The sequence below is a fragment of the Oncorhynchus nerka genome, linkage group LG20, assembly GCF_034236695.1.
Source record: "Oncorhynchus nerka isolate Pitt River linkage group LG20, Oner_Uvic_2.0, whole genome shotgun sequence".
NCBI lineage: Eukaryota > Metazoa > Chordata > Actinopteri > Salmoniformes > Salmonidae > Oncorhynchus > Oncorhynchus nerka.
The window spans coordinates 91,466,820-91,538,908 of NC_088415.1; the positions used below are offsets into that span (position 1 = coordinate 91,466,820).

Below are 72,089 nucleotides of genomic sequence, written 5' to 3' on the forward strand. Positions count from 1 at the left end.
ATATCCTTGATAAGGTGATCAGACCACCAGTTTCAGACCTGCAGCACGCTGCCCCCGCCCCCACTCGAGAACAGCGTGCCGCCCTCCTCTGCCCTGTCGTAGAAGCATTGTCCCAGGGGAATACTCCTCGCCCTTGTAGGGCCAATCACATAGTGACTTTACCTTGTAACAGGAGGGACATGAGGAATAAAGGACGTTTGATGCCGTCGATGGACAGTGGTGCACTTTCAGCAAACAGAGGGAGGATCCACTCACCCCAACGCCCCCCTTTCCTCTCCTCGTCTTTCCCCCTTCTCGTCCCTTATACCCCATGACCTCATCTAGATAGACGTTCCACTCACCTGCCAAGCCCCCTTCCTCCCTTCTCCCCCAGCCTCCCTGTCTGGTAGCTCTAGTCCCCTCCTCCCTTCCCCAGCCTCCCTGTCTGGTAGCTCCAGTCCCCTCGTCCCTCCCCCAGCCTCCCTGTCTGGTAGCTCCAGTCCCCTCCTCCCCTCCCCAGCCTCCCTGTCTGGCTTCAGTCCAAACCTGTGTCCCTTCCCCAGCCTCCCTGTCTGGTCAGCTCCAGTCCCCTCCTCCACTTCAGCTCAGCCTCCCTGTCTGGTAGCTCCAGGGGAATCCCCTCCTCCCTTCCCCAGCCTCCAGGAGGGACATGTCTGGTAGCTCCAGTCTCCAGAGGAGTCCCTCCCCCAGCCTCCTGTCTGGTAGCTCCAGTCTCCTCGTCCCTCCCCCAGTCTCCCTGTCTGGTAGACTCCAGTCTCCTCGTCCCTCCCCCCAGCCCAGCCTCCCTGTCTGGTAGCTCCAGTCTCCTCGTCCCTCCCCCCAGCCTCCCTGTCTGGTAGCTCCAGTCTCATCCTCCCTCCCCAGCCTCCCTGTCTGGTAGCTCCAGTCTCATCGTCCCTCCCCAGCCTCCCTGTCTGGTAGCTCCAGTCTCATCGTCCCTCCCCAGTCTCCCTGTCTGGTAGCTCCAGTCTCCTCGTCCCTCCCCCAGCCTCCCTGTCTGGTAGCTCCAGTCTCCTCGTCCCTCCCCCAGCCTCCCTGTCTGGTAGCTCCAGTCTCCTCGTCCCTCCCCCAGCCTCCCTGTCTGGTAGCTCCAGTCTCATCGTCCCTCCCCAGTCTCCCTGTCTGGTAGCTCCAGTCTCCTCGTCCCTCCCCAGCCTCCCTGTCTGGTAGCTCCAGTCTCCTCGTCCCTCCCCCAGCCTCCCTGTCTGGTAGCTCCAGTCTCCTCGTCCCTCCCCCAGTCTCCCTGTCTGGTAGCTCCAGTCTCCTCGTCCCTCCCCCAGCCCAGCCTCCCTGTCTGGTAGCTCCAGTCTCCTCGTCCCTCCCCCAGCCTCCCTGTCTGGTAGCTCCAGTCTCATCGTCCCTCCCCCAGCCTCCCTGTCTGGTAGCTCCAGTCTCCTCGTCCCTCCCCCAGTCTCCTGTCTGGTAGCTCCAGTCTCCTCGTGCCTCCCCCAGCCTCCCTGTCTGGTAGCTCCAGTCTCCTCGTCCCTCCCCAGCCTCCCTGTCTGGTAGCTCCAGTCTCCTCGTGCCTCCCCAGCCTCCCTGTCTGGTAGCTCCAGTCTCCTCGTCCCTCCCCCAGCCTCCTGTCTGGTAGCTCCAGTCTCCTCGTCCCTCCCCAGCCTCCCTGTCTGGTAGCTCCAGTCTCCTCGTCCCTCCCCAGCCTCCCTGTCTGGTAGCTCCAGTCTCCTCGTCCCTCCCCCAGCCTCCTGTCTGGTAGCTCCAGTCTCCTCGTCCCTCCCCCAGCCTCCCTGTCTGGTAGCTCCAGTCTCCTCGTCCCTCCCCAGCCTCCCTATCTGGTAGCTCCAGTCTCCTCGTCCCTCCCCCAGCCCAGCCTCCCTGTCTGGTAGCTCCAGTCTCCTCGTCCCTCCCCCAGCCTCCCTGTCTGGTAGCTCCAGTCTCCTCGTGCCTCCCCCAGCCCAGCCTCCCTGTCTGGTAGCTCCAGTCTCCTCGTCCCTCCCCAGCCCAGCCTCCCTGTCTGGTAGCTCCAGTCTCCTCGTCCCTCCCCCAGCCTCCCTGTCTGGTAGCTCCAGTCTCCTCGTCCCTCCCCAGCCTCCCTGTCTGGTAGCTCCAGTCTCCTCGTCCCTCCCCCAGCCTCCCTGTCTGGTAGCTCCAGTCTCCTCGTCCCTCCCCCAGCCTCCCTGTCTGGTAGCTCCAGTCTCCTCGTCCCTCCCCAGCCCAGCCTCCCTGTCTGGTAGCTCCAGTCTCCTCGTCCCTCCCCAGCCTCCCTGTCTGGTAGCTCCAGTCTCCTCGTGCCTCCCCCAGCCTCCCTGTCTGGTAGCTCCAGTCTCCTCGTCCTCCCCCAGCCTCCCTGTCTGGTAGCTCCAGTCTCCTCGTCCCTCCCCAGCCTCCCTGTCTGGTAGCTCCAGTCTCCTCGTCCCTCCCCCAGTCTCCCTGTCTGGTAGCTCCAGTCTCCTCGTCCCTCCCCCAGCCTCCCTGTCTGGTAGCTCCAGTCTCCTCGTCCCTCCCCAGCCCAGCCTCCCTGTCTGGTAGCTCCAGTCTCCTCGTGCCTCCCCAGCCCAGCCTCCCTGTCTGGTAGCTCCAGTCTCCTCGTCCCTCCCCCAGCCTCCCTGTCTGGTAGCTCCAGTCTCCTCGTCCCTCCCCCAGCCCAGCCTCCCTGTCTGGTAGCTCCAGTCTCCTCGTGCCTCCCCCAGCCCAGCCTCCCTGTCTGGTAGCTCCAGTCTCCTCGTCCCTCCCCCAGCCCAGCCTCCCTGTCTGGTAGCTCCAGTCTCCTCGTCCCTCCCCCAGCCTCCCCTGTCTGGTAGCTCCAGTCCCTCGTCCCTCCCCAGCCTCCCTGTCTGGTAGCTCCAGTCTCCTCGTCCCTCCCCAGCCTCCCTGTCTGGTAGCTCCAGTCTCCTCGTCCCTCCCCAGCCCAGCCTCCCTGTCTGGTAGCTCCAGTCTCCTCGTCCCTCCCCCAGCCTCCCTGTCTGGTAGCTCCAGTCTCCTCGTCCCTCCCCCAGCCCAGCCTCCCTGTCTGGTAGCTCCAGTCTCCTCGTCCCTCCCCCAGCCTCCCTGTCTGGTAGCTCCAGTCTCCTCGTCCCTCCCCCAGCCCAGCCTCCCTGTCTGGTAGCTCCAGTCTCCTCGTCCCTCCCCCAGCCTCCCTGTCTGGTAGCTCCAGTCCCTCGTCCCTCCCCCAGCCTCCCTGTCTGGTAGCTCCAGTCTCCTCGTGCGGAACACAGAAAACCAAAAGGTGCTACAAAAAAAGTGCATTTTTATAAACTGTAATTATTATTATTATTATTATTATTTTGTACAATACTGTTCTCTTTCTGAGTCCAAAAAACATGCATGTGTACCAAGACTCTTAATAAAATGTTTTAATAATGTTATAATAAATAAATGTTAGTAATACTATATAGAAAATAAATTTGCAATAAATATAGTTGTTTGTTTTAAATGTCTGTTGAGAAACAAATTGGTAAGTAAGTAAGTAGTCCTATGTGGTCGTTGTTTTTGGAATACAATGTTAATATCAGCAGTTGAATACAAATCTTCTCTATTTTGTAATTATGAAGAATCTCCTTTTGTAAATATTGGCCGTTATAAAGCACTTAAAGCATTATTCTCCCCCTCCAAGACTATACTCTAATCTACTCTACAATGAAGGGTTATACACATAATAGGCCTATATATATATGGTTTAGTAACCCTTAGTAACCATATATATATATATGGTTACTAAGGGTTACTAAACCAAATTGAACAACAACAATCAACTCAAAGTCTAAACAGGACTTGTTCTTTCCAACTATTAAATCTAGTTTTTTCTTTCTTATTTGTGCCCGCTAAATCAAGAAGTTGAGTAAAAATGATGAGTAATGTAAAAATGTCCACAAAGCCAATAGGTATTGTCCTCTCAACTAAAGCTTCTTCTGCCAGATAGATATGATCCCACAGAATGGTATACCTCATTCGCTCTACGTACATCAAGTTGAGATTCTATAGGATGGATGACAAACCTTGATGCATATACAATTAAGTTATATATTTATAGTTATATACAATTAAGTTTACATATTTGAATGAGGAAAATAAAAATTCTTATTTGTGTAGGTTCTTCATGTCCAATTCCTAACCGTCTGTGAATCATGCCAAGTAAATGAGCTCTTTACACAGTTCATCTGTTTTCCTGTGACAGTACTGAGGTAATGTTTTCCTGTAACAGTACTGAGGTAATGTTTTCCTGTAACAGTACTGAGGTAATGTTTTCCTGTAACAGTACTGAGGTAATGTTTTCCTGTAACAGTACTGAGGTAATGTTTTCCTGTAACAGTACTGAGGTAATGTTTTCCTGTAACAGTACTGAGGTAATGTTTTCCTGTAACAGTACTGTTTTCCTGTAACAGTACTGAGGTAATGTTTTCCTGTGACAGTACTGAGGTAATGTTTTCCTGTGACAGTACTGAGGTAATGTTTTCCTGTTCTGAGGTAATGTTTTCCTGTAACAGTACTGAGGTAATGTTTTCCTGTAACAGTACTGAGGTAATGTTTTCCTGTAACAGTACTGAGGTAATGTTTTCCTGTAACAGTACTGAGGTAATGTTTTCCTGTGCTTTTGATGGTTGATTCATATTAAAACTGGATTCTGAACAATGTGTCGATTTGACCGTCTGTATCCTTCACTATCTCTAGTGATTCCATGATGATTCCATGGCGCTTTACCGTGACAGATTATTCATCCCTTTCATCAAAGGATTAAATAATCCTAATCTCTTAAACATTGTCAGGTTAGGCTAATCTGTGGTGTGATATGTCTGAGTCGTGGTGTTTCTGTTCCTACCCACAAATCCGAGGTACACCCCCAACTGGTCCCCCCGAGCGCCTCTCTCTCTCTCCTACTCCGACCCAGACTTTGATCGTGGTGGATGAAACAGTATGAAAGGTACAGACAGTTGGCATCGCATGATGTTTCCCTAGGCCCTAGGTCTGTAAACACTGTACAGCTTTATTCCACATGGTCACAGTGTGATGGCAGCTCTGTCAGCTTCTCTTTTAGGGCAAAGTCTTCCTTACCCTGACACACCAGGACAGAAAAGTGGAGCCGGAGAAGATGGCTGACATTTTACATATCCCGAAACAATTGTGTCTTTTTGTTTGTTTATTTGCGCTGTTTGTAACTTTTTTTATTTATTATTTTGTACATAATGTTGCCACTACCGTCTCTTATGACCGAAAATAACTTCTAGACATCAGGACTGTGATTACTCACCACGGACTAGCAGAATGCTTTTTTTCCTTTAACAAGTCCGATGTGATATATTTCTCGGGAACAGGCCCCCGTGATTTGCATGAAGAGGAGGCGGAGATAAAGGGGCCAGAGGGCGGGGCTGCCTTCTGAGAATTCGTAGGCGATCGAATAAACCCCCCACTTCCTTCTATTCTGCTAGCAAACGTGCAATCTTTGGAGAATAAAATAGATGACCTACGCGGGAAGATTAAACTTGCAAAGGGACATTCAAAACTGTAACATCTTATGCTTCACGGAGTTGCGGCTGAACGACGACAACATACAGCTGGCTGGTGATACGCTGTACCGGCAGGATAGAACAGCGGTTGTAAATAACAGCTGGTGCCTAAGGAAGTCTCGAGCTATTGCTCGCCTGAGTATCTCATGATAAGATGTAGACCACACTATCTACCTAGAGAGTTTTCATCTGTATTTTTCGTAACTGTTTTACCTACCACCACAGACTGACGCTGGCACTAAGAGCATTGAATGAGCTGTTTTCCATTTTACCAAATTTATATCAGCATGTTAAATGTGTAACTAGAGGGAGAAAAAACTCTTGACCTTCTTTACTCCACACCTCTCCCTCGCCCCCCATTTGGCAAATCTGACCATAATTCTATCCTCCTGATTCCAGACTACAAGCAAAAATTAAAGCAGGAAGCAACAGTCACTCGATCAATAAAAAAGTGGTCAGATGAAGCAGATGCTAAGCTACAGGACTGTTTTGCTGGCACAGACTGGAATATGTTCTGGGATTCCTCCGATGGCATTGAGGAGTTCACCACATCTGTCATTGGCTTCATCAATAAGTGCATCGATGACGTCGTTCCCACAGTGACCGTACGTACATACCCCAACCAGAAGCCATGGTTTACAGGCAACATCCTCACTGAGCTAAAGGGTAGAGCTGCTGCTTTCAAGGAGCAGGACTCTAACCCGGAAGCTTCTAAGACATCTCTCTATGCCCTCCGATGAACCATCAAACAGGCAAAGCGTCAATACAGGACTAAGATCAAATTGTACTACACCGGCTCTGATGCTCGTCAGATGTGGCAGGGCTTGCAAACCATTACAGACTACAAAGAGAAGCAAAGCCAAGAGCTGCCCAGTGGCATGAGTCTACCAGATGAGCTAAACTAGTTCTATGCTCGCATCGAGGCAAATATCACTGAAAAATGCATGAGAGCACTAGCTGTTCCAGAAGACTGTGCGATCATGCTCTCCACAGCCGATGTGACTAAGACCTTTAAATATGTAAACATTCTCAAGGCCGCAGGGCCAGATGGATTACCAGGACGTGTACTGCGAGCATGCACTGACCAACTGGCAAGTGTCTTCTCAGACATGTTCAACCTCTCCCTGTCCGAGTCTGTAATACCAACATGTTTTAAGCAGACCACCATAGTGCCTGTGCCCAAGAAAACTGAGGTAACCTGCCTCAATGACTACAGACCCATAGCACTCACGTCTGTAGCCATGAAGTGCTTTGAAAGGCTGGTCATGTTATTCCAGAAACCCTAGACCCACTCCAATTTTCATATTCCGCCCCAACAGATCTACAGATGATGCAATCTCTATTGCACTTCACACTGCCCTTTCCCACCTGGACAAAAGGAATACCTATGTGAGAATGCTATTCATTGTCTACAGCTCAGCATTCAACACCATAGTGAACTCAAAACTCATCAATAAGCTAAGGACCCTGGGACTAAACACCTCCCTCTGCAACTGGATCCTGAACTTCCTCCTGGAAGTTCCTCCCGCTCCTGGGTGGTAAGGGTAGGTAACAATACATCCGCCACGCTGATCCTCAACACAGGAGTCCCTCAGGGGTGCGTGCTCAGTCCCCTCCTGTACTCCCTGTTCACTCATGACTGCACAGCTTGGCACGACTCCAAAATCATTATTAAGTTTGCCAATGACACAACAGATCACCGACAACGACGAGACAGCCTATAGGGAGGAGGTCAGAGACCTGGCGTGTGGTGCCAGAACACAACCTCTCCCTCAATGTGATCAAGACAGGAGTTGATGGTGGACTACAGGAACTACAGGAAAGAGAGGACCGAGCAGGCCCCCATTCTCATCGACGGGGCTGCATTGGAGCAGGTTGAGAGCTTCAAGTTCCTTGGTGTCCACATCACCAACAAACTAACATGGTCCAAGCACACCAAGACAAAGAGGGCATGACAAAACCTATTCCCCCTCAGGAAACTGAAAATATTTGGCATGAGTCATCAGATCCTCAATAGGTTTTACAACTGTGCCATCGAGAACATCACCGCCTGGTATGGCAATTGCTCGGCTTCCGACCGCAAGGCACTACAGAGGGTAGTGCGAAGGGCCCAGTACGTCACTGAGGCCGAGCCTCCTGCCATCCAGGACCTCTATATCAGGCGGTGTCAGAGGAAGGCCCTAAAAATTGGCAAATGCTCCAGCCACCCTAGTCATAGACTGTTCTCTCTGCTACTGCATGGCAAGCGGTACCGGAGCGCCAAGTCTAGGTCCAAGAGGCTTCTAAACAGCTTCTACCCCCAAGACATCAGACTCCGGAACATTTAATCAAATGGCTACCCAGACTATTTGCATCCCCCCCCCTCTCTCCCCCTGTTTTACACCACTGCTACTCTCTGCTGTTATCATCTATGCATAGTCACTAACTCTACCTACATGTACATATTACCTCAACTAACCAGTACCCCTGCACATTGACTCTGTACTGGTACCCCTGCACATTGACTCTGTACTGGTACCTGATAGAGGAAATAATAGTTGAAATGATTAATTATGTATACATTATTGATTAGAACCATTTATTCTAATACTATTATGTTATGGTATGAAAAGTATGAGTTCTTGGTTAAGCTGTTACTGAAAATGTAAGCAGAACGAATTAATTGTCTGTGACTCTTGGGGGTTTAAGGGCGAGAGAGGATTTAGCTTTTCAGACAAGACAAGAATGTTTGGGTTATGTTCCATTTGTGGAGAAAAGTATATCTTTTAGACAGATTGGAATGTCTGGTTTATGAGGGGAGTAGAAAGCATCTCCGGACCTAAACAAAAAGCAACGGGGCTATCGTGGGAAACTGATGTCATTTTCAGTTTATAACCTGTGGAAATCTGTGTATGTAGTTAGTACTCTCTTGTAATAAACACTGTTACCTTTGGCTTTTAAGACTGGTCTCGATCTACTTCATGCATAATTAATGAACTTACAACTCATTAATGAATTAGAAATGAGTGCGAATTGGTTTTGGCAATAAAACATACAGGAATTTAATATTCCTCTATCAGTACCCCTGCACATTGACTTTGTACTGGTACCCCTGCACATTGACTCTGTACTGGTACCCCTGAACATTGACTCTGTACTGGTACCACCCTGTATATACTGCTGCTCTTTAATTACTTGTTACTTTTATTTCTTATTCTTATCCTTATAGTTTTTAAATTCATTGCTGGTTAGGGGCTCGTCAGTAAGCATTTCACTGTAAGGTCTGTTGTATTTGGACTAATAAAATGGGATTTGATTTGACGGGTATCCAATCTTCCACTGCTCAAATCTAGCAGTTTACAAAAAACAACGACAACTACCAACTGAAGACATTTTCTTCCAACATAATGACTCTTGTTTCTGTGTGGGTCTAAAGACACACACACACACACACACACACACACACAAACAAACATTGGACTGTGTTACTAATGAGTCGATGAATCACTAGAACTGAGCATCAGAGAGAGAGAGAGTCATTGACAGAACTGAGCATCAGAGAGAGAGAGAGAGTCATTGACAGAACTGAGCATCAGAGAGAGAGAGAGAGTCATTGACAGAACTGAGCATCAGAGAGAGAGAGAGAGTCATTGACAGAACTGAGAGACAGTTAACAACGACAACAATCAGCATTTGTTGTACCCTTGTCATACTTAGTTCTCTTTGTTTTCAATCATGTTTGTTACATGTTATGTTTGTTACACGTCACGTTATATCTCACAGTACATGTTGTGTTACATGTTATATGTTGTGTTATATGCATATTCTGTGTGTGTGCCAGTTTTCTCAGCGTGTTTGTTGGAAAAGTGAATCATCAATTAATCTGTTAGTTGATCATCCATGTTCATCCCATATGGTGGTAGTCAGTGAAGACACATGGCGCTCTGGCAAACAGTGAACAACTTAACATTCAGAAGAACAGGGCTGAGAAGACACTGAAACTTAACATTCAGAAGAACAGGGCTGAGAAGACACTGAAACTTAACATTCAGAAGAACAGGGCTGAGAAGACACTGAAACTTAACATTCAGAAGAACAGGGCTGAGAAGACACTGAAACTTAACATTCAGAAGAACAGGGCTGAGAAGACACTGAAACTTAACATTCAGAAGAACAGGGCTGAGAAGACACTGAAACTTAACATTCAGAAGAACAGGGCTGAGAAGACACTGAAACTTAACATTCAGAAGAACAGGGCTGAGAAGACACTGAAACTTAACATTCAGAAGAACAGGGCTGAGAAGACACTGAAACTTAACATTCAGAAGAACAGGGCTGAGAAGACACTGAAACTTAACATTCAGAAGAACAGGGCTGAGAAGACACTGAAACTTAACATTCAGAAGAACAGGGCTTAGAAAACACTGAAACTTAACATTCAGAAGAACAGGGCTGAGAAGACACTGAAACTTAACATTCAGAAGAACAGGGCTTAGAAGACACTGAAACTTAACATTCAGAAGAACAGGGCTGACAAGAGCACGAAACTTCCTGACTCTTGTGTGAACGATTTCGTAAAGGTCCAATACAGTTGTTTTTTAAAATCTCAATATCAAATCATTTCAACCACCCTGCTGGATTGCCTCTGAAGGTAAGCAGGGTCGGTCCTGGTCGGTCACTGGATGGGAGACCAGGTGCTGCTAGAAGTCTAAATCAAATTGATTTATATAGCCCTTCTTACATCAGCTGATATCTCAAAGTGCTGTACAGAAACCCAGCCTAAAACCCCAAACAGCAAGCAATGCAGGTGTAGAATCACGGTGGCTAGGAAAAACTCCCTAGAAAGGCCAAAACCTAGGAAGAAACCTAGAGAGGAACCAGGCTATGTGGGGTGGCCAGTCCTCTTCTGGCTGTGCCGGGTGGAGATTATAACAGAACATGACCAAGATGTTCAAATGTTCATGAGTGACCAGCATGGTCAAATAATAATAAGTCAGAACAGTTGAAACTGGAGCAGCAGCACGGCCAGGTGGACTGGGGACAGCAAGGAGTCATCGTGTCAGGTAGTCCTGAGGCATGGTCCTAGGGCTCAGGTCCTCCGAGAGAGAGAAAGAAAGAGAGAATTAGAGAGAGCACACTTAAATTCACACAGGACACCGAATAGGACAGGAGAAGTACTCCAGATATAACAAGCTGACCCTAGCCCCCCGACACATAAACTACTGCAGCATAAATACTGGAGGCTGAGACAGGAGGGGTCAGGAGACACTGTGGCCCCATCCGAGGACACCCCCGGACAGGGCCAAACAGGAAGGATATAACCCCACCCACTTTGCCAAAGCACAGCCCCCACACCACTAGAGGGATATCTTCAACCACCAATGTACCATCCTGAGAAAAGGCTGAATATAGCCCACAAAGCTCTCTACCACGGCACAACCCAAGGGGGGGGGGGGGGCCAACCCAGACAGGAAGATCACGTCAGTGACTCAACCCACTCAAGTGACGCACCCCTCCTAGGGACGGTATGAAAGAGCCCCAGTAAGCCAGTGACTCAGCCCCTGTAATAGGGTTAGAGGCAGAGAATCCCAGTGGAAAGAGGGGAACCGGCCAGGTAGAGACAGCAAGGGCGGTTCGTTGCTCCAGGGCCTTGGTGTTGGAAGGCGGCTGTAGTTCAGCAGCCCAGGCCACGCTGGGCCAGGCTCAGGTGGCTGTAGTGGTGTTGGAAGGCCAGTAGCAGCCACTCTGGTCAAAGGTATTTGGTATTTTATGATCCCTATTAGCTGTTGTGAAAGCAGGAACTACTCTTCCTGGAAGAAACATAAAACATGACATAACATTAACAGACAAGAAAAACTCAAGGACAGAACTACATCAATTTAAAAATGACACACGTAGCCTACATATCAATACATACACACAAACTATCTAGGTCAAATAGGGCAGAGGCATTGTGCCATGAGGTGTAGCTTTATCTGTTTTTGAAACCAGGTTTGCTGTTCATTTGAGCAATATGAGATGGAATGGAGTTCCATGCAATAATATCTCTATATAATACAATACACTTACTTGAATTTGTTCTGGATTTGGGGACTGTGAAAAGACCCCTGGTGGCAAGTCTGGTAGGGGTAAATGTGTGTGTCACAGCTGTGTGTAAATTGACTATACAAAACAACTTGGAACACATTAGTGTTTCTCATAAAAAGAAGAAGTGATGCAGTCAGTCTCTCCTCAACTCTTAGCCAAAAAAGACTGGCATGCATAGTATTTATATTAGCCCTCTGATTACCATGAAGAGCAAAACGTCCCACTCTGTTCTGGGCCAGCTGCAGCTTAACTAGGTCTTTCCTTACAGCACTGGACCACACGACTGGACAATAATCAAAACTAGCAGAGGAGAAGATCCCAATGCCCCAGGGCAGTGAAGGGGACATTGCCCCAGGACAGTAAAGGGGACATTGCCCCAGGGCAGTGAAGGGGACATTGCCCCAGGGCAGTGAAGGGGACATTGCCCCAGGGCAGTGAAGGGGACATTGCCCCAGGACAGTAAAGGGGACATTGCCCCAGGGCAGTGAAGGGGACATTGCCCCAGGGCAGTGAAGGGGACATTGCCCCAGGGCAGTGAAGGGGACATTGCCCCAGGGCAGTGGGCAGGGGGGACATTGCCCCAGGGCAGTGAAGGGACATTGCCCCAGGGCAGTGAAGGGGACATTGCCCCAGGACAGTGAAGGGGACATTGCCCCAGGACAGTAAAGGGGACATTGCCCCAGGGCAGTGAAGGGGACATTGCCCCAGGACAGTAAAGGGGACATTGCCCCAGGGCAGTGAAGGGGACATTGCCCCAGGACAGTAAAGGGGACATTGCCCCAGGGCAGTAAAGGGGACATTGCCCCAGGGCAGTAAAGGGGACATTGCCCCAGGACAGTAAAGGGGACATAACTCGAGAAATGTTTAGTTTTAATATATTTTTTTCAATAAAAAAATGTGAATGAAAACTATTTGTTTCTTGCTGATTGACAACAAAGACTTTATTGAAGAATCCCTACGAAAAGGGGAGTAGACCTCCGTTTTGAACTTTGGCTGGCGTTCAGAAAAAAAATGTTGTGTACCCGATCAGATGGGAAAAAAAACTAAACTGAAGTCCAAAACTAACAGAAACGTCACAAAATGTCTTCATAATAGATGAACGAACTCAAGCGAACTGTTTCGGCTGGGTAACGTTTAGCCTGCCCTGAAGCTGAAGGATTCGTTGCCATATAAATGTCCCTGGCTAAAAAGTGAGCCACATTCGTGCTAATGGAAAGTGGGGTACATTGAGCCAAAGCGGTAAATTGAGTCACCCTTGTTTCTGGGAAATAAATACACATAAAGAATGGTAGTGACCGAAGTTAAATTCGTAATGTAGGGCTCAACCTGGGTTGGGCTCAATTCAGAATGTTGGAAATCATTTAACTCATGAGTTGAAATTCGAATTGAATTGGCCACACCCCACAGGAAGTACAGTATAATTAGACTTTGAGTTTGAGTGACAGGAAGTAGATTTTAATTCAGTGCAATTCCAAGAAAGATTCCATTCTGTCGTAGAACACGAGACTCTCATTGAATCTGACAGGTCTTCTAGATAACAAAGAATATATCACTTTTCTCTGGAAACAAATGTACATTTAGTACTTTAGCCTTAGTGTTTAGAATAGACAATTATATTTACACCAACTATTTCATTTGTTTGTTTTTTATTTAAAGGCTTTATGGACAACATATATTTACATGTTTAGCTCTCTCTCTCTCTCTCTCTCTCTCTCTCTCTCTCTGTCTCTCTGTCTCTGTCTCTGTCTCTGTCTCTGTCTCTCTCTCTCTGTCTCTCTCTCTCTCTCTCTCTCTCTCTCTCTCTGTCTCTCTGTCTCTCTCTCTCTCTGTCTCTTCCTCTCTCTCTCTCTCTCTCTCTCTGTCTCTCTGTCTCTCTCTCTCTCTCTCCTCTCTCTCTCTCTCTCTCTCTCTCTCTGTCTGTCTGTCTGTCTGTCTGTCTGTCTGTACATAGTCAAAGCTTTCCTTAATTTTGGGTCAGTCACAGTGGTCAGGTATTCTGCCGCTGTGTACTCTCTGTGTAGGGCCAAATAGCATTCTAGTTTGCTCTGTTTTTTTGTTAATTCTTTCCAATGTGTTAGGTAATTATCTTTTTGTTTTCTCATGATTTGGTTGGGTCTAATTGTGCTGTTGTCCTGGGGCTCTGTAGGGTGTGTTTGTGTTTGTGAACAGAGCCCCAGGACCAGCTTGCTTAGGGGACTCTTCTCCAGGTTCATCTCTCTGTAGGTGATGGCTTTGTTATGGAAGGTTTGTGAATCGCTTCCTTTTAGGTGGTTGTAGAATTTAACAGCTCTTTTCTGGATTTTGATAATTAGTGGGTATCGGCCTAATTCTGCTCTGCATGCATTATTTGGTGTTCTACGTTGTACACAGAGGATATTTTTGCAGAATTCTGCGTGCAGAGTCTCAATTAGGTGTTTGTCCCATTTTGTGAAGTCTTGGTTGGTGAGCGGACCCCAGACCTCACAACCATAAAGGGCAATGGGCTCTATGACTGATTCAAGTATTTTTAGCCAAATCCTAATTGGTATGTTGAAATTTATGTTTCTTTTGATGGCATAGAATGCCCTTCTTGCCTTGTCTCTCAGATCGTTCACAGCTTTGTGGAAGTTACCTGTGGCGCTGATGTTTAGGCCAAGGTATGTATAGTTTTTTGTGTGCTCTAGGGCAACAGTGTCTAGATGGAATTTGTATTTGTGGTCCTGGTGACTGGACCTTTTTTGGAACACCATTATTTTGGTCTTACTGAGATTTACTGTCAGGGCCCAGATCTGACAGAATCTGTGCATAAGATCTAGGTGCTGCTGTAGGCCCTCCTTGGTTGGTGACAGAAGCACCAGATCATCAGCAAACAGCAGACATTTGACTTCGGATTCTAGCAGGTGGAGGCCGGGTGCTGCAGACTTTTCTAGTGCCCGTGCCAATTCGTTGCTATATATGTTGAAGAGGGTGGGGCTTAAGCTGCATCCCTGTCTAACCCCACGACCCTGTGTGAAGAAATGTGTGTGTTTTTTGCCAATTTTAACCGCACACTTGTTGTTTGTGTACATGGATTTTATAATGTCGTATGTTTTACCCCCAACACCACTTTCCATCAGTTTGTATAGCAGACCCTCATGCCAGATTGAGTCGAAGGCTTTTTTGAAATCAACAAAGCATGAGAAGACTTTGCCTTTGTTTTGGTTTGTTTGGTTGTCAATTAGGGTGTGCAGGGTGAATACATGGTCTGTTGTACGGTAATTTGGTAAAAAGCCAATTTGACATTTGCTCAGTACATTGTTTTCATTGAGGAAATGTACGAGTCTGCTGTTAATAATAATGCAGAGGATTTTCCCAAGGTTACTGTTGACACATATTCCACATGTCTCCACTTTTGTGGATTGGGGTGGTCAGTCCTTGGTTCCAAATATTGGGGAAGATGCCAGAGCTAAGTATGATGTTAAAGAGTTTTAGTATAGCCAATTGGAATTTGTTGTCTGTATATTTGATCATTTCATTGAGGATACCATCAACACCACAGGCCTTTTTGGGTTGGAGGGTTTTTATTTTGTCCTGTAACTCATTCAATGTAATTGGAGAATCCAGTGGGTTCTGGTAGTCTTTAATAGTTGATTCTAAGATCTGTATTTGATCATGTATATGTTTTTGCTCTTTATTCTTTGTTATAGAGCCAAAAAGATTGGAGAAGTGGTTTACCCATACATCTCCATTTTGGATAGATAATTCTTCATGTTTTTGTTTGTTTAGTGTTTTCCAATTTTCCCAGAAGTGGTTAGAGTGTATGGATTCTTCAATTGCATTGAGCTGATTTCTGACATGCTGTTCCTTCTTTTTCCGTAGTGTATTTCTGTATTGTTTTAGTGATTCACCATAGTGAAGGCGTAGACTCAGGTTTTCCGGGTCTCTATGTTTTTGGTTGGACAGGTTTCTCAATTTCTTTCTTAGATTTTTGCATTCTTCATCAAACCATTTGTCATTATTGTTAATTTTCTTCGGTTTTCTATTTGAGATTTTTAGATTTGATAGGGAAGCTGAGAGGTCAAATATACTGTTAAGATTTTCTACTGCCAAGTTTACACCTTCACTATTACAGTGGAACGTTTTACCCAGGAAATTGTCTAAAAGGGATTGAATTTGTTGTTGCCTAATTGATTTTTGGTAGGTTTCCAAACTGCATTCCTTCCATCTCTCTCTCTCTGTGTCTCTCTCTGTGTCTCTCTCTCTCTCTCTGTCTCTCTGTCTGTCTGTCTGTCTGTCTGTCTGTCTGTCTGTCTGTCTGTCTGTCTGTCTGTCTGTCTGTCTGTCTGTCTGTCTGTCTTGTCTGTCTGTCTGTCTGTCTGTCTGTCTGTCTGTCTGTCTGTCTGTCTGTCTGTCTCTCTCTCTCTCTCTCTCTCTCTGTGTCTCTCTCTCTCTCTCACTATCTTTCTCTCTCTCTCTCTCTCTCTCTCTCTCTCTCTCTCTCTCTCTCTGTCTCTCTTTCTCTCTCTCTCACCTCTCACTCTCTCTGTGTCTCTCTCTCTGTCTCTGTCTCTCTCCCTCCCTGTCTGTCTCTCTGACTGTCTCTCTCTCTGTGTCTGTCTCTCTCTCTCTCTCTCTCTGTCTGTCTCTCTGTCTGTCTCTCTCTCTCCGGTGTAGGATATTTATCACAAATTCACAATTGTGCCTTTATTGATCACAATAATTAATCTTCATATCCGCTTTCCCTGTACATCGCTGATGTTTCACCACCCCTTCTGCTGCCACAAACTTTTCCACCTCGTACTCAGTCACGAGCGGCTGGTGTTGTCTCTCGCGCTGTCTGCGTAGCGCGTTGGAAGCAGTCGTAAATGTGATGACTAGTCTGCTGGCATTGATCTACCTTTCCTCTTTTCTCTGGAGTCGTCAAAGAGCCATAACCATCTTCCACGCTGACTGAGCGACGTGCTTGAAACAGAACCGAGACAGAGGCACAGGAGGCAAAACCCCGTTCGTGGGCAAAAATGCGAGGGCTGTCCGTGGCGCTGTCCGTGGTGCTGAATCCTCTGCTGTTTCTACTGCTGTTCGGCTACTACCCTTCTGTGGTGAGTTGAGTTCCACTGACTGCCCTTTTCATCGGCAAGACGTGAGGAGTTAGACTATGATTTTAGATTTGAAAAAAACCCAACTGCATTATTATACTTTTAGACAGATAGACTGATACGATGTTGGGATTTGAAGTTCGTATTGAAATGGGAACGATGCTGAGAACACAAATACAAGCTTTCTCTGTTTGAAACATCTGTCAGCCATTCAGTGGTTTTTACAGGGATACAGTATTGTAATGCTTTTCCCTCTTAACTGTTGCGTTGGTGTGTTTTGAATACATTTTTCTTTATATATTATATGGCAGAACACCCTTAATAAATATATTATATATATTGTTTAAATTGAACTGATTAATGACTGTTAAGACAAAGAGAAACAGACAGCTGCATTTGCCTTGTTTTTGCTGTCAGACAGATTGTTCAGTCTCCACCACACCTCCGTCTCTCTCTGTCTCCCCCTCTTTATCACTCTCCATCACACCTCCCTCTCTCTGTCTCCTCCTCTTTATCACTCTCCACCACACCTCCGTCTCTCTCTGTCTCCCCCTCTTTATCACTCTCCACCACACCTCCGTCTCTCTCTGTCTCCCCCTCTTTATCACTCTCCACCACACCTCCCTCTCTCTGTCTCCTCCTCTTTATCACTCTCCACCACACCTCCCTCTCTCTGTCTCCTCCTCTTTATCACTCTCCACCACACCTCCCTCTCTCTCTCTGTCTCCTCCTCTCTCTCTGTCTCCCCTTCTTTATCAGTCTCCACCACACCTCCCTCTCTCTCTCTGTCTCCTCCTCTCTCTCTGTCTCCACCACACCTCCTCCTCTCTCTCTGTCTCCCCTTCTTTATCACTCTCCACCACACCTCCGTCTCTCTCTGTCTCCTCCTCTCTCTCTGTCTCCCCTTCTTTATCAGTCTCCACCACACCTCCGTCTCTCTCTGTCTCCTCCTCTCTCTCTGTCTCCCCTTCTTTATCAGTCTCCACCACACCTCCGTCTCTCTCTGTCTCCTCCTCTCTCACTGTCTCCCCTTCTTTATCAGTCTCCACCACACCTCTGTCTCTCTCTGTCTCCTCCTCTCTCTCTGTCTCCCCCTCTTTATCACTCTCCCTTCCCCTCTCTCTCTGTCTCCCCCTCTTTATCACTCTCCCTCCCCCTCTCTCTCTCTGCCTCCTCCCCTCTGTTTCTCTCTACCTCTCTCTTCTCTATCTCTGCTCTCCCTCTCTCTCTCTCTCTCTCTCCCCTCTATTTCTCTCTGTCTCTCTCTCTCTCTCTCTTCTCTCTCTACTCTCCCTCTCTCTCTCTCTCTCCCCTCTATTTCTCTCTCTCTCTTCTCTCTCTCTGCCCCCTCTCTCTCGCTGCCTCCTCCCCTCTATTTCTATTTCTCTCTCTCTCTCTCTCTCTCTCTCTCTCTCTCTCTCTCTCTCTCTCCCTCTCCCTCTCCCCCTCTCTCTCTCTCTCTCTCTCCCTTTGCCAACATCACTGTATATGACTGTATTCTGATATTGATTCTTGGAAGTTGCCAGAGAAGTACCTATTTTTTAATGTTGGGTTCAATCATGATACAACACAATTACACTGACCAATTTCCTATTGGTTCTAAATAGAGAGACTATCTAAGACAGCGATGGGCAACTTTACTGGAGATGGGGGGGGGCCACAAAACAATCTGAACTTGTCATGAGGGACCATAGTGGCTTGCGGGTCTGTGTACCCACATCCATGCCCACACATGGAGGAAGAGCCGGTCCTAGCCTTTTCCGAGCCTTAAGCAACATTTTGTTGGGAGGCACCTCCCCACCTTGAGAGCAAAACATTTTAGCACCCTCCCTCCCCCTTTCTTGATAGTATAGAGATAAAAAAAAGAATACGATTTAGAGCTAATTTCATGCGATTCTACATATTTTGCCGTAGGGTAGAGAGAAATGTTTGCCGTTTTTAATATGATATCTGAGTGAAAGTGACTAACAAAATCAATGGTCGGTAATTCCACCATGATTACTTCAAGTGTAGATAGCTGGAGTTTTGGCCTGCCTAGTGACATCACCAGGTGACAAATACATTATTAGACCAATAAGAAAGAGAGTTCCAAACCTCTCTTCCCAATAACAGCTAGTTTTCAGTTGTACCCTCCCCACTCAGACCACTCCCAGACATTCCTAACAAAAATTATTGTTTAAGAAAATTGCTCTTTGCGAAGAAACTATTTTTGTTTCTTTTTGACCATTTAAATGTATATCTATTTATATATATAATCACAGTAAGGTACTTAATTGTTACCCAGAAAGGATTTGATATTGTGATAAAAACAGCTGCAATGAACCTTTAAATATACATTTAGATTATTTAAAAAATATATCTAAAAACACGTCTATATGTTGTGGATCACACCCTACTTTGTAGTGCGAGCCATCGGTTGAAACACAACGTGCTCTTGAATCCCCGGATGGGTGTCATGTCAATCATAGACATAGTTCCATAGAATGGACCCAAACCTTCAGACCACTGCAATTTGAATTGAATTGAAATTATAACATCTTATTACTACCACAAAGATGGCCGCCGGTCCAGCCCACCATCGAATGTCAACATAAATGGCCATGTCTATTGATTTACCATTTAGACATCACCTTTACATCATTATAGACATAACCACACAGATACTGTTAACCAGACAGATACTGTTAACCAGACAGATACTGTTAACCAGACAGATACTGTTAACCAGACAGATACTGTTAACCAGACAGACACTGTTAACCAGACAGATACTGTTAACCACACAGATACTGTTAACCAGACAGATACTGTTAACCAGACAGACACTGTTAACCATACATATACTGTTAACCAGACAGATACTGTTAACCAGACAGATACTGTTAACCACACAGATACTGTTAACCAGACAGATACTGTTAACCAGACAGATACTGTTAACCATACAGATACTGTTAACCAGACAGATACTGTTAACCAGACAGATACTGTGTGTTAACCAGACAGATACTGTTAACCACACATATACTGTTAACCAGACAGATACTGTTAACCAGACAGATACTGTTAACCATACAGATACTGTTAACCAGACAGATACTGTTAACCACACAGATACTGTTAACCAGACAGATACTGTTAACCACACAGATACTGTTAACCAGACAGATACTGTTAACCAGACAGATACTGTTAACCAGACAGTTAACCAGACAGATACTGTTAACCACACAGATACTGTTAACCAGACAGATACTGTTAACCAGACAGATACTGTTAACCAGACAGTTAACCAGACAGATACTGTTAACCAGACAGATACTGCTAACCAGACAGATACTGTGTGTTAACCAGACAGATACTGTTACCAGACATTTACATTTACATTTACATTTAAGTCATTTAGCAGACGCTCTTATCCAGAGCGATACTGTTAACCAGACAGATACTGTTAACCACACAGATACTGTTATCCAGAGCGATACTGTTAACCAGACAGATACTGTTAACCAGACAGATACTGTTAACCAGACAGTTAACCAGACAGATACTGTTAACCACACAGATACTGTTAACCAGACAGTTAACCAGACAGATACTGTTAACCAGACAGATACTGTTAACCAGACAGATACTGTGTGTTAACCAGACAGATACTGTTAACCAGACAGATACTGTGTGTTAACCAGACAGATACTGTTAACCAGACAGATACTGTTAACCAGACAGATACTGTGTGTTAAAACCTCTTAGGGAAGTTCAGAATTCAAGCAGATTTTCGCAGCTTTTTGTTAAAAATCGCGCAACATTTCAGCGCCCTGCTATTCATGCCAGGAACATAGTATATGCATATGATTAGTGTGTGTGGATAGAAAACACTCAGACGTTTCCAAAACTGTTTAAATCACGCCTGTGGCATTTACAGAACGTGCGTTTCATCGAATAGTGCATGAAAATCTGTTCACTGAAAATGGAAAAATATATTCTTCCGCGACTACAGGCAATTGTTCAAAGCGAACAGAATTACATAGAGCCGAGTTTTCATTGGCTACAGCTTCCCCAGGTTGTCTAGAGTCACGTCATTTGTTGCGCAATTGATTCTTGGTCTAACCGAAACAAGGGAACTCCTTTCCTACTGTCCCCGCCCAGATTTTGGTTCGACCTTTTCAAGACATCATTTTCTCCACAGACAAGCTAATCATTTCACATCGCCTCCTGAGGAATTTTATCGCTTATTAACGTGTACTAATACCTAAAGTTGCATTACAAAAGTTTTGTGAAAGTTTATCGTCGACTTTTTGAATTTAAAAAAATTACGTTACGTTATGAAATGCTATTTTTTTTTCTTTACTCGCAACGGAGTCGTAGCTTGATATCTAGGCTATATATGGACTGATTTAATCGAAAAAAGACCCTAAATGATGTTTATGGGACATCTAGGAGTGCCAAGAAAGAAGCTCGTCAAAGGTAATGAATGTTTTATATTTTATTTCAGCGTTTTCGTTTGCGACGGCTAACGCAAAATCTGTAGTTTTAGGTGACGGTGCAGTATTTTGAGGGTGCATGGTATCAGATAATAGCTTCTCATGCTTTCCCCGAAAAGCATTTTACAAATCTGACTTGGTCGATAGATTCACAACGAGTGTAGCTTTAATTCAGTATATTGTATGTCAATTTTAATGAAAGTTTGAGGTTTATCAACCTCTATGGTGGCGCTCTTGAGCATTTCTGCTGATTGTGGTCCCCACTTCGGTACCACGTCCTCAACAAGTTAACCAGACAGATACTGTGTGTTAGCCGATGGCCACATGACGGGACTCTTGCATTGATTATTTGTTGTCTTGAAGAATATCCATCAGAGACCATTTTACTGAGTAATGAGCTCACTTGAACATTGTGTGTGTGTGTGTGTGTGTGTGTGTGTGTGTGTGTGTGTGTGTGTGTGTGTGTGTGTGTGTGTGTGTGTGTGTGTGTGTGTGTGTGTGTGTGTGTGTGTGTGTGTGTGTGTGTAGACAGTCAAGCCTAAGGAAGGCTGGCAGGTGTACAGCTCGGCCCAGGATGCAGAGGGGAGGTGTATCTGTACAGTGGTGGCTCCTGAACAGAACCTCTGCTCCAGAGACGCCAAGGAGGGACAGCTCCGTCAGCTACTGGAGAAGGTTCTAGATACACACACACACACACACACTCTCTCTCTATCTATGGGCCTTTAATGTATTCTGTCTGTATAGCAGGCCAGGGGGTTTACCACACTGGGAAACCCTATCTTCTTCACTGTGGTCCAGTGTGGTAAAGTTAACACTAATGTACAAACATGCCTTAGGGCAGTTTCAACCAGGCCATTTCAGGATCCCATCATTGGAATCAGAGGAGTGTGGATAATGTAGCTCAGAGTTCTAGTTTGATGTAGTGGTGATTTTGTTGGTTCTTTTTTGTAGAAGTCAAACACAATGGAGGAAGCATTGTAACTAACTGTTGGTTGAACTTGGTCCAGACCCGTTCCACACCAACTGATGAGCTATAAAAAAAATAAAAAATAAAATAAACCTCAAATTAAACCCACCACTGTTGTCCTTATCTTTTAAAAATAAATCAACCTTAATTTTTTTTTTATTGACAAAAGAAAACCAAAACAGTAGTCAAAACATTTCAATCTTGTTGGTGCAGAAAACCAATGTTGTGTCTTCTTCTTCTCTTTCGTTAAGGTGTAGAACAACTAATGTGATGCCTCTTCTTCTTCTCTTTCATTAAGGTGCAGAACCACTCATGTGATGCCTCTTCTTCTCTTTCGTTAAGGTGCAGAACAACTAATGGGATGCCTCTTCTTCTTCTCTTTCGTTAAGGTGCAGAACCACTCATGTGATGCCTCTTCTTCTTCTCTTTCGTTAAGGTGCAGAACAACTAATGGGATGCCTCTTCTTCTCTTTTGTTAAGGTGCAGAACAACTAATGGGATGGCTCTTCTTCTTTTCTTTCGATAAGGTGCAGAACAATTCATTTGATGCCTCTTCTTCTTCTCTTGTCCTGTAGGTCCAGAACATGTCCCGGTCAATCGAGGTGCTGAACCTGCGGACTCAGAGAGACTTCCAGTACATCATGAGGATGGAAGGCCAGTTCAAAGAGCTAAGGTCAAAATTCAGACAGATAGAGACCAACAAGAAGACACAGGTCAACAGAAACTTCCAGGTAAGTCTGTTTGATAGGAAAATTAGAAGAACATTTGCAGGGACATACAATACCCTTTGACACAATGATAATGATTGATGTTCCAGGATTCTATTGATTGATGTCCCGGGAAGCTATTGATTGATGTTCCGGGAAGCTAATGATTGATGTTCCGGGAAGCTAATGATTGATGTTCCAGGATGCTAATGATTGATGTTCCAGGAAGCTATTGATTGATGTTCCAGTATGATAATGATTGATCTTGGAGCGAGCGGTCACATCCGCGCTTCTGTCTGCAGGTTGTATAACTTTTCATTACATTTCATTACATTTCATTATAGTACAACGGTTTGATTTGTCTAATCTTAGCAATTTCTTCTTAGCTAGCTACATAGCCGTCTTTGTATCAAAGATAATTGCGTAATTATCGTATTTCGTCGTCCTCCTATCTGCCCAGCAGCTAGCCAGCTAGCTAACGTTCACCGTCTACCGTAGCACTGTAGTAACTATCACACTCAACTGAACGACTTGATTAGTGTAGTGTTAGCTAGCTACATAGTTGTCTTTGCTGTCTTCATATCCAAGATAATTGTGTAGTTTAGAGTGTGTAGTCTTAGAGCGATTATCTTAATTTACCGAGGTTAGCTAGCCAGCTATTTGTCGTCCTTAACGTAGGAGTCACTCCTAGCTAGCCAACAGCTAGCCAACGTCTACTGAATAGAACTTTCGCATTCCGGTCGCATTCCGCTTCGCTCCACAGGTAGTATCACATTTTCATTTCATTTCATTACAGTCCCAACGGTGTGATTTGTTTGATCGTAGCTAGCTACATAGCTAGCTACATAGCCGTCTTTGTTTCAAAGATAATTGTGTAGCCTAGAGCGATTTTCTAGGTTAGCTAGCCAGCTATTGTCGTTCTTTTAACGCAACGTAACGTAATCAACACTGCTAGCTAGCCAGCTAGCCCCCGAATAGCAGCATTGTAGAAACTTTACACTCAACGGAACGACTTGATTAGTGTAGTGTCAACAACGCAGCCACTGCCAGCTAGCCTACAAAGTCAACAACGCAGCCACTGCCAGCTAGCCTACCTCAGCAGTACTGTATCATTTTAATCATTTTAGTCAATTAGATTCTTGCTACGTAAGCTTAACTTTCTGAACATTCGAGACGTGTAGTCCACTTGTCATTCCAATCTCCTTTGCATTAGCGTAGCCTCTTCTCTAGCCTGTCAACTATGTGTGTCTGTCTATCCCTGTTCTCTCCTCTCTGCACAGACCATACAAACGCTCCACACCGCGTGGCCGCGTCACCCTAATCTGGTGGTCCCAGCGCGCACGACCCACGTGGAGTTCCAGGTCTCCGGTAGCCTCTGGAACTGCCGATCTGCGGCCAACAAGGCAGAGTTCATCTCAGCCTATGCCTCCCTCCAGTCCCTCGACTTCTTGGCACTGACGGAAACATGGATCACCACAGACAACACCGCTACTCCTACTGCTCTCTTTCGTCCGCCCACGTGTTCTCGCACACCCCCGAGAGCTTCTGGTCAGCGGGGTGGTGGCACCGGGATCCTCATCTCTCCCAAGTGGTCATTCTCTCTTTCTCCCCTTACCCATCTGTCTATCGCCTCCTTTGAATTCCATGCTGTCACAGTTACCAGCCCTTTCAAGCTTAACATCCTCATCATTTATCGCCCTCCAGGTTCCCTCGGAGAGTTCATCAATGAGCTTGATGCCTTGATAAGCTCCTTTCCTGAGGACGGCTCACCTCTCACAGTTCTGGGCGACTTTAACCTCCCTACGTCTACCTTTGACTCATTCCTCTCTGCCTCCTTCTTTCCACTCCTCTCCTCTTTTGACCTCACCCTCTCACCTTCCCCCTACTCACAAGGCAGGCAATACGCTCGACCTCATCTTTACTAGATGCTGTTCTTCCACTAACCTCATTGCAACTCCCTTCCAAGTCTCCGACCACTACCTTGTATCCTTTTCCCTCTCGCTCTCATCCAACACTTCCCACACTGCCCCTACTCGGATGGTATCGCGCCGTCCCAACCTTCGCTCTCTCTCCCCGCTACTCTCTCCTCTTCCATCCTATCATCTCTTCCCTCTGCTCAAACCTTCTCCAACCTATCTCCTGATTCTGCCTCCTCAACCCTCCTCTCCTCCCTTTCTGCGTCCTTTGACTCTCTATGTCCCCTATCCTCCAGGCCGGCTCGGTCCTCCCCTCCCGCTCCGTGGCTCGACGACTCATTGCGAGCTCACAGAACAGGGCTCCGGGCAGCCGAGCGGAAATGGAGGAAAACTCGCCTCCCTGCGGACCTGGCATCCTTTCACTCCCTCCTCTCTACATTTTCCTCCTCTGTCTCTGCTGCTAAAGCCACTTTCTACCACTCTAAATTCCAAGCATCTGCCTCTAACCCTAGGAAGCTCTTTGCCACCTTCTCCTCCCTCCTGAATCCTCCTCCCCCTCCCCCTTCCTCCCTCTCTGCAGATGACTTCGTCAACCATTTTGAAAAGAAGGTCGACGACATCCGATCCTCGTTTGCTAAGTCAAACGACACCGCTGGTTCTGCTCACACTGCCCTACCCTGTGCTCTGACCTCTTTCTCCCCTCTCTCTCCAGATGACATCTCGCGTCTTGTGACGGCCGGCCGCCCAACAACCTGCCCGCTTGACCCTATCCCCTCCTCTCTTCTCCAGACCATTTCCGGTGACCTTCTCCCTTACCTCACCTCGCTCATCAACTCATCCCTGACCGCTGGCTACGTCCCTCCCGTCTTCAAGAGAGCGAGAGTTGCACCCCTTCTGAAAAAACCTACACTCGATCCCTCCGATGTCAACAACTACAGACCAGTATCCCTTCATTCTTTTCTCTCCAAAACTCTTGAACGTGCCGTCCTTGGCCAGCTCTCCCGCTATCTCTCTCAGAATGACCTTCTTGATCCAAATCAGTCAGGTTTCAAGACTAGTCATTCAACTGAGACTGCTCTTCTCTGTATCACGGAGGCACTCCGCACTGCTAAAGCTAACTCTCTCTCCTCTGCTCTCATCCTTCTAGACCTATCGGCTGCCTTCGATACTGTGAACCATCAGATCCTCCTCTCCACCCTCTCCGAGTTGGGCATCTCCGGCGCGGCCCATGCTTGGATTGCGTCCTACCTGACAGGTCGCTCCTACCAGGTGGCGTGGCGAGAATCTGTCTCCTCACCACGCGCTCTCACCACTGGTGTCCCCCAGGGCTCTGTTCTAGGCCCTCTCCTATTCTCGCTATACACCAAGTCACTTGGCTCTGTCATAACCTCACATGGTCTCTCCTATCATTGCTATGCAGACGACACACAATTAATCTTCTCCTTTCCCCCCTCTGATGACCAGGTGGCGAATCGCATCTCTGCATGTCTGGCAGACATATCAGTGTGGATGACGGATCACCACCTCAAGCTGAACCTCGGCAAGACGGAGCTGCTCTTCCTCCCGGGGAAGGACTGCCCGTTCCATGATCTCGCCATCACGGTTGACAACTCCATCGTGTCCTCCTCCCAGAGCGCTAAGAACCTTGGCGTGATCCTGGACAACACCCTGTCGTTCTCAACTAACATCAAGGCGGTGGCCCGTTCCTGTAGGTTCATGCTCTACAACATCCGCAGAGTACGACCCTGCCTCACACAGGAAGCGGCGCAGGTCCTAATCCAGGCACTTGTCATCTCCCGTCTGGATTACTGCAACTCTCTGTTGGCTGGGCTCCCTGCCTGTGCCATTAAACCCCTACAACTCATCCAGAACGCCGCAGCCCGTCTGGTGTTCAACCTTCCCAAGTTCTCTCACGTCACCCCGCTCCTCCGCTCTCTCCACTGGCTTCCAGTTGAAGCTCGCATCCGCTACAAGACCATGGTGCTTGCCTACGGAGCTGTGAGGGGAACGGCACGTCAGTACCTCCAGGCTCTGATCAGGCCCTACACCCAAACAAGGGCACTGCGTTCATCCACCTCTGGCCTGCTCGCCTCCCTACCACTGAGGAAGTACAGTTCCCGCTCAGCCCAGTCAAAACTGTTCGCTGCTCTGGCCCCCCAATGGTGGAACAAACTCCCTCACGACGCCAGGACAGCGGAGTCAATCACCACCTTCCGGAGACACCTGAAACCCCACCTCTTTAAGGAATACCTAGGATAGGATAAAGTAATCCTTCTCACCCCCCTTAAAATATTTAGATGCACTATTGTAAAGTGGCTGTTCCACTGGATGTCATAAGGTGAAAGCACCAATTTGTAAGTCGCTCTGGATAAGAGCGTCTGCTAAATGACTTAAATGTAAATGTAAATGTAATCTTCCAGGATGCTAATGATGAATGTTCCAGGATGCTAATGATTGATGTTCCAGGATTCTAAAGATTGATGTTCCGGGAAGCTAATGATTGATGTTCCGGGAAGTTAATGAATGATGTTCCGGGAAGCTAATGATTGATGTTCCGGGAAGTTAATGATTGATGTTCCAGTATGATAATGATGAATGTTCCAGGATTCTAAAGATTGATGTTCCAGGATTATAAAGATTGATGTTCCGGGAATTAATGATTGATGTTCCGGGAAGCTAATGATTGTTGTTCCGGGATGCTAATGATTGTTGTTTCGGGATGCTAATGATTGATGTTCCGGGAAGCTAATGACTGATGTTCCATGCAACATTTTGTCCGCTGGGCTGGTGTTTGTCCTTCCACAGGAGTTGAACTGTATTGAATTGAACCCTGTGTTTCCCTCCCTATAGGAGTTGAAGGGTAAGATGGATGCCCTACAGCCTCTGATCCCTGTGTTTCCCTCCCTATAGGAGTTGAAGGGTAAGATGGATGCCCTACAGCCTCTGATCCCTGTGTTGGAACAGTACAAGACAGATGCCCAGCTCATCTCCCAGTTTAAACAGGAGATCAGGAACCTCTCCATGGTGCTCACAGCCATCCAGGAGGAGATAGGAACCTATGACTATGAGGAACTACAACAGAGGGTCCTGAATCTGGAGAGCAGGCTACGCAACTGCATGAGCAAACTCAGTGAGTCACAAGCATACACACGGACAGACACACCAGTGGCGTTCAGGATTAGTGACGTTAGTGACGTTCAGGATTCTTCTTTTGACCATGGTTTCTGTTTTAGCATATTGGATGACTGTCATTCATATTCTATTTACCAAGCTCAATGTTACAGCGATCGGTTTAGGCTACTACAGTGGCTTGGTCAGGGCGTGAGTTGGGTGGGTTGTCTATGTTCCTTTTTCTATGTTTTGGGATGTCTGTGTTTGGCCTGGTATGGTTCTCAATCAGAGGCAGCTGTCAATCGTTGTCCCTGATTGAGAACCATACTTTGTTAACCTGGTTTCACTTTTGAGTTGTGGGTGATTATTTTCCGTGTTTGTTACCACACGGGACTGTTTAGTTTGTTTCACTTTGTTATTTTGTATTTTGTAGTGTTCAGTTTTTTCATATTAAAATGGACACTTACCACCCTGAAAATTGGTCCGATATCTCTTACTCCTCGTCAGAAGAGGAGGCAGCACGGCAGCGCGGTTGGAAGCCCGAGAGGCAGCCCCAAAAATATCTTGGATGGGGGCACACGGGGAGTGTGGCTAAGTCAGGTAGGAGACCTGAGCAAACTCCCCGTGCTTACCGTGGGGGGAGAGAGGGACCGGGCAGGCACCATGTTATGGCGTGAGGCGCACGGTGTCCCTGGTGCGCAGGCATAGCCCGGTGCAATACACCAGTATTGGCCAGGCTAGAGTGGGCATCGAGCCAGGTGCCATGAAGCCGGCTCAGTGCATCTGGTCTCCAGTGCGTCTCCTCGGGCCGGGGTACATGGCAGCAGCCCTACGCATGGTGTCCCCGGTTCGCCAGCAAAGCCCAGTGCGGGCTATTCCACCTTGCCGCACTGGCCTAGCTACGGGGAGCATTCAGCCAGGTAGGGTTGGGCAGGCTCGGTGCTTGAGACCTCCAGTGCGCCTTCACGGTCCGGTCTATCCAGTGCCACCTCCACGCACCAGCCCTCCGGTGGCAGCCCCCTGCACCAGGCTGTCTCTCCATCTCCTCCCTACAGGTGCTCCCGCCTGTCCAGTGCTGCCAGAGTCTTCCTCCTGCCCAGCGCTGCCAGTGTCGCCCGTCTGTCCTGAGCTGCCAGAGTCACCCTTCTGTCCTGAGCTGCCAGAGTCGCCCTTCTGTCCTGAGCTGCCAGAGTCGCCCGTCTGTCCTGAGCTGCCAGAGTCGCCCGTCTGTCCTGAGCTGCCAGAGTCGCCCGTCTGTCCTGAGCTGCCAGAGTCGCCCGTCTGTCCTGAGCTGCCAGAGCCGCTCGTCAGCCAGGAGCTGCCAGAATCGCCCGTCACTCCGGCGCTGCCGGAATTGCCCTTCACTCCGGAGCTACACCGCCTGTCCAGTGCTGCCTGAATCTCCCGTTCGTCCGATGCTGCCGGAATCTCCCGTCCATTGCTAGGGTCCCCAGTCCGAGGTCGGCGGTGAGGGTCGCTGCTCCAAAGAGGCCACAGAGGCGGTTAAAAAGGCGTAGAAAGACTATGGTGGAGTGGGGTCCCGTGCCGGAGCCGCCACAGTGGACAGACACCCACCCAGACCCTCCCCTATAGGCTCAGGTTTTACGGCCGGAGTCCGCACCTTTGGGGGGGTACTGTCACGTTCTGACCTTAGTTATTTTGTTATGTCTTTGTTTAGTATGGTCAGGGCGTGATTTGGGTGGGTTGTCTATGTTCCTTTTTCTATGTTTTGGGATTTCTGTGTTTGGCCTGGTATGGTTCTCAATCAGAGGCAGCTGTCAATTGTTGTCCCTGATTGAGAACTATACTTAGGTAGCCTGGTTTCACCTTTAAGTTGTGGGTGATTATTTTCTGTGTTAGTGTTTGTGCTACACGGGACCGTTTCGTTTGTTTCACTTTGTTATTTTGTAGTGTTCAGTTTTTTCACGTTAAAATGGACACTTACCACCCTGCAAATTGGTCCGATATCTCTTACTCCTCGTCAGAAGAAGAGGACGAGCGTTACACTTGCAAAAGTATTCACCCCCCTTGGCATTTTTCCTATTTTGTTGCCTTACAACCTGGAATTAAAATTGATTTGGGGGGGTGATCATTTGATTTACACAACATGCCTACAACTTTGAAGATGCAAAATATTTTGCATTGTGAAACAAACAAGAAATAGGACCAAAAAAAACAGAAAACTTGAGCGTGCGTAACTATGTGAATTCAAATAGACTTCCTTACAATTAAGAAGCAAAGCCGAGCAATACCATGGAAGAACTGAATCTCCATTCTTAGTGCTCTGCTTTTATACAGTTTTACCCTTACATAAACATTGTCACTCCACTGTATGAATCTGGTTGTCTTGCTTAGTTTCCATTCTCTTATTGGCTCAGACATTGGGGCATAGATTCTATTGGACACTCCTACTGCAGGTCTAATGGTACCTATAACTGATTAGCTAATGTTCCTATCCAAAGGTCTTCACAAGTTCAGGTCGATGTTGTCTATGTACGATTAACCGATGTTGATGTTGTCTATGTATGTGTGTTTCCAGTTTTTTTTTTTTCACCTTTATTTAACCAGGTAGGCTAGTTGAGAACACCTTTATTTAACCAGGTAGGCCAGTTGAGAACACCTTTATTTAACCAGGTAGGCTAGTTGAGAACACCTTTATTTAACCAGGTAGGCTAGTTGAGAACAAGTTCTCATTTGCAACTGCGACCTGGCCAAGATAAAGCATAGCAGTGTGAACAGACAACACAGTTACACATGGAGTAAACAATTAACAAGTCAATAACACAGTAGAAAAAAAGGGGGAGTCTATATACATTGTGTGCAAAAGGCATGAGGAGGTAGGCGAATAATTACAATTTTGCAGATTAACACTGGAGTGATAAATGATCAGATGGTCATGTACAGGTAGAGATATTGGTGTGCAAAAGAGCAGAAAAGTAAATAAATAAAAACAGTATGGGGATGAGGTAGGTGAAAATGGGTGGGCTATTTACCAGTAGACTATGTACAGCTGCAGCGATCGGTTAGCTGCTCAGATAGCAGATGTTTGAAGTTGGTGAGGGAGATAAAAGTCTCCAACTTCAGTGATTTTTGCAATTCGTTCCAGTCACAGGCAGCAGAGAACTGGAACGAAAGGCGGCCAAATGAGGTGTTGGCTTTAGGGATGATCAGTGAGATACACCTGCTGGAGCGCGTGCTACGGACGGGTGTTGCCATCGTGACCAGTGAACTGAGATAAGGCGGAGCTTTACCTAGCATGGACTTGTAGATGACCTGGAGCCAGTGGGTCTGGCGACGAATATGTAGCGAGGGCCAGCCGACTAGAGCATACAAGTCGCCAGTAGCCTTCACAAGATCAGATATGGCCCAGGCACACATCTTGTGTTGGTCTACCTTGCCTCATCCACACGGATTCTGCTCAGATACGGCCCAGACCAGTCACATCTTGTGTTGGTCTACCTTGCCTCATCCACACAGATTCTGCTCAGATATGGCCCAGACCAGTCACATCTTGTGTTGGTCTACCTTGCCTCATCCACACGGATTCTGCTCAGATATGGCCCAGACCAGTCGCATCTTGTGTTGGTCTACCTTGCCTCATCCACACGGATTCTGCTCAGATATGGCCCAGACCAGTCGCATCTTGTGTTGGTCTACCTTGCCTCATCCACACGGATTCTGCTCAGATATGGCCCAGACCAGTCGCATCTTGTGTTGGTCTACCTTGCCTCATCCACACGGATTCTGCTTACGTTCTATTTATTTTTACATGTTTACATGGTGGTGGCAGCACCATGCTGTGGGGATGTTTTTCCATCAGCAGGGACTGGGAGACCTGTCAGAATTGAAGGAAAAGAGGGAAACCTGTTCCAGTCTTCTAGAGATTTGAGATTGGTACGGAGGTTCACCTTCCAGCAGGACAATGACCTTAAGCACACTGCTAAAGCAACACTCGAGTGGTTTAAGGGGAAACATTTAAATGTCTTGGAATGGCCCAGACCTCAATCCAATTGAGAATCTGTGATAGGACTTAAAGATCGCTGTACACCAGCGGAACCCATCCAACTTGAAGGAGCTGGAGCAGTTTTGCCTTGAAGAATGGGAAAAAATCTCATTGGCTAGATGTGCCAAGCTTATAGAGACATACCCCAAGAGACTTGCAGATGTAATTGCTGCAAAAGGTGGCTCTACAAAGTATTGACTTTGGAGGGGTGAATAATTATGCATGGTCAAGTTCTTTTTTTTAAATGTTATTACTTGTTTGTAAATATTTTTCAACTTCAAAGTGGTAGGCATGTTGTGTAAATCAAATTAAATAAACCCCCCAAAAATCTATTTTAATTCCAGGTTGTAAGGCAACAAAATAGGAAAAATGGCAAGGGGGTGAACACTTTTGCAAGCCACTGTGCATGTAGAGGTCTGAAAACTGATCAACTTTGATGTTGGAGTGAACTGTGACGGTCTCTTTAAAGGTGTCTCGTTTTTTGATCCAAATCTGAGCAGTTTCTTACCTGGTACTGGAAATGTATTAAGGGAAACACACCATGTTAAGTTTTTGATTTACTTGTGTATCAGATAGGCTCATTAGTGAGATGGAGCTGTGTGACCTAGTGTACATCCCAAATGACACCCTATTCCCTATATAGTGCACTAGTTTTGACCAGAGCCCTATTCCCTATATAGTGCACTAGTTTTGACCAGAGCACTATTCCCTATATAGTACACTACTTTTAACCAGAGCCCTATTCCCTATATAGTGCACTAGTTTTGACCAGAGCCCTATGGGAATAAGGAATAGCGTTCCATTTGGATGCACCCTAGGTCACATATTAACTAGATAACAGGTGAAGTGTTCCAGTGGTCAGAGGCATATATATATAGGGAATAGGGTGTCATTTGGATGCACCCTAAGTCACAGATTAACTAGATAACAGGTGGAGTGTTCCAGTGGTCAGAGGCATATATATATATATAGGGAATAGGGTGTCATTTGGATGCACCCTAAATCACAGATTAACTAGATAACAGGTGAAGTGTTCCAGTGGTCAGAGGCATGAAATGAGATGTTAAGAACTAAGACAGTCAGGGGAAATCTAATCTGAGTGGTATGTGTGTGTGTGTACGTGTGTGTGAACAGCATGTGGTAAACTGATGAAGATCACTGGACCTGTGACAGTGAAGACCTCTGGTACACGGTTTGGAGCTTGGATGACTGATCCACAGGCCTCCCCTAGAAACAACCGGGTGAGTGGAGGGAGGACAGACCGACAGACAGAGACCGAAAGACAGATAGTTTCTCAGACCAGGGAGTTTGATCTAAACACAGACACAAGTATGATACCTCAGTTTCAAGGGTGTTTATTTTAACCAAAAAATAAAATAAACCCGGTTTCCTCCAGGAGACCTCTTTCGGGTTACCACCTTCTGGCCCCCGGGGAATGCTGTCTCCTCTGGGGTAGAACACCGAGCCCCTTGGTTCTAGCAGACCGTGAGGACGTATATCCGGTAGCAACCTCTCACCTCTTCCAACCTCTCCCTTGGGCTGACCTCCTGGCAGCTTTATGGGCCCCTAGATTACTCTCCAGCCTCAATCAGCCTCGACGACACTCCCCCCTGGTGGCTAAAGTGCCAAAATCCAGTATTTTGACCCTCCGTCAACCCTGTGTCACTTCTAGGAATATTTAACCCACTTAATCCCAAGATTTATCCTAAACTTAATCCCAAAATGTATCCTAAACTTAATCCCAAAATTTATCCTAAACTTAATCCCAAGATTTATCCTAAACTTAATCCCAAAATGTATCCTAAACTTAATCCCAAGATTTATCCTAAATTTAATCCCAAAATTTATCCTAAACTTAATCCCAAAATTTATCCTAAACTTAATCCCAAGATTTATCCTAAATTTGCACCATCATTGTAAAACCCTAGATATTTTGTTTCTTTGACAACGTCTGTCCCTCATTTCATGGTCAACACTTTTACGTGAACTGAATTCTCCTCTTAATATGGTAAAACTATTTCTTTACCGAATATTTTTTTCTAAAGAAACATCTAATAGTCAAATAATAGCTTTAAAGCAGGTGTGCTGGTTTCACTCTTTTTGTCCCTTGTCTGGTGTTTTGTGGTGGAAAACTGAGTGGAACGAGCATTACACGTCAACCCTGTTCCTAATAGATAGACAGACTAGAAATGTAAATGATGTACATTTTTTTTTTAACGTGAAGCTGGCATTCAATTGTCACTCCCTGTTGCATTCAACACGCTTCCATTCCTCCTGTCACAAGGGAATTTATGGCTGATCCAAGATGAACCCTGTTACTTTATTTGATACTTAATACGGACTTCTTACTATAGTATTTGTTGTTATTTAACCTCTTGAGATAAAAAAACATGTTTTATGAAGTTTAACGCACGTTTTATGACAGAATGTTGAAATTGGGGCGGCAGCGTAGCCTAGTGGTTAGAGCGTTGGACTAGTAACCGGAAGGTTGTGAGTTCAAACCCCCGAGCTGACAAGGTACAAATCTGTCCTTCTGCCCCTGAACAGGCAGTTAACCCACTGTTCCTAGGCCGTCATTGAAAATAAGAATGTGTTCTTAACTGACTTACCTGGTTAAATAAAGGTAAAAAAAAAAAAAAAAATCGGTATAAAATAGTTACAGGACACTTCAAAAGGATTGGTGGAACGACCCATGTGCTATGTTGTGACTAATGTACGTACAGAGTAGACCGTTAAATTGCTAATGTTCTCTTGTACTTGTGTTCTAACCCAGGTCTGGTACATGGATAGCTACACCAACAACAAGATCGTCAAAGAGTACAAGTCCATAGCAGACTTTGTTTCCGGGGCCGAGTCTCGAACCTACAACCTGCCGTTCAAGTGGGCCGGGACCGACCACGTGGTGTACAACGGCTCTCTGTACTACAACAAGGTCCAGAGTAACATCGTGGTGTGTTACCGTTTCGAGACGGGCCGCGTGGTAACCCAGAGAGCCCTGGAGAACGCCGGCTTCCACAACGTCTACCCTTACACATGGGGAGGCTTCTCCGACATAGACCTCATGGCCGACGAGCTGGGTCTGTGGGCCGTCTACGCCACCAATCAGAACGCAGGAAACATCGTCATCAGCCAGCTCAACCCCGACACGCTACAGGTCCTCGGAACCTGGAACACGGAATATTCCAAACGGAACGCGGGGGAGTCCTTTATGATCTGCGGAACACTCTACATCACCAACTCTCACCTGACTGGTGCTAAGGTCTACTACGCGTACTCCACCAAGACCTCCAGCTATGAGTACACAGACATCCCCTTCCATAACCAGTTCTTCCACATGTCCATGTTGGACTACAACGCCAGGGACCGGGCTCTGTACGGCTGGAACAATGGACACCAGGTTCTGTTCAACGTCACGTTGTTCCATATCATCAAGACAGAGGACGATTCCTGAGGAGGAAGAACCTCTGGAACACTGATTAACATTCCTGGTGTTCCGGTGTTCCATCAGTCATTGTGGGAGTTCTGTTGTTGGGTCTCTAAATGGTATTTTTTGCTCTTTTCTTTTGACAATCCATCTTCGGATCTATTGGCTTCCCTTTCAAATTTCTAATGCAAGATTTACTAAAGATGTTGGCCCCCGAACTCTGAACTGTCTCCCAATGTCATGACAGAGTCATGATATTCTCTGGTAGTCCTACCTAGCAACCCCCATTTTAAATAATCTGGCCCTCTAACGATGACATCATGCCCTGACAGTCTTCCTCATTTTCCTCTCTTTTGACACAAGCCTTTATTTTAACTTTATCCCTTTCCTTTCAGCTACTCTACACTGGACTGGCTGGGCTTGGTAACATGCCTCTAATTGGCTGGGCTTGGTAACATGGCTCTGATTGGCTGGGCTTGGGTAACATGGCTCTGATTGGTTGGGCTTGGGTAACATGGCTCTGATTGGCTGGGCTTGGGTAACATGGCTCTGATTGGCTGGGCTTGGGTAACATGCCTCTGATTGGCTGGGCTTGGGTAACATGCCTCTGATTGGCTGGGCTTGGGTAACATGCCTCTGATTGGCTGGGCTTGGGTAACATGCCTCTGATTGGCTGGGCTTGGGTAACATGCCTCTGATTGGCTGGGCTGGGTAACATGCCTCTGATTGGCTGGGCTTGGGTTACATGCCTCTGATTGGCTGGGCTTGGGTAACATGCCTCTGATTGGCTGGGCTTGGGTAACATGCGTCTGATTGGCTGAGCTGGGTAACATGCCTCTGATTGGGTGGGCTTTGGTAACATGCCTCTGATTGGCTGGGCTTGGGTAACATGCGTCTGTTTGGCTGGGCTGGGTAACATGCCTCTGATTGTCTGGGCTTGGGTAACATGCCTCTGATTGGCTGGGCTTGGGTAACATGCGTCTGATTGGCTGGACTTGGGTAACATGCGTCTGTTTGGCTGGGCTGGGTAACATGCCTCTGATTGGGTGGGCTTGGGTAACATGCGTCTGTTTGGCTGGGCTGGGTAACATGCCTCTGATTGGGTGGGCTTGGGTAACATGCCTCTGATTGGCTGGGCTGGGTAACATGCCTCTGATTGGGTGGGCTTCGGTAACATGCGTCTGATTGGCTGGGCTTGGGTAACATGCCTCTGATTGGGTGGGCTTGGGTAACATGCCTCTGATTGGGTGGGCTTGGGTAACATGCCTCTGATTGGCTGGGCTTGGGTAACATGCCTCTGATTGGGTAACTTAGCTTTTGTATCCATTGCAACAGTATCAATAGGAGTATGCCTTATTCAGTGCAGTCTGTTCTGTAAGTCCATAGGAAAACAGGTGTTCTGTCCTGCATGAATGTCTATGATAGTCTAGCTCTCTGTGCCTTGCATCCCAAATGGCACCCTAGGTCCCAAAGGGCTCTGGTCAAAAGTAGCACACTATATAGGGAGTAGGATTTCATTTTGGATGCAACCTATGGCTGTCCTGATTAGCATCGAAACTCTGTCTGTGACTCTCTCGGCAACCATCTCTCTTTCTCACTGTAACACAATTAATGATTATTGTCTGATTATACTGTATATGGATGAACAGGAAAATACACATTTATATACACAATTAGTGTTACATTATGGAAATAAAATGATTATTGTTTTTGATTAAGTATTGATTTGCACAGAATATTAGTTTGTGTTGGAACTGCAGCGATGTAGTATCTTTATTTTGTAACTTGATGAGAAATCGATTGTATGTGATAACACATTTCGCTAACAGTGATCTCTACGGGCCCTATTCAGACCTAAGATAAGTTGACTTAATACGGACTTAAGTCAAACATTTGACCTTAAAGACGGAATGCGCCGGACGAGGACACAGCGCCACTGGCCGTCTGCTAAAAAAAAACGGACAGTACATATTGTGTTGTTCTATCGCACGTACAATGGTGTCAGAGAAATGGTGTCAGAGGAATGGTGTCAGAGAAATGGTGTCAGAGGATTGGTGTCAGAGAAATGGTGTCAGAGAAATGGTGTCTGATGAATGGTGTCAGATAAATGGTGTCAGATGAATGTTGACAGAGAAATGGTGTCAGAGGAATGGTGTCATAGAATGGTGTCAGAGAAATGGAGTCAGAGGAATGGTGTCATAGTAATGGTGTCAGATAAATGTGTCAGATAAATGGTGTCAGAGAATGGTGTCAGAAAAATTATGCCAGAGCAATGATGTCAGAAAAATTATGTCAGAGAAATGATGTCAGAGGGTAAAAAAACAGTGTTGGTTGCGGTAACTTCTTAGTTGTTGTAATATCTACAACGGACAGTTTCACCATTAAGGAGTCCAGCTTTAATTCCATGTTTCAATGACTTAAGTCCAAGTCTCCAGTGTGAATCGGACCAAGAGAACATAATATATATTAGCATTTGTTAGTGATCTCTATCAGAACAAACTAAAGCCATTCTAATCAGAATTGCAGGAGAATAGCAGAGTAAATGAGCTCCTATGGTGCTTACCACTCTATCAGGTCTGACCTGAGTGTTGTTGCCATGGTGTGTGTGTGTGCAGACGACCATGCACCAAAGCACCCTGACCTCCCCACCAGAACCCCTCCCCACCAGAGTCCCTCCCCACCAGAACCCCTCCCCACCAGAACCCCTCCCCACCAGAGTCCCTCCCCACCAGAACCCCTCCCCACCAGAGTCCCTCCCCACCAGAGTCCCTCCCCACCAGAACCCCTCCCCACCAGAACCCCTCCCCACCAGAGTCCCTCCCCACCAGAACCCCTCCCCACCAGAGTCCCTCCCCACCAGAACCCCTCCCCACCAGAGTCCCTCCCCACCAGAACCCCTCCCCACCAGAACCCCTCCCCACCAGAGTCCCTCCCCACCAGAACCCCTCCCCACCAGAGTCCCTCCCCACCAGAACCCCTCCCCTCCAGAATCGCTCCACACCAGAACCCCTCCCCACCAGAACCCCTCCCCACCAGAGTCCCTCCCCACCAGAACCCCTCCCCTCCAGAATCGCTCCACACCAGAACCCCTCCCCACCAGAACCCCCCTCCCCACCAGAACCCCTCCCCACCAGAACCCACCCCTCCCTCCCCACCAGAACCCCTCCCCACCAGAATCCCTCCACACCAGAATCCCTCCCCACCAGAACCCCTCCCCACCAGAATCCCTCCACACCAGAATCCCTCCACACCAGAACCCCTCCCCACCAGAACCCCTCCACACCAGAAGCCCTCCCCATCAGAATCCCTCCACACCAGAACCCCTCCCCACCAGAACCCCTCCCCACCAGAATCCCTCCCCACCAGAATCCCTCCACACCAGAACCCCTCCACACCAGAACCCCTCCCCACCAGAACCACTCCCCACCAGAACCCCTCCCCACCAGAACCCCTCCACACCAGAAGCCCTCCCCATCAGAATCCCTCCACACCAGAACCCTCCCCACCAGAACACCTCCACACCAGAACCCCTCCACACCAGAACCCCTCCACACCAGAAGCCCTCCCCATCAGAATCCCTCCACACCAGAACCCCTCCCCACCAGAATCCCTCCACACCAGAACCCCTCCCCACCAGAACCCCTCCCCACCAGAATCCCTCCCCACCAGAACCCCTCCCCACCAGAACCCCTCCCCACCAGAATCCCTTCCCACCAGAACCCCTCCCCAACAGAACCCCTCCCCAACAGAAGCCTTACCCACACACCCACCAGCAGCTCCAGGGTGAAGTTTTCCCTAGACCAGTGGTTCCCAACATTTTTTTAACCGTACCACACCATAATATATACAATTCTGCGGCACAACTAAAACGTTCTTATTCATTTATTAAATGGTAATGACCTCCATCTCATCTAATCCATACTGCAAATCATCTATTTTCTCTGATTTTCTCCGTTTTTATATATTATGTAGGGTTTATGAAAAAAAAAATAATGATGGTTAATTTATCCCACGAATCTGCACCAGATTTTTTTATTTTTTTATAGCTCTGGTAAAATACACTGTATTGTTGGCTGGATAGTAAAGACACAACATACATCACTGAAGTCTCTACTGAACCAGGATACCACATCTCTGAAGTATATCCTGAACCAGAATACCACGTCTCTGAAGTATATCCTGAACCAGAATATCACATCTCTGAAGTCTCTACTGAACCAGGATACCACATCTCTGAAGTATATCCTGAACCAGGATACCACATGTCTGAAGTATATCCTGAACCAGGATACCACATCTCTGAAGTCTCTACTGAACCAGGATACCACATCTCTGAAGTATATCCTGAACCAGGATACAGCTTCCCTGTGTCGGAGACCGGGGTTTGCTTCCCAGTCCAGGCTGACCATTTGTGATCTGTCTCCCCCTCTATATTCTACTGTCTGAATATAAAAATGAAAGGTTTTTTATCTTCTCTGCTATTCAACAACAGGCCTTCCCTACAGTGGTATGGTTCAGAACACCAAGTGTCTCGTGATTAATGATGGAACAGCTGCTTCATAGCCATCTCACCCTGTACGTACAGCACTTTACATTGAACCGATCAATAGATGTGATTGATGTCTTACTAATGAGATGGCATACTGTCCTCAGAGAATATTATCTGTATCCCAAATGGCACCCTATTCCCTCAATAGTGCATTACGTTTGACCAGAGCTGGTCCAAAGTAGTGCACTATACTGTATAGTGAATAGGGTGCATTTTTGTGTTGAAGACCTGGTCAGCAAACAGCTGATCTGTTGCTCTGGTCTGACGTCAATCTATCAGTCAAATATATTTCTAAAGCCCTTTTTACATCAGCCGATGTCACAAAGTGCTTGTACAGAAACCCAGCCTAAAACCCCAAACAGCAAGCAATGCAGGTGTAGAAGCACGGTGGCTAGGAACAACTCTGTAGAAAGGCAGGAACCTAGGAAGAAACCTAGAGAGGAACCAGGCTCTGAGGGGTGGCCAGTCCTCTTCTGACTGTTCCAGGTGGAGATTATAACAGAACATGGCCAAGATGTTCAAATGTTCATAGATGACCAACAGGAGATTATAACAGAACATGGCCAAGATGTTCAAATGTTCATAGATGACCAACAGGAGATTATAACAGAACATGGCCAAAATGTTCAAATGTTCATAGATAACCAACAGGAGATTATAACAGAACATGGCCAAGATGTTCAAATGTTCATAGATAACCAACAGGAGATTATAACAGAACATGGCCAAGATCTTCAAAAGTTCATAGAACCCCAACAGGAGATTATAACAGAACATGGCCAAGATCTTCAAAAGTTCATAGAACCCCAACAGGAGATTATAACAGAACATGGCCAAGATCTTCAAAAGTATAACAGAACAGAACATGTTCAAATGTTCATAGATGACAAACAGGAGATTAGAGCAGAACATGGCCAAGATCTTCAAATGTTCATAGATGACAAACAGGAGATTAGAGCAGAACATGGCCAAGATGTTCAAATGTTCATAGATGACCAACAGGAGATTATAACAGAACATGGCCAAAATGTTCAAATGTTCATAGATAACCAACAGGAGATTATAACAGAACATGGCCAAGATGTTCAAATGTTCATAGATAACCAACAGGAGATTATAACAGAACATGGCCAAGATCTTCAAAAGTTCATAGAACCCCAACAGGAGATTATAACAGAACATGGCCAAGATCTTCAAAAGTTCATAGAACCCCAACAGGAGATTATAACAGAACATGGCCAAGATCTTCAAAAGTATAACAGAACAGAACATGTTCAAATGTTCATAGATGACAAACAGGAGATTAGAGCAGAACATGGCCAAGATCTTCAAATGTTCATAGATGACAAACAGGAGATTAGAGCAGAACATGGCCAAGATCTTCAAATGTTCATAGATGACAAACAGGAGATTATAACAGAACATGGCCAAGATCTTCAAAAGTTCATAGAACCCCAACAGGAGATTATAACAGAACATGGCCAAGATCTTCAAAAGTTCATAGAACCCCAACAGGAGATTGTAACAGAACATGGCCAAGATCTTCAAAAGTTCATAGAACCCCAACAGGAGATTATAACAGAACATGGCCAAGATCTTCAAAAGTTCATAGATGACCAGCAGGGACAAGTAATAATAATCACAGTAGTTGTCGAGGGTGCAGCAAGTCAGCACCTCAGGAGTAAATGTCAGTTGTTTTTTCGTAGCCAAGCATGCAGAGTTAGAGACAGCAGGTGCGGTAGAGAGAGACCGTTGAAAACAGCAGGTCCGGGACAAGGTAGCACGTCCAGAGAACAGGTCAGGGTTTCATAGCCACAGTCAGAACAGTTGAAACTGGAGCAGCAGCATGCCCAGGTGGACTGGGGACTGAGACCTGAAGTAGACCTGAGGCATGGTCCTAGAGCTCAGGTCCTCCTGGAGGGGAGGGAGAGAGAGAGAATTAGAGAGAGCATACTTAAATTCACACAAGACACAGGAAAAGACAGGATAAATACTCCAGATATAACAGACTGACCCTAGACCCCTGACACATACAGTGGGGGAAAAAAGTATTTAGTCAGCCACCAATTGTGCAAGTTCTCCCACTTAAAAATATGAGAGGCCTGTACTTTTCATCATAGGTACACTTCAACTATGACAGACAAAATGAGAGAAAAAAATCCAGGATTTTTAATGAATTAATTTGCAAATTATGGTAGAAAATAAGTATTTGCTCTCATAGACCTGTAACTTCTTCTTTAACAGGCTCCTCTGTCCTCCACTTGTTACCTGTATTAATGGCACCTGTTTGAACTTGTTATCAGTATAAAAGACACCTGTCACAACCTCAAACAGTCACACTCCAAACTCCACTATGGCCAAGACCAAAGAGCTGTCAAAGGACACCAGAAACAAAATTGTAGACCTGCACCAGGCTGGGAAGACTGAATCTGCAATAGGTAAGCAACTTGGTTTGAAGAAATCAACTGTGGGAGCAATTATTAGGAAATGGAAGACATACAAGACCACTGATAATCTCCCTCGATCTGGGGCTCCACGCAAGATCTCACCCAAAACCACACGGGGGGACCTAGTGAATGACCTGCAGAGAGCTGGGACCAAAGTAACAAAGCCTCTCATGGTGTGAGGGCTGTGCTTTGGCAAAGTGGGTGGGGTTATATCCTTCCTGTTTGGCCCTGTCTGGGGGTATTGTAGGACGGGGCCACAGTGTCTCCTGACCCCTCCTGTCTCAGCCTCCAGTATTTATGCTGCAGTAGTTTATGTGTCGGGCGCTGGGGTCAGTTTGTTATATCTGGAGTACTTCTCCTGTCACAGCCTCCAGTATTTATGCTGCAGTAGTTTATGTGTCGGGGGGCTAGGGTCAGTCTGTTATATCTGGAGTATTTCTCCTGTCTCAGCCTCCAGTATTTATGCTGCAGTAGTTTATGTGTCGGGGGGCTAGGGTCAGTTTGTTATATCTGGAGTATTTCTCCTGTCTCAGCCTCCAGTATTTATGCTGCAGTAGTTTATGTGTCGGGGGGCTAGGGTCAGTCTGTTATATCTGGAGTACTTCTCCTGTCTCAGCCTCCAGTATTTATGCTGCAGTAGTTTATGTGTCGGGGGGCTAGGGTCAGTTTGTTATATCTGGAGTACTTCTGTCTCAGCCTCCAGTATTTATGCTGCAGTAGTTTATGTGTCGGGGGGCTAGGGTCAGTCTGTTATATACGATGTCCTGTGTGAATTTAAGTATGCCCTCTTTAATTCTCTTTCTTTCTTTCTCTCTCGGAGGACCTGAGCCCTAGGACCATGCCTCAGGATTGCCTGGCCTGATGACTCCTTGCTGTCCCCAGTCCACCTGGCCGTGCTGCTGCTCCGGTTTCACCTGTTCTGCCTGCGGCTGTGGAACCCTGACCTGTTCACCGACGTGCTACCTGTCCCAGACCTGCTGTTTTCAACTCTCTAGAGACAGCAGGAGCAGTAGAGAAACTCTTAATGATCGGTTATGAAAAGCCAACTGACATTTACTCCTGAGGTGCTGACCTGTTGCACCCTCTACAACCACTGTGATTATTATTATTTGACCATGCTGGTCATCTATGAACATTTGAACAGCTTGGTCATGTTCTGTTATAATCTCCACCCGGCACTGCCAGAGGAGGACTGGCCACCCCACATAGCCTGTTTCCTCTCTAGGTTTCTTCCTAGGTTTTGGCCTTTCTAGGGAGTTTTTCTTGCCACCGTGCTTCTACACCTGCATTGCTTGCTGTTTGGGGTTTTAGGCTGGGTTTCTGTACAGCACTTTGAGATATCAGCTGATGTAAGAAGGGCTTTATAAATAAATTGATTTGACTGTAACCAGTGCCTGTAATCTGGTTCAGGTTATTAATCAACCTACCAGGGTGTTTACAAACATTACAGGAACAAGATAATTATATGAATCGATGACATTTTTACTAATGCTGTAGAACTTTGTTCTAAAGCTGAATCTGTACCCATTGGATGCAGTGATCACAATATAGTGGCTATATACAGGAAAGCCAAAGTTCCAACAGCTGGGCCTAAAATAGTATATAAGAGATCATACCCAATATTTTGCTGTGACTCTTATGTGGACGATGTTAAAAATATTTGCTGGTCTGATGTGATTAATGAGGAGCATCCAGACGCTGCACTCGATGAATTCATGAAATTGTTTCTTCAAATGATTGATAAACATGCCCCTGCTAAGAAACGGACTGTTAGAACTGTTATGCTCCATGGATTGATGAGGAGTTTAAAAACTGTATGGTTGAAAGAGATGGGGCCAAATGAGTGGATAAGAAGTCTGGCTGGACATCTGACTGTTACTAATTACTGCAAATTGAGAAATTATGTGACTAATCTCAACAAAAAGAAGAAGAAACTGTATTATGAAGCCAAGATCAATGATATAAAGAATGATGGAGAAAAAATCTTGAGTATTTTCAATGAAATTCTGGGCAGAAAGACACATTCAACTCCATATCTTTAATCAAATCAAATGGCTTATTCATCACAAAACCATTTGATGTTGCCAATTATTTGAATGATTATTTCATTGGCAAAGTGGGCAAACTGAGACAGGAAATGCCCACGATAAACAGTGAGCAATTATACTCATGTATAAAAAAACAAATAATGAAAGAAAAGCAGTGCACGTTTGAATTTTGGAAAGTTAGTGTGGGAGAGGTGGAAAAATTATTGTTAACGATCAGTAATGACAAACCTCATGACATTGACAATTTAGATGGAAAGCTACTGAGGATGGTAGCTGACTCTATAGTCACTCCTACTGAGGATGGTAGCTGACTCTATAGGCACTCCTATCTGTCATATCTTTAATCTGAGTCTAGAGGAAAGTCTTTGTCCTCAGGCCTGGAGGGAAGCCAAAGTAATTCTGCTACCCAAGAGTGGTAAAGCGGCCTTTACTGGTTCCAACAGCAGACCTATCAGCTTGCTGCCAGCTCTTAGCAAACTGTTGGAAAACATTGTGTTTGACCAAATACAATGCTATTTCTCTGTAAACAAATTAACAACAGACTTTCAGCATTCTTATAGAGAGGCCCTCAACACGGATACAAATTACTGATGATTGGTTGAAAGAAATTTATAATAAGAAGATTGTGGGAGATGTACTGTTAGATTTCAATGTAGCCTTTGATATTATTGACCATAACCTGTTTTTGAAAAAACTTAAATGCGATGGCTTTTCAACCTCAGCTCTGAATCCACAATATGGCAATCTATCTAATAGAACTCAAATGGTTTTCTTTAATGGAAGCGTCACTAATGTCAAACATGTAAAGTGTGGTGTACCGCAGGGCAGCTCTCTAGGCCCTCTAGTCTTTTCTATTTTTACCAATGACCTGCCACTGGCAATAAACAAAGCATGTGTGTCCATGTATGCTGATGATTCAACCATATACGCATCAGCAAACACAGCTAATGAAGTCACTGAAACCCTTAACAAATAGTTGCAGTCTGTTTTGGAATGGATGGCCAGTAATAAACTGGTCCTGAACATCTCTAAAACTAAGAGCATTGTATTTGGTACAAATCATTCCTTAAGTGCTAGACCTCAGCTGAATATGGTAATGAATGACGTGGCTGCTGTAGAAGTTGAGGAGACTAAATTACTTGGCGTTACCTGAGATTGTAAACTGTCATGGTCAAAACGTATAGATTCAATGGTTGCAAAGATGGGGAGAGGTCTAGCCTCTGCTTTTTTGACACAACACTCTAAAAAGCCATTTCTGCTCTAGATTTGTATAATCTTGATTATGGTCCAGTTGTGTGGTCCAGTGCTGCAAGGAAAGACCTAGGTAAGGAGTGGGAGAAGGGGTTTGATCGTTTGATCTCAGGTAACGGAAATGCGGCATATTTTAAGGAACACTTTTAAAGACATATGTTCCCTGTAAGCTAAACTAGAAAATACAATGTTAGAACCATCTTATATATTCACCCGTACTTAAATGAGGAGCTGTCTGTGGCAGAACTCAAGCTGCAAAAAAAAAATGGAAAAAGCATTTGGCATTGATGAACTGCCTAATAAAGTTTTTAAATCCCCTAAATGAATTGATATATATAATTTGCTCCAAATGTGTTTTTAGTACAGTATACTGACATCCACTTTGGTATAAATCTATAGGGAATCCCATTCTCAAATCGTCAAAGAAAAAATGACCAGAGAGTGTCACTGAACGAAAGAGGCACAAGTTTATTAAGTTCGGCCTATAAAGTACGGTCATCTCAGTGCAAGAGGCATCACTACAGACCCTGGTTCGATTCCAGGCTGTATCACAACCGGCCGTGATTGGTAGTCCCATAGGGTGGCGCACAATTGGCCCAGTGTCGTTAGGGTTTGGCTGGGGTAGGCCCTTCATTGTAAATAAGAATATGTTTTTAACTGACTTGCCTAGTTAAATAAAGGTTAAATAAAGGTGAAATAATCATCCTCAACAGCAAATTACCTTTTTATGGAGGATCAAAACATTCTGGTGGAAGGACTAAATGTTTTTTCGTAAATCCAGAACCTGTATAGATCATCACCATTTGCACAGACTGTATATAGATTTTTATTTTTCATATTGACTGTATGTTTGTTTATTCCATGTGTAACTCTGTGTTGTTGTATGTGTCGCACTGTTTTGCTTTATCTTGGCCGGGTTGCAGTTGCAAACGAGAACTTGTTCTCAACTACCCGATTAAATAAATAAGAAAAAAAATATATATATCTTCTGGGTCGATACAAAAAAACAGAAATAGATTACTGGAAGAGAAGTCTACTTTTGCACGTTTCGTAAATTTCGAGAAAGTTTTTGATTTTATAAATAGGGATCTTTTAGCCTATAGTTTGTTAAAGACATATGGGGGTTGATGGGAAATTTTATCACGCAACCCAGTCTCTTTACAAAGTACCAATTTGCTTGTGTGCGTGTTAATGAATATGGTTGGTTTGCCCCACATCCTCAGGTGTAAAACAAGGAGACACCTTATCACCTACTTTGTTTGCTATATTTATTAATAAATTAAACATCTAAATATCGGACTAAGAAGAAGAGGAAATGCTGCGTATCCTTTTTATATGCTGATGATATTATTTAGACGGCAGAAACTGAACAAGACCAGCAGAACATATTGTTATATACAATCAACTGGGGCATGGAGACTCACGTTCAACCGGACAAAAACACAGCTTTTAGAAAACCAGGTACAAAGAGAAGTGGTTTCCTGTTTTTTGTGAAGACCATTCTTGAGTTTACTAGCAATTATAAATATTTGGGTCTTTTTTAATCTATGAACATATGACCTTTCTATAGAGAACATCTGCCCTGGCCCGACTCAGCAAGTAGAGCTCTTGGGGGGAGTTATGGGAAACTAATCCACTCCAAAATATTGGTTATGCTACGTATTCCAAACTGTATCAGACATGGAGTCTGTTCTGGACTATTCAATAGGAGGGAGAGAGTGCAAAGAGGTATCTCAAAAACATTTTTTTTCTGGATTTATTTATCTGTATATGATATGTATAAATATGTGATACCGCTCTAGGGATATAATTATTGTTTGCTATTAGGTATAGATGTTATTTCAGCCTCCGTGCTATGCGTTCTGCAGAGAACACTAGAAGAAGAACTATCACTGAATTACAGATAGTTTGTTTTTGTGTCAATTAAACCCATAAGGGATGTTTTGCCAATTGGCGAGATGGACACAAAAATAAATATAATTCATACAGATGTATGAGACGCAAGGCTCCTCAGGTGGATGGACAGCTGGCCCCTGAGCTTGGCCCAAGATGAGCCAAACAGAGACAGGCCCTGTGTCTACCTGGATGTGGGAGGCACCTGGAAGACAGCCCTTTGTAACCACACCTTCCCCAGTGTGTATAAGCAATCCCTCGGTAAGACAGTCACTGAACCAAGTGTGTTAGTAGTCCCCAGGTGAGACAGGTACCTACCCCAGTGTGTTAGTAGTCCCCAGGTGAGACAGGTACCTACCCCAGTGTGTTAGTAGTCCCCAGGTGAGACAGGTACCTACCCCAGTGTGTTAGTAGTCACCAGGTGAGACAGGTACCTACCCCAGTGTGTTAGTAGTCACCAGGTGAGACAGTCTCCTACCTCAGTGTGTTAGTAGTCACCAGGTGAGACAGGTACCTACCCCAGTGTGTTAGTAGTCACCAGGTGAGACAGGTACCTACCCCAGTGTGTTAGTAGTCCCCAGGTGAGACAGGTACCTACCCCAGTGTGTTAGTAGTCCCCAGGTGAGACAGGTACCTACCCCAGTGTGTTAGTAGTCACCAGGTGAGACAGGTACCTACCCCAGTGTGTTAGTAGTCACCAGGTGAGACAGTCTCCTACCTCAGTGTGTTAGTAGTCACCAGGTGAGACAGGTACCTACCCCAGTGTGTTAGTAGTCACCAGGTGAGACAGGTACATACCCCAGTGTGTTAGTAGTCCCCAGGTGAGACAGGTACCTACCCCAGTGTGCCAGTAGTCCCCAGGTGAGACAGGTACCTACCCCAGTGTGCCAGTAGTCCCCAGGTGAGACAGGTACCTACCCCAGTGTGTTAGTAGTCCCCAGGTGAGACAGGTACCTACCCCAGTGTGTTAGTAGTCCCCAGGTGAGATAGTCACCTACCCCAGTGTGCCAGTAGTCCCCAGGTGAGACAGGTACCTACCCCAGTGTGTTAGTAGTCCCCAGGTGAGACAGGTACCTACCCCAGTGTGTTAGTAGTCCCCAGGTGAGACAGGTACCTACCCCAGTGTGTTAGTAGTCCCCAGGTGAGATAGTTACCTACCCCAGTGTGCCAGTAGTCCCCAGGTGAGACAGGTACATACCCCAGTGTGTTAGTAGTCCCCAGGTGAGACAGGTACCTACCCCAGTGTGTTAGTAGGTTGACTGATAGCCTGTTACTCCTTCCGTTTGTGACAACGCTGGTAGGTTGACTGATAGCCTGTTACTCCTTCCGTTTGTGACAACGCTGGTAGGTTGACTGATAGCCTGTTACTCCTTCCGTTTGTAACAACGCTGGTAGGTTGACTGATAGCCTGAACCACATTGCAGGCACTAGTTACGGTTTCAAGCTTTCTCTTAAGTGGGTAGCTTGACGAAAGCCAGTCAATATTTAAAATCACCCAGAAAATATACGTCTCTGTTGATATCACATACTTTATTAAGCATTTCACACATATTATCCAGATACTGACTGTTAGCACTTGGTCTATAGCAGCTTCCCACCAGAATGGGCTTTAGGTGAGGCAGATGAACCTGTAGTCATATTACTTCAACAGTATTTAACATTATCCAGATACTGACTGGTCTATAGCAGCTTCCCACCAGAATGGGCTTTAGGTGAGGCAGATGAACCTGTAGTCATATTACTTCAACAGTATTTAACATTATCCAGATACTGACTGGTCTATAGCAGCTTCCCACCAGAATGGGCTTTAGGTGAGGCAGATGAACCTGTAGTCATATTACTTCAACAGTATTTAACATTATCCAGATACTGACTGGTCTATAGCAGCTTCCCACCAGAATGGGCTTTAGGTGAGACAGATGAACCTGTAGTCATATTACTTCAACAGTATTTAACATTATCCAGATACTGACTGGTCTATAGCAGCTTCCCACCAGAATGGGCTTTAGGTGAGGCAGATGAACCTGTAGTCATATTACTTCAACAGTATTTAACATTATCCAGATACTGACTGTTAACACTTGGTCTATAGCAGCTTCCCACCAGAATGGGCTTTAGGTGAGGCAGATGAACCTGTAGTCATATTACTTCAACAGTATTTAACATTATCCAGATACTGACTGGTCTGTAGCAGCTTCCCACCAGAATGGGCTTTAGGTGAGGCAGATGAACCTGTAGTCATATTACTTCAACAGTATTTAACATTATCCAGATACTGACTGGTCTATAGCAGCTTCCCACCAGAATGGGCTTTAGGTGAGGCAGATGAACCTGTAGTCATATTACTTCAACAGTATTTAACATTATCCAGATACTGACTGGTCTATAGCAGCTTCCCACCAGAATGGGCTTTAGGTGAGGCAGATGAACCTGTAGTCATATTACTTCAACAGTATTTAACATTATCCAGATACTGACTGGTCTATAGCAGCTTCCCACCAGAATGGGCTTTAGGTGAGGCAGATGAACCTGTAGTCATATTACTTCAACAGTATTTAACATTATCCAGATACTGACTGTTAACACTTGGTGGTCTATAGCAGCTTCCCACCAGAATGGGCTTTAGGTGAGGCAGATGAACCTGTAGTCATATTACTTCAACAGTATTTAACATTATCCAGATACTGACTGGTCTATAGCAGCTTCCCACCAGAATGGGCTTTAGGTGAGGCAGATGAACCTGTAGTCATATTACTTCAACAGTATTTAACATTATCCAGATACTGACTGGTCTATAGCAGCTTCCCACCAGAATGGGCTTTAGGTGAGGCAGATGAACCTGTAGTCATATTAACTTCAACAGTATTTAACATTATCCAGATGGGCTTTACTGAACTGTAGTCATACAACAGTATTTAACATTATCCAGATACTGACTGGTCTATAGCAGCTTCCCACCAGAATGGGCTTTAGGTGAGGCAGATGAACCTGTAGTCATATTACTTCAACAGTATTTAACATTATCCAGATACTGACTGTTAGCACTTGGTCTGTAGCAGCTTCCCACCAGAATGGGCTTTAGGTGAGGCAGATGAACCTGTAGTCATATTACTTCAACAGTATTTAACATTATCCAGATACTGACTGGTCTGTAGCAGCTTCCCACCAGAATGGGCTTTAGGTGAGGCAGATGAACCTGTAGTCATATTACTTCAACAGTATTTAACATTATCCAGATACTGACTGGTCTATAGCAGCTTCCCACCAGAATGGGCTTTAGGTGAGGCAGATGAACCTGTAGTCATATTACTTCAACAGTATTTAACATTATCCAGATACTGACTGGTCTATAGCAGCTTCCCACCAGAATGGGCTTTAGGTGAGGCAGATGAACCTGTAGTCATATTACTTCAACAGTATTTAACATTATCCAGATACTGACTGGTCTATAGCAGCTTCCCACCAGAATGGGCTTTAGGTGAGGCAGATGAACCTGTAGTCATATTACTACAACAGTATTTAACATTATCCAGATACTGACTGGTCTATAGCAGCTTCCCACCAGAATGGGCTTTAGGTGAGGCAGATGAACCTGTAGTCATATTACTTCAACAGTATTTAACATTATCCAGATACTGACTGGTCTATAGCAGCTTCCCAGAATGGGCTTTAGGTGAGGCAGATGAACCTGTAGTCATATTACATTTAACATTATCCAGATACTGACTGGTCTATAGCAGCTTCCCACCAGAATGGGCTTTAGGTGAGGCAGATGAACCTGTAGTCATATTACTTCAACAGTATTTAACATTATCCAGATACTGACTGTCTATAGCAGCTTCCCACCAGAATGGGCTTTAGGTGAGGCAGATGAACCTGTAGTCATATTACTTCAACAGTATTTAACATTATCCAGATACTGACTGGTCTATAGCAGCTTCCCACCAGAATGGGCTTTAGGTGAGGCAGATGAACCTGTAGTCATATTACTTCAACAGTATTTAACATTATCCAGATACTGACTGTTAACACTTGGTGGTCTATAGCAGCTTCCCACCAGAATGGGCTTTAGGTGAGGCAGATGAACCTGTAGTCATATTACTTCAACAGTATTTAACATTATCCAGATACTGACTGTCTATAGCAGCTTCCCACCAGAATGGGCTTTAGGTGAGGCAGATGAACCTGTAGTCATATTACTTCAACAGTATTTAACATTATCCAGATACTGACTGGTCTATAGCAGCTTCCCACCAGAATGGGCTTTAGGTGAGGCAGATGAACCTGTAGTCATATTACTTCAACAGTATTTAACATTATCCAGATACTGACTGGTCTATAGCAGCTTCCCACCAGAATGGGCTTTAGGTGAGGCAGATGAACCTGTAGTCATATTACTTCAACAGTATTTAACATTATCCAGATACTGACTGGTCTATAGCAGCTTCCCACCAGAATGGGCTTTAGGTGAGGCAGATGAACCTGTAGTCATATTACTTCAACAGTATTTAACATTATCCAGATACTGACTGGTCTATAGCAGCTTCCCACCAGAATGGGCTTTAGGTGAGGCAGATGAACCTGTAGTCATATGACTTCAACAGTATTTAACATTATCCAGATACTGACTGGTCTATAGCAGCTTCCCACCAGAATGGGCTTTAGGTGAGGCAGATGAACCTGTAGTCATATTACTTCAACAGTATTTAACATTATCCAGATACTGACTGGTCTGTAGCAGCTTCCCACCAGAATGGGCTTTAGGTGAGACAGATGAACCTGTAGTCATATTACTACAACAGTATTTAACATTATCCAGATACTGACTGGTCTACAGCAGCTTCCCACCAGAATGGGCTTTAGGTGAGGCAGATGAACCTGTAGTCATATTACTTCAACAGTATTTAACATTATCCAGATACTGACTGGTCTATAGCAGCTTCCCACCAGAATGGGCTTTAGGTGAGGCAGATGAACCTGTAGTCATATTACTTCAACAGTATTTAACATTATCCAGATACTGACTGGTCTATAGCAGCTTCCCACCAGAATGGGCTTTAGGTGAGGCAGATGAACCTGTAGTCATATTACTTCAACAGTATTTAACATTATCCAGATACTGACTGGTCTACAGCAGCTTCCCACCAGAATGGGCTTTAGGTGAGGCAGATGAACCTGTAGTCATATTACTTCAACAGTATTTAACATTATCCAGATACTGACTGTTAACACTTGGTGGTCTATAGCAGCTTCCCTCCAGAATGGGCTTTAGGTGAGACAGATGAACCTGTAGCCATATTACTTCAACAGTATTTAACTTGAGATCCTCTCTAATCTTTACAGGAATGTGGTTCTGAATATAAACAGCAACGCCTCCACTATTGGAATTTCTATATTTTCTGTAGATCTTATAACCTTGTATTGCTACCACTGTATCATCAAAGGTATAATCTGAGTTTTAGAGACATTCATATTCTGATCATCTGTTACTAGTAAATTATTGGTTTCATGAACCTTGTTTCTTAAACTACATATATTAACGTGGGCTATTTTGAGCACTTTTCTTCCGGGATGATTACTTGTTTTTATTGCTTTACTGGGAAGCTTAGCAGCAGTAGACATGCTAATGTTATTTATGTTAGTGCAGGGTGAGCTGCACACAGTGGTCTTCCTACTAGGGCACACCGGCTCAGTGCTAACAGTAGACTTCCTACTAGGGCACACCGGCTCAGTGCTAACAGTGGACTTCCTACTAGGGCACACCGGCTCAGTGCTAACAGTGGACTTCCTACTAGGGCACACCGGCTCAGTGCTAACAGTGGACTTCCTACTAGGGCACACCGGCTCAGTGCTAACAGTGGACTTCCTACTAGGGCACACCGGCTCAGTGCTAACAGTGGACTTCCTACTAGGGCACACCGCCTCAGTGCTCACAGTGGACTTCCTACTAGGGTGCACAGTGGACTTCCTACTAGCCTCAGTGCTAACAGTGGACTTCCTACTAGGGCACACCGCCTCAGTGCTAACAGTGGACTTCCTACTAGGGCACACCGACTCAGTGCTAACAGTGGACTTCCTACTAGGGCACACCGACTCAGTGCTAACAGTATAACTCTGGTTCATAGAGACATGATTACTGCATACAACAGCTGTAAGATCAGCAGAGGGTTTCAGGGCAATATGGAGAAGCAGATAGAGACAACTTCCTCGGCAGGTAAGTCCCAGGTAGCACAGCCCATTAAAATAGGGACAGATGACCAGTCACAGGTAGCACAGCCCATTAAAATAGGCAGGTATCCGTCTACTCCACTACAATATGGAGGAGGAGAAGCAGATAGAGACGACTTCCTCGGCAGGTAAGTCCCAGGTAGCACAGCCCATTAAAATAGGGACAGATGACAAGTCCCAGGTAGCACAGCCCATTAAAATAGGGACAGATGACAAGTCCCAGGTAGCACAGCCCATTAAAATAGGGACAGATGACCAGTCCCAGGTAGCACAGTCCATTAAAATAGGGACAGATGACCAGTCCCAGGTAGCACAGCCCATTAAAATAGGGACAGATGACCAGTCCCAGGTAGCACAGCCCATTAAAATAGGGACAGATGACAAGTCCCAGGTAGCACAGACCATTAAAATAGGGACAGATGACAAGTCCCAGGTAGCACAGCCCATTAAAAATAGGGACAGATGACCAGTCCCAGGTAGCACAGCCCAATAAAATAGGGACAGATGACAAGTCCCAGGTAGCACAGCCCATTAAAAATAGGGACAGATGACCAGTCCCAGGTAGCACAGCCCAATAAAATAGGGACAGATGACCAGTCCCAGGTAGCACAGCCCAATAAAATAGGGACAGATGACAAGTCCCAGGTAGCACAGCCCATTCGATTGGAGGATACATCTATCAGGCCCAAGATGAGTCCAGCAACAGGATTTTCCCCCTCAACAGTTTCCCGTGTGTATCATCAACGGTCCACCACCCCAAAGGACATCCAGCCAACTTCACACAACTGTGGGGAAACATTGGAGTCCACATGGACCAGCATCCCTGTTGAATGCTTATACCGATAACTGTATGTGTGGGGTACAGAGATGAGGTAGTCATTCAAAATAAAATCATTATTATTATTGCACACAGAGTGAGTCCATTATGTTAAGTAAAAATGTTAGTCCTGAAATGTTAGTCCTGAAATGTTAGTCCTGAAATGTTAGTCCTGAACTTATTTAGGCCATTACAGAATGGGTTGAATACTTATTGACTCAATAATATTGACAAAAAAAACAACAACAACAACAACAACAACATACATTGACATCGTGTGCATTTTACATTCAGGCTGTAACAACAAAATGTGGAAAGGTCAAAGGGTAGGAATCGTTTGTGAAGACTCTGTATGTTCATTGTTAACGACTTAATTGGACATTTGCTAATAACAAAAAAATAAAATGTCAACACTCAAGTAAAGTTTCAACTATACTTTTTAATTTGATGTATTTTTGCATGTCTTTCTGTATGGTCACAAGACGTTGACAAATAATTAAAACGCAACAAAACGAGCAATTTCAAAGTAACGTATATAAAATGTAACCAGGTACAAAGACATGAGGTATCAGATGCTAATCTGAACGGGATTATGGTAAAAAAAAAAAAAAAACACATTCACTGTGGAATGTAATACAACAAAATACATTTTTTGTTTTGAAAAAAAAACAAAAACAACATTGAACCTGAATTAAGTAAGTGCATCATGTGGATAGAAACAAATCCATCCAGAACAGGACACTGTATCATTCATTGTATAAAACAAAAAAAACTAAAAAATTGTATTTCATTCCCAATAGAACTAATTAATTGTTTCTCTCTCTAACATGACTACAAGAACTGAGTACATGATTTCATTGAGAAAAGTAAGTTCATTTAAGTCCCAGTTCCATTTTGGACCCACCCCAAATGCATTCAACTGAAGTGTGTCTTCCGCATGTGAATCAGAGAGGTGCAGGGGAACAGTGGGTTATAACTGCCTTGTTCAGAGGAGATTTTTACCTTGTCATCTCGGGGATTCGATCCAGCAACCTTTCGGTTACTGGCCCGACACTATAATATATTAAAACACATGTAGGTAACACTTTCCTGGTCTACCTTAAACACTTCTTCTGACATCAAAATAATAGTTATTTTCCCAATATACAATATGGCACAGAGATACACACTGTAGAAATGATTAACAGACACACATATGTAAAAACTGTTTTATTGGGGGCTGTAGAAGGAGACACGGCAATATGACAGTATCCACAGTGGGGAGACTTCCTGCTTACAGATGTCAACAGTGGGGAGACTTCCTGCTTACAGACGTCAACAATAATTCAAGACTGCGCACTGTTGGGGTTTTCCCCCCCAACAAATCACCCCTGTTTCCCTAGAGCCACGCAAAGGGAGGAAAGAGATTGGTTGATGTAAAGTAATGCCTGCCTATGGTGGTGTGCCACGTCACGGACTGTGCGTCGTCGGGCAGGAACGTGGCCATTATCATTGGAAGTCTTGGCCAATGCTGTTGCTGGCTGTTGTTGTTGTTTTCTTTGTCCCCAGCTGTGTGCGATGACATCACGGTTCAGACAAAGTGGGCCTCGCCGGGAGCGCTGGGTTTGGGCCGGGGTCTCAGTCTTTGGTGCAGCGGTTTGGCCTCAGTGGGGCTGAGATCCTCTGGGCTGCTGGGGGGAGGGGACCGGGGAAGGTAGAAGGTCAGCGGAGGTCTCAACCTCAGGGTCAACACTAACAGAGCTGTCCACTGAGTCCTGTGAACAGTGTATGGGGAGGTTTGAGGGCTGAAGGGTGGCGGTGGTAACCATAGGGGTAGAGGAGAAAGTAATGGTGGAGGAATGGGAGGAAGCGAGGAGGAGGAGAGCAGTAGGAGAAGTCAGGGAAGAGGTTTTTCCAGTAGGAGAGGTCGGGGAAGAGGTTTTAACAGTAGGAGTGGTCGGGGAAGAGGTTTTAACAGTAGGAGAGGTCGGGGAAGAGGTTTTAACAGTAGGAGAGGTCGGGGAAGAGGTTTTAACAGTAGGAGAGGCCGGGGAAGAGGTTTTAACAGTAGGAGAGGTCGGGGAAGAGGTTTTAACAGTAGAGGTGGTCGGAGAAGAGGTTTTAACAGTAGAGGTGGTCGGGGAAGAGGTTTGAACAGTAGGAGAGGTCGAGGAAGAGGTTTGAACAGTAGGAGAGGTCGGGGAAGAGGTTTTAACAGTAGGAGAGGTCGAGGAAGAGGTTTTAACAGTAGGAGAGGTCGGGGAAGAGGTTTTAACAGTAGGAGAGGTCGGGGAAGAGGTTTTAACAGTAGGAGAGGTCGGGGAAGAGGTTTTAACAGTAGGAGAAGAGGTTTTAACAGTAGTAGAAGTCGAGGAAGAGGTTTTAACAGTAGGAGAGGTCGGGGAAGAGGTTTTAACAGTAGGAGAAGAGGTTTTAACAGTAGGAGAGGTCGAGGAAGAGGTTTTAACATTAGGAGCGGTCGGGGAAGAGGTTTTAACAGTAGGAGAAGAGGTTTTAACAGTAGGAGAGGTCGGGGAAGAGGTTTTAACAGTAGGAGAGGTCGGGGAAGAGGTTTTAACAGTAGGAGAGGTCGGGGAAGAGGTTTTAACAGTAGAGGTGGTCGGAGAAGAGGTTTTAACAGTAGGAGAGGTCGGGGAAGAGGTTTTAACAGTAGGAGAAGAGGTTTTAACAGTAGGAGAGGTCGAGGAAGAGGTTTTAACATTAGGAGCGGTCGGGGAAGAGGTTTTAACAGTAGGAGAGGTCGAGGAAGAGGTTTTAACATTAGGAGCGGTCGGGGAAGAGATTTTAACAGTAGGAGAAGAGGTTTTAACTGTAGAGGTGGTCGGGGAAGAGGTTTTAACATTAGAAGCGGTCGGGGAAGAGGTTTTAACAGTAGGAGTTGGGGACATATTGATGGGGCTAGTGGTACCAGAGGTACTTGATGATGGCCAGCCTCTTGTAGCTGAAGAACCACCAGGAGGCTTGTAGAAGGTTCCGGGCGGAGGCTGCAGATTCCTTGGTTGTCTGAACGCTATGGGGGAGTTGGTAGAGGTTCTAGTCTCCCCACCACCTCCAGCAGCAGAGTTAGGCCTGTCCTTTGTCTCCTCTCTGTCTCTTCTGGACGCCTGGCCAGCCTTCCCCGATAACGTGTAAGGGCTGTTGGGGAATATGGTGCCGACACTTCCACTGGATGGGAGAGCAGAGCTAGTCGGCCCAGATACGGATGGTTGTGTCGGCATCGTCGGCTGCTTCCCGCTCGGCTGTGTTCCGGGGCCAGCACCGGCAGGCGGTAAATTAGCCATGATCATGGCGGTGCGCGGCGTGACATCGTAGTGTTTGTACTTCTTGTCCCAGGTCCTACGCTGCACGGGCTGGGGATTGAAGGGTGTGATAAAGTAGGTACTGACCCTTGACCCCTCACCAATCCGAGGCGTTTCCTTCTCCGGCTCGGCCGACTCCGTGATGGAGTCAGCGGTGGGATCAAACATGGCGGCGTCGTTGGTGTTCTGGTTGTTCCTCTCAACGACCTGAGAGATGAGATTGTACTTTATTAATCCTCATGAAAGGAAATACTGTAGGTTTCTCATACTTACAGCCACAGAAATTGAAAAGAGCAATACTACACAACATTAAAAACCATCACAAGACAATTCCAGTATATTTTCCTAAAAAAAACTATTAAAGTGATGGGTGTTGACCTGGGAGGGGGTGGGGAGGGGCAGGCGCTCCAAGGGCATGCTGATTGGTCGGAACAGTATTCTAGAGCGCTGGGAGCGAAGTTGGACCCGAGGGGCCGTAGAGGAGGTAGAGGAGGAGAGATTGATGCTTGGACGGCCAAACACAAGGGTAGACCTCTGCACCTATGGGACAAAACAGACAGAAATGAGCTTCGTTGCTGATTCCTAACTCTTGACACTTTAGCAATGACGTTGAACCTGTTGATGTCGCAATGATGATTAATATGCACTGTCCCTCTGTCAAATACATTTCATAACTAACTAACTCTCTCACTAAGGAACAAACCTTGGGAGCACCAGCAGCAGCAGAGCCGACGCCGTTGAGCCTCTCCAGGGCTGTTAACTCTCTCCTGTCTGGTCCAGTCCTTCCTGTCTTCACCTCATCCAGGATATGAGAGGATGGGATGACCGACGAGTGTCTCTTGCAGACTTTGGTGCTCTGCTTGGTAACAGGGCAAAAGGGTTAGGAACGACAAAAGAACCACAACAAAGCCAAACAGTCAATTGATTCTTACCAAGGTGGTCAATCTTTAAATACAACCTTACCCGCCCGGTACAACCTTACCCGCCTCGTACAACCTTACCCGCCCGGTACAACCTTTACCCGCCCGGTACAACCTTACCCGCCCGGTACAACCTTACCCGCCCGGTACAACCTTACCCGCCTCGTACAACCTTACCCGCCTCGTACAACCTTACCCGCCCGGTACAACCTTACCCGCCTCGTACAACCTTACCCGCCTCGTACAACCTTACCCGCCTCGTACAACCTTACCCGCCCGGTACAACCTTACCCGCCTCGTACAACCTTTACCCGCCTCGTGCAACCTTACCCGCCTCGTACAACCTTACCCGCCCGGTACAACCTTACCCGCCCGGTACAACCTTACCCGCCTCGTACAACCTTACCCGCCCGGTACAACCTTACCCGCCCGGTACAACCTTACCCGCCTCGTACAACCTTACCCGCCCGGTACAACCTTACCCGCCCGGTACAACCTTACCCGCCTCGTACAACCTTACCCGCCTCGTACAACCTTACCCGCCTCGTACAACCTTACCCGCCCGGTACAACCTTACCCGCCCGGTACAACCTTACCCGCCCGGTACAACCTTACCCGCCTCGTACAACCTTACCCGCCTCGTACAACCTTACCCGCCCGGAACAACCTTACCCGCCTCGTACAACCTTACCCGCCCGGAACAACCTTACCCGCCCGGAACAACCTTACCCGCCTCGTACAACCTTACCCGCCTCGTACAACCTTACCCGCCCGGTACAACCTTTACCCGCCCGGTACAATTGCCACCTTTGATTGATATAATAAATAACCCCTTAAGCGATGTGGGTTTCCTCAGACTCCAGTTCATCTCCTCTGCAATGGGTCGGACTTTGCAGAAATGATTGACTCATTCAAGACACTTGGACCTCCTCACCTCCTTGATGTCGAGCAGGGAGACGGAGCGAAGGCTGAGTCTCTGCTCCTCCTGATGGGTGAGTCGGGTGGAGGTCTGGTCCGCCGTGGAGGAGGAGGAGGAGAAGACGGGGCTGGCCACGTCAAAGATCATCTGGAAGTGACGTACCAGCAACTCCACCATCAGTGCCTGGGAGGATAAACATCATCAGGAAATAAAGGAGCAAAAAAAATTTTTTTTTTTGATTTGTAAAAGGTCACAGGTCACTTATCATAACAATACATTTAATTTATATAGCGCTTTTCATTACAAGAGTTATTGATAGGTCATAGACTGGATAACGAAATGATAAGTCCCCAGGTGCACACCTGGTTAAGGTTAGTCTCCAGGTACTCACCTGGTAAGGGTAATCAACCAGAGAAGACAGGGAAACCTCTGCATCAGTCTGTCGTGGTTTGACCAGCGTAGGGCCGAAAATAATACCCAAATTACTGGCTGTCATCTTGTTTTCCTCCGCCTGCTCTGTCACTCTGAGAGAAGAGGTACATATTAATACAATATTAACAGATTAAGAATAAAAAATATATAAAATAATATGTACAGATGAAGGATGTGATTTCCTAATATGGGTCTCTGGGGGAGGGGAGAGATTGGTGTCGACTATAAACAGTCAGGAAGGGATACTGCTTGATGTATTCCCTGTTACAGCCTTTTCCTCACCAATCTACATAATATACCCCACAATGAAAGTGATTTTTTTCCCTCACATTTATTAAAAATGAAGAGAAACAAAACAGAAATATCTCATTTACATAAGTATTCACACCCCTGAGTCAAAACATGTTAGAATCACCGTTGACAGCGATTACAGCTGTGAGTCTTTTTGGGTAAGTCTCTTAAGCGCTTTTACACACCTGGATTGTACAATATCACATTATTCTTTAAAACAATTATTCAAGCTCTGTCAAGTTTGTATTATTGATCATTTCTTGGCAGCCATTTTCAGCTCCTGCCATAGATTTTCAAGCCTTTTTAAGTCAAAACTGTAACTAGGCCACTCGAGAAACATTCAACATCATCTTGTAAGCAACTCCAGTGTAGATTTGGCCTTGTGTTTTAGGTTATTGTCCTGCTGAAAAGGTGAATTCATTTCCCAGTGTCTGTTGGAAAGCAGACTGAACCAAGTTTTCCTCTAGGATTTTGCCTGTGTTTAGCTCTATTCCATTTAATTTTTATTAAAAAAAAAAACTCCTAGTCCTTCATGATGACAAGCATACCCATAACATGATGCAGCCGCCACCATGCTTGAAAATATGAAGAGTGGTACTCAGTGATGTGTTGTGTTGGATTCACCCCCAACACTTTGTAAAGTTAATTTCTTTGACACATTTTTTGCAATTTCACTTTAGTGCCTAATTGCAAACAGGATGCATGTTTTAGAATATTTTCATTCTGTACAGGCTTCCTTCTTTTCACTCTGTCATTTAGGTTCATATTATGGAGTAACTACAATGTTGTTGATCCATCCTCAGTTTGCTCCTATCACAGCCATTAAACTCTGTTTTAAAGTCACCATTGGCCTCATGGTGAAAATCCCTGAGCGGTTTCCTTCCTCTCCTATGTTGAATCTGTGTTTGAAATTCATTACTCGACTGAGGGACCTTACAGATAATTGTATGTGTGTACAGAGATGAGGGACCTTACAGATAATTGTATGTGTGTACAGAGATGAGGGACCTTACAGATAATTGTATGTGTGTACAGAGATGAGGTAATCATTCAGAAATCATGTTAAACACTATTATTGCACACAGAGTGAGTTCATGCAACTTATTATGTGACTTGTTAAGCAAATGTTTACTCCTGAACTTATTTAGGCTTGCCTTGACAAAGAGTTTGAACACTTATTGATTCAAGACATTTCATATTTTCAATTAAATTTGTAAACATTTCAAAAAACATAATTCCACTTTGACATTATGGGCTATCGTGTGTAGATACAGTACAACATCTCAATTTGATCCATTTTAAATTCAGGCTGTAACACAACAAAGTGTTGGAAAAGTAAAGAGGTGTGAATACTTTCTGAAGGCTCTGTATCTAGTGTAGACAGACTTCCACAACGTAACACTGTTCCAGCCATAGAGATGTATAGACATCACAACGTAACACTGTTCCAGCCATAGAGATGTATAGACATCACAACGTAACACTGTTCCAGCCACAGAGATGTATAGACATCACAACGTAACACTGTTCCAGCCACAGAGATGTAGCCCCGGAGTTTCTAAACCACTGAGGTAGCAGGAACACCTGGCTTCCAGTCAAGTCCCGTTCGACAGAGGCTGGTAGGCGAGATTATGGCTATTGAGGCAATCTCCATTTTGAAGTAGCCCATTTTTTCTTTTCCTACAACTTCTATGAATTGGTAAACAAACCTGAAAGGGTGCACACTGCCCCCTGGAGGGTGTTGTCTGAACAGGTATAAAGACCAGAATGGTGATTTACTGCCCCCTGGAGGGTGTTGTCTGAACAGGTATAAAGACCAGGATGGTGATTTACTGCCCCCTGGAGGCTGTTGTCTGAACTGGTATAAAGACCAGGATGGTGATTTACTGCCCCCTGGAGGCTGTTGTCTGAACAGGTATAAAGACCAGGATGGTGATTTACTGCTCCCTGGAGGCTGTTGTCTGAACTGGTATAAAGACCAGGATGGTGATTTACTGCCATCTGCAGTTATGGAATGTTTTTACTCACAAGTATAATTCATTGGCTGATCCTTCCTTAACCCATAGGAAGTCCCACCCAGTTGACTACTTCAAAATGGTGAAAGTCTTCAATGGTGCTGCCCATGCTAAAAACTGGCTTTGGGCACTAGTGTCCTCATATATATATATATATATATATATCTGGTTCCAGCATGCACGTCTTGTCTGCACAAGTTCCTGCGTCAGTCAGAACAGGGCATAGATATATATTGAGATGGCAACATTGTATCTGTGCCATTGAGACTACCTTTAAAAATAAGTACATTTCCTTATTTTTAAGTTTGAAAAAGTCTGAAAGTACTAAAACCAAATATTTTTGTCATTAATTTATTGTAGCCACTAGATGGCGGTGATACAGCTTGGCTAACCAATCTGAAGAAGACAATGTTCTCTGATCATTGGCTGATCACTCTCAACCCATAGGAAACCCTCACCCAGTTGACTACTTTAAAATGGTGGAAGCCCTCAATAGCAATGTCTAAAATCAAAAAAAAAAAAAAATCAAAACTACAATAACCTTGGTTTTATGTGTGTGCCTTTGTGCATTTCTACCCATATCTTACCTGTGTAGGTGAGCTACGAGGAAAGGGTTCTGTAGTGTGTAGGTGAGCTACGAGGAAAGGGTTCTGTAGTGTGTAGGTGAGCTACGAGGAAAGGGTTCTGTAGTGCGTAGGTGAGCTACGAGGAAAGGGTTCTGTAGTGTGTAGGTGAGCTACGAGGAAAGGGTTCTGTAGTGTGTAGGTGAGCTACGAGGAAAGGGTTCTGTAGTGTGGTGAGGTTCTGAGCTACGAGGAAAGGGTTCTGTAGTGTGTAGGTGAGCTAGTGTGTAGGTGAGCGAGGAAAGGGTTCTGTAGTGTGAGCTAGGGGTGAGTGTGTACGAGGAAAGGGTTCTGTAGTGTGTAGGTGAGCTACGAGGAAAGGGTTCTGTAGTGTGTAGGTGAGCTACGAGGAAAGGGTTCTGTAGTGTGTAGGTGAGCTACGAGGAAAGGGTTCTGTAGTGTGTAGGTGAGCTACGAGGAAAGGGTTCTGTAGTGTGTAGGTGAGCTACGAGGAAAGGGTTCTGTAGTGTGTAGGTGAGCTACGAGGAAAGGGTTCTGTAGTGTGTAGGTGAGCTACGAGGAAAGGGTTCTGTAGTGTGTAGGTGAGCTACGAGGAAAGGGTTCTGTAGTGTGTGTAGGTGAGCTACGAGGAAAGGGTTCTGTAGTGTGTAGGTGAGCTACGAGGAAAAAGGGTTCTGTAGTGTGTAGGTGAGCTACTAGGAAAGGGTTCTGTAGTAGTGTGTAGGTGAGCTACGTGTAGGTGAGCTACGAGGAAAGGGTTCTGTAGTGTGTAGGTGAGCTACGAGGAAAGGGTTCTGTAGTGTGTAGGTGAGCTACGAGGAAAGGGTTCTGTAGTGTGTAGGTGAGCTACGAGGAAAGGGTTCTGTAGTGTGTAGGTGAGCTACGAGGAAAGGGTTCTGTAGTGTGTAGGTGAGCTGTACGAGGAAAGGAAAGGTTCTGTAGTGTGTAGGTGAGCTACGAGGAAAGGGTTCTGTAGTGTGTAGGTGAGCTACGAGGAAAGGGTTCTGTAGTGTGTAGGTGAGCTACGAGGAAAGGGTTCTGTAGTGTGTAGGTGAGCTACGAGGAAAGGGTTCTGTAGTGTGTAGGTGAGCTACGAGGAAAGGGTTCTGTAGTGTGTAGGTGAGCTACGAGGAAAGGGTTCTGTAGTGTGTAGGTGAGCTACTAGGAAAGGGTTCTGTAGTGTGTAGGTGAGCTACGAGGAAAGGGTTCTGTAGTGTGTAGGTGAGCTACGAGGAAAGGGTTCTGTAGTGTGTAGGTGAGCTACGAGGAAAGGGTTCTGTAGTGTGTAGGTGAGCTACGAGGAAAGGGTTCTGTAGTGTGTAGGTGAGCTACGAGGAAAGGGTTCTGTAGTGTGTAGGTGAGCTACGAGGAAAGGGTTCTGTAGTGTGTAGGTGAGCTACGAGGAAAGGGTTCTGTAGTGTGTAGGTGAGCTACGAGGAAAGGGTTCTGTAGTGTGTAGGTGAGCTACGAGGAAAGGGTTCTGTAGTGTGTAGGTGAGCTACAAGGAAAGGGTTCTGTAGTGTGTAGGTGAGCTACGAGGAAAGGGTTCTGTAGTGTGTAGGTGAGCTACGAGGAAAGGGTTCTGTAGTGTGTAGGTATATACCCATCTCTTACCTGTGTAGGTGTGCGATGAGGAAGCGGAGAGTCTTGTAGTTTGCAGGCGGTAGCTGTCGTAACAGGTCTCGAATCTTAAAGATGACTCTATTGAGTTTGATACTGGGCTGGTCTCCTCCAGGCTGGCTGGTTCTCAGGGGAGGCTGCTCTCCCTCTACCCCAGGCTGGGTGCCTCCTGGTCGGGGTTGTTCTCCCCCTGGCCGCCCCTGGTCCTGGAGGGCCCTGGCTACAGCCTTCTCTTCGATGATCACCCTCTGGCTCTCCTTGGCCAATCCGATGAAGTCATTATAGTAGCGGTACAGGATCAACGGCTCTGGTAACTACAGAAGATATTAATCAATCAAGTAATCAATCAATATCTTTGGGAAATGTGTTGTACATTATTACATTATAATGATCTAGTGGTGTAAAACAAGGATGCTCTTTATCCCCATTTGAATTCAGACTGTCCCACCTGTCTCAGGTAGAGTTTGAGCACGTTGCCGATGTCGTGGGGTGAGAGGTCAGAGAGCTCAACCAGGTCCTTGCCGTTCTCAAACGCCTGACACAGCTTCTCCACACGAGACTTCGCCCCGTTCACACGGTAGATTCCCTGGACAAGAACACACAATATACCAGCTGCCCAAAATCACAGCCATGTCAGATACTGTCAGGATACCATCAGATACCATCACACACAGATACCCTGGCCAGATACCATCACACACAGATACCCTGGCCAGATACCATCACACACAGATACCCTGGCCAGATACCACCACACACAGATACCCTGGCCAGATACCACCACACACAGATACCCTGGCCAGATACCATCACACACAGATACCCTGGCCAGATACCATCACACACACACATGCCCTGTCCAGATACAATCACACATATACCGTGGCCAGATAGCAGCACACATACCCTGGACAGATACCATCACAAACATACCCTGGACAGATACCATCACACATACCCTGGCCAAATACCATCACACATACCCTGGCCAGATACCATCACACACATACCCTCGCCAGATACCATCACACATACCCTGGCCAGATACCATCACACATACCCTGGCCAGATACCATCACACACATAGCCTGGCCAGATACCATCACACACATACCCTGGCCAGATACCATCACATATACCCTGGCCAGATACCATCACACACATACCCTGGCCAGATACCATCACACACATACCCTGGCCAGATACCATCACATATACCCTGGCCAGATACCATCACATATACCCTGGCCAGATACCATCACACACATACCCTGGCCAGATACCATCACACACATACCCTGGCCAGATACCATCACATATACCCTGGCCAGATACCATCACATAAACCCTGTCCAGATACCATCACATATACCCTGTCCAGATACCATCACATAAACTCCCTCACGACGCCAGGACAGCGGAGTCAATCACCACCTTCCGGAGACACCTGAAACCCCACCTCTTTCAGGAATACCTAGGATAGGATAAAGTAATCCTTCTCACCCCCCCCTTAAAAGATTTAGATGCACTATTGTAAAGTGGCTGTTCCACTGGATGTCTTAAGGTGAACGCACCAATTTGTAAGTCGCTCTGGATAAGAGCGTCTGCTAAATGACTTAAATGTAAATGATATACCCTGGCCAGATACCATCACATATACCCTGGCCAGATACCATCACATATACCCTGTCCAGATACCATCACATATACCCTGGCCAGATACCATCACATATACCCTGTCCAGATACCATCACATATACCCTGTCCAGATACCATCACATATACCCTGTCCAGATACCATCACATATACCCTGTCCAGATACCATCAAATATACCCTGGCCAGATACCATCACATATACCCTGGCCAGATACCATCACATATACCCTGGCCAGATACCATCACATATACCCTGTCCAGATACCATCACATATACCCTGGCCAGATCCAGATTCAGTTAAGTGTTTAACTCTAACAGTGTTTTGTCATCCTGGGGACGTAAAGGGTTGATTGGGATTGGTTGAAAGGGATTCAAAATCAACCAAATGTTTGATGATGTTTGATGAGTTGATGAGTGGAATCGTTAGTGTATTGCTACGGCAACAACTAAAATGTGAACCCCTTTTATGGTCCCCGGGACCAGGATGAAGAAACCGCTGCTATTGCAGGTGCCCGTTATGTAGGAAGGTGTCTTTAGCGATAGATAACATTATTTTACCTCACATTTAGAAATCAAAGGTAGACTGCAGGCTGTTTTTTCTCTCTCTCTCGTTTCTAACCTCGGTTTACCTTGAGGTTGAGCGCTCTGCCCTCGATCTCAGAGGTACACTTCCTGATGATGAAGGGAATCCCATCTGGGCTGTTCTTCGCTGCCTGGGTGAAGTCTATCCCAAACAGCTGTAGTCTTCCCTGCAGCCTCTTATGGCCACACTGGATGGCCAGAGTCTCCAGACACTTCTTATGACAGGCCAGGGAGCACTGAGACAAGAGACAGGGAGAGACATGGGAAAGGTGATTTATATCTTCTACTTTGAGCCCCAGCAGCCTCAGCACCCCCAGCAGCACCAACAGCCCACCAGCAGCCCCAACAGCAGCCTCATCAGCCCACCAGCAGCCCCAACAGCAGCCCCAACAGCAGCCTCATCAGCCCACCAGCAGCAGCCCCAGCCCCCCCCCACCAGCAGCCCACCAGCAGCCCCAACAGCAGCCTCATCAGCCCACCAGCCCCCCCCCCACCAGCAGCCCCACCAGCAGCCCCCAGTCCCAACAGCAGCCCCAACAGCAGCCTCATCAGCCCACCAGCCCCCCCCACCAGCAGCCCCACCAGCAGCCCCTCCAGCAGCCCCCAGTCCCAACAGCAGCCCCCAGCCCCAACAGCAGCCCCCAGCCCCAACAGCAGTCCCCAGCCCACCCAGACCCCTGGAGCTTGTGTGTGCTATCGGTTTATTTCTACCTCTTCACATTCTGCTCCGTGGAAAACCACCAGACTGTCACACTCCCTGCACTTAGACGGCGCTCTGAGTTTCCTCAGCTTGTGTGTCTGAGACGCCTTGGACATCTGGGCATTACGAAACGGACCAGGGGAACCGTCTGCCTCGGTCACCATCTCACCCAGACCTGAGAGGGGAGGGAGAGGAGAGAGAGAGAGAGAGAGAGAGAGAGAGAGAGAGCAAAGAGAGAGAGAGAGCAAAGAGAGAGCAAAGAGAGAGAGAGAGAGAGAGAGAGCAAAGAGAGAGCAAAGAGAGAGCAAGAGAGAGCGAGCAGAGAGAGAGAGCAAAGAGAGAGAGAGAGAGCAAAGAGAGAGAGAGAGCAAGAGAGAGAGCAAGAGAGAGAGCAAGAGAGAGAGAGCAAAGAGAGAGAGCGCAAAGAGAGAGAGCGCAAAGAGAGAGAGAGCAAAGAGAGAGAGAGAGAGCAAAGAGAGAGAGAGAGAGCAAAGAGAGAGAGCGCAAAGAGAGAGAGAGAGCAAAGAGAGAGAGAGCAAAGAGAGAGAGAGAGAGAGAGAGAGAGAGAGAGCAAGAGAGAGAGCAAAGAGAGAGAGCAAAGAGAGAGAGAGCACAGAGAGAGAGAGCAAAGAGAGAGAGAGCAAAGAGAGAGAGCGCAAAGAGAGAGAGAGAGAGAACAAAGAGAGAGAGAACAAAGAGAGAGAGAACAGAGAGAGAACAGAGAGAGAACAGAGAGAGAGAGAGAACAGAGAGAGAGAACAGAGAGAGAGAGAACAGAGAGAGAGAGCAAAGAGAGAGAGCGCAAAGAGAGAGAGAGAGAACAAAGAGAGAGAGAACAAAGAGAGAGAGAACAGAGAGAGAGAACAGAGAGAGAGAGAACAGAGAGAGAACAGAGAGAGAGAGAACAGAGAGAACAGAGAGAGAGAGAACAGAGAGAACAGAGAGAGAGAGAGAACAGAGAGAACAGAGAGAACAGAGAGAGAGGATCTTAGTATTGTATTTTACAGATCTATTTCTAAGTCCTTAGAAATAGATCTGTAAACAAACAGGCCATATCACTTCTGCTAATCTTCACACAATAATGATACACACACACACACACACACACACACACACACACACACACAGTATTACAACAACCTATATTGGTCTAATCAGATCCGTTCCTTAAACCAGAATATCCACAATAATAAATCACAGAATTAGAGTTGTATTGAGTTGGTTAAAAACCGTGCGGAGCCCCTGACACCTCGAACAAACACATTCTCCTGTAGAGAGAGAGGTCAGGCTAAAGACAGGAACTAGCTAGCTGGGGACGCAAGCCAAAACCAACACACCTCATCTCACTCGCTGCAGCTGTGCACAGAGTAAAACATTTGGTCTGAGGGTTACATGTAAGCAGACACACCAAAACAACTTCAGACCTTCTCTTTAGTCTGTCTGTCTGTCTGTCTGTCTGTCTGTCTGTCTGTCTGTCTGTCTGTCTGTCTGTCTGTCTGTCTGTCTGTCTGTCTTACCGTTGTCTGAGTATGGTTGTCTCTCGTCCAGGTCGTCTGCTGAGGACATGGTGCCAGTGGAAGGGGTTCTGGGTAGTCTGCGTTTAAAGTCACCTGACAACAGGAAGTAAAAAAAAAAAAACTTCCTCAAAACTCACATTAAACAATTAGCAACGTCATTTAACTCACTGAAAAAAACAAACAGTCGTTGTATAGATCAGACCATTCTCTTTTCCTGTAGAATTGTTTTTAGTGAATTGATAAAACATACACATTTGCTATTACATGACAGATAACCATCACATTTTTTTAACAGTGTATATACACCTAGTATTATATTAGTTAATTATTAGTATTACGGCGCTGGTCCGTGTAGGGGGGCGCTGGCACGTGTCGGGTGCGCTGGCCCGTGTCGGGGGCGCTGGCACGTGTTCGGGGGCGCTGGCCCGTGTTGGGGGCGCTGGCCCGTGTTCGGGGGCGCTGGCACGTGTCGGGGGCGCTGGCCCGTGTCGGGGGGCGCTGGCACGTGTCGGGGGCGCTGGCCCGTGTTGGGGGCGCTGGCCCGTGTCGGGGGGCGCAGGCCCGTGTTCGGGGGCGCTGGCCCGTGTCGGGGGCGCTGGCCCGTGTCGGGGGGCGCAGGCCCGTGTTGGGGGCGCTGGCCCGTGTCGGTGGGCGCTGGCCCGTGTCGGGGGCGCTGGCCCGTGTCGGGGGGCGCTGGCCCGTGTTCGGCTGGTGTGGGCTAGCCCTTGTCTACCCTGCCCACCAAATACCCACATGGGGCCAATGGGGTCATGTTAGTTGGGATAAATAATAATGAACCGTAGCACTGATGGGGCTACATGTTCCCATACCTGGGCTGGCAGTGGGGGCGTCCATGGATGGAGACTCACTGCTTCCTCTAGCGCTCTCTGTCTCACTAGACATTCCCTCGTCTTAACTACCTGATTCCCAGGCTCTCAACGGGCCTCTCTCAGACCTGGAGGAGAGACCTCTACACCCAACGAGAGTGGAACAGGAACTGTAAGAGGAAAACCTACGTCTTTGTCACAACTAAAAAAGTTGTTGTAATCAAACATTTCCCACTAATGTGGCAAAAGGTAGAGCTCCCATACTGCATTTTTTTTAATACACTTATATTTAACCTTTATTTAACTAGGCAAGTTATTTCCAAATGACGGGCCTACCCCGGGTCAAATCCAGACGACGCTGGGCCAATTATGGGACTCCCAATCGCAGCCGCATGTGATACAGCCTGGAATCGAACCAGGAACTGTAGTGACGCATCTAGTACTGAGATGCAGTACCTTTAGACCGCTGCGCCACTCGGGAGCCTAATACTTCTCAGATCCTCTAAGATCATAAGATCCTGTCTGTCTCACTTGTCGTCTCCTACTAGCTCTGACTTTGCTGATAGCTACTTTAAAATGAGGAGAAATGTCTCACCTGGCTATTTTAAGATTAATCCACGAAATAAATCGCTTTGGGTAAGAGCGTCTGGGGGTTAGGTGATCATTTGAGATTGTTACCTGTTCATAACTTGATTGCCCAAACAGCCTAATCTATCTGACACCAGATCACATTGTCTATCCTCACCTGCTCTGGGCCAACTGGCTGCCATCATAGAGGCTAAACTGGGACATCTGGTATTGGTAAAAATATATATAAAAGTAGCCTGGCTCCTAGAGATCTTCGGCTTCAGATCAGTTCAGTCAACTCTGTGACCCCAACAGGCGATTCAGCTTGTCCTAACACATATACATATACACACGGGTGTACTCCACCACACTACTGGTGTACTGTACTAATATACTATACTACAGTGTACTACACTACTGGTGTACTGTACTAATATACTATACTACAGTGTACTACACTACTGGTGTACTGTACTAATATACTATACTACAGTGTACTCTACTACTGGTGTACTGGTGTACTGTACTAATATACTATACTACAGTGTACTATACTACTGGTGTACTGGTGTACTGTACTAATATACTATACTACAGTGTACTACACTACTGGTGTACTGGTGTACTGTACTAATATACTATACTACAGTGTACTACACTACTGGTGTACTGTACTAATATACTATACTACAGTGTACTACACTACTGGTGTACTGTACTAATATACTATACTACAGTGTACTCTACTACTGGTGTACTGGTGTACTGTACTAATATACTATACTACAGTGTACTATACTACTGGTGTACTGGTGTACTGTACTAATATACTATACTACAGTGTACTACACTACTGGTGTACTGGTGTACTGTACTAATATACTATACTACAGTGTACTACACTACTGGTGTACTGTACTAATATACTATACTACAGTGTACTACACTACTGGTGTACTGTACTAATATACTATACTACAGTGTACTCTACTACTGGTGTACTGGTGTGCTGTACTAATATACTATAATACTATACTACAGTGTACTATACTACTGGTGTACTAATATACTATACTACTGGTGTACTAATATACTATACTACAGTGTACTATACTACAGTGTACTATACTACTGGTGTACTGTACTAATATATTATACTACAGTGTACTATACTACTGGTGTACTGTACTAATATACTATACTACAGTGTACTATACTACTGGTGTACTGTACTAATATACTATACTACAGTGTACTGGTGTACTGTACTAATATACTATACTACAGTGTACTATACTACTGGTGTACTAATATACTATAATACTATACTACAGTGTACTATACTACTGGTGTACTAATATACTATACTACTGGTGTACTAATATACTATACTACAGTGTACTATACTACAGTGTACTATACTACTGGTGTACTGTACTAATATACTATACTACAGTGTACTGTACTAATATATTATACTACAGTGTACTGTACTAATATATTATACTACAGTGTACTCTACTACTGGTGTACTGTACTAATATACTATACTACAGTGTACTATACTACTGGTGTACTGTACTAATATACTATACTACAGTGTACTCTACTACTGGTGTACTGTACTAATATACTATACTACAGTGTACTATACTACTGAACTACAAAACTAATATACTATACTACAGTGTACTATACTACTGGTGTACTGTACTAATATACTATACTACAGT

The 72,089-nt window shown here is 45.9% G+C and overlaps 3 protein-coding genes and 1 long non-coding RNA gene across 4 annotated transcripts in view; 3 read left to right on the forward strand and 1 right to left on the reverse strand.

Moving 5' to 3' along the window:
• Nucleotides 1-507, forward strand: part of LOC115125028 (collagen alpha-1(XI) chain-like) — a 255,449-nt gene extending 254,942 nt beyond the window's left edge. Inside the window, 1 exon segment of the mRNA XM_065006101.1 lies at nt 1-507. This exon segment is cut by the window's left edge and continues 318 nt beyond it. The gene's annotated coding sequence lies outside the window, so the exon portion shown is untranslated.
• Nucleotides 508-2,861: 2,354 nt separating this feature from the next.
• On the forward strand, nt 2,862-4,589 carry LOC115123599 (uncharacterized). Its single transcript, XR_010460274.1, has 3 exons — nt 2,862-4,301; nt 4,348-4,374; nt 4,423-4,589. It is a non-coding gene; the product is annotated as an uncharacterized LOC115123599 (long non-coding RNA).
• An 11,819-nt stretch (nt 4,590-16,408) lies between these two features.
• Nucleotides 16,409-35,763, forward strand: LOC115123601 (noelin-3-like). Its single transcript, XM_029652941.2, has 6 exons — nt 16,409-16,582; nt 21,592-21,735; nt 22,606-22,761; nt 27,564-27,783; nt 32,902-33,008; nt 34,541-35,763. The coding sequence occupies exons 1-6, from the start codon at nt 16,502-16,504 to the stop codon at nt 35,216-35,218; spliced, it is 1,386 nt and encodes a 461-aa protein (XP_029508801.2). The 5' UTR covers nt 16,409-16,501; the 3' UTR covers nt 35,219-35,763.
• A 19,080-nt stretch (nt 35,764-54,843) lies between these two features.
• The window catches only part of LOC115122590 (rho GTPase-activating protein 29-like), an 86,321-nt gene continuing 69,075 nt past the window's right edge, over nt 54,844-72,089 (reverse strand). Inside the window, 12 exon segments of the mRNA XM_065005966.1 lie at nt 54,844-56,111; nt 56,113-56,731; nt 56,783-57,930; nt 58,102-58,263; nt 58,427-58,582; nt 59,578-59,745; nt 59,954-60,086; nt 64,499-64,818; nt 64,953-65,090; nt 66,793-66,981; nt 67,457-67,620; nt 68,963-69,055. Coding sequence (XP_064862038.1) covers nt 55,995-56,111; nt 56,113-56,731; nt 56,783-57,930; nt 58,102-58,263; nt 58,427-58,582; nt 59,578-59,745; nt 59,954-60,086; nt 64,499-64,818; nt 64,953-65,090; nt 66,793-66,981; nt 67,457-67,620; nt 68,963-69,055 — 3,407 coding nt within the window. The 3' untranslated portion in view covers nt 54,844-55,994.

What these genes read in the sequence shown, in the direction of transcription:
- LOC115123601 (XM_029652941.2), top strand. Translation starts at nt 16,502, where the DNA reads ATGCGAGGGCTGTCCGTGGCGCTGTCCGTGGTGCTGAATCCTCTGCTG. An exon ending in TCCGTCAGCTACTGGAGAAG is followed by an intron (nt 21,736 to 22,605) that starts GTTCTAGATACA and finishes CTTGTCCTGTAG; the next exon opens with GTCCAGAACATGTCCCGGTC. An exon ending in CAACTGCATGAGCAAACTCA is followed by an intron (nt 27,784 to 32,901) that starts GTGAGTCACAAG and finishes GTGTGTGAACAG; the next exon opens with CATGTGGTAAACTGATGAAG.